Source organism: Ziziphus jujuba, chromosome 1, assembly GCF_031755915.1.
Source record: "Ziziphus jujuba cultivar Dongzao chromosome 1, ASM3175591v1".
NCBI lineage: Eukaryota > Viridiplantae > Streptophyta > Magnoliopsida > Rosales > Rhamnaceae > Ziziphus > Ziziphus jujuba.
In genome coordinates, this window is record NC_083379.1 from 7,295,529 (window position 1) to 7,367,617 (window position 72,089).

The 72,089-nt window shown below is 30.9% G+C and overlaps 8 protein-coding genes and 1 pseudogene across 13 annotated transcripts; 1 reads left to right on the top strand and 8 right to left on the bottom strand.

Annotated features, from left to right (window-relative positions):
• Positions 1-2,298: 2,298 nt before the first annotated feature.
• Positions 2,299-5,983, bottom strand: LOC132800355 ((R)-mandelonitrile lyase 2-like; annotated as a pseudogene).
• Positions 5,984-8,832: 2,849 nt separating this feature from the next.
• LOC132800356 (chaperonin-like RbcX protein 2, chloroplastic) lies at positions 8,833-13,280 on the top strand. Its single transcript, XM_060813843.1, has 2 exons — positions 8,833-9,081; positions 13,179-13,280. Exons 1-2 carry the CDS (start codon positions 8,833-8,835, stop codon positions 13,278-13,280), a joined length of 351 nt encoding a protein of 116 aa, XP_060669826.1.
• LOC132800381 (uncharacterized) lies at positions 11,889-17,045 on the bottom strand. Of its 5 annotated transcripts, none has more exons than XR_009635456.1 (7): positions 16,624-17,043; positions 16,220-16,442; positions 15,745-15,853; positions 15,218-15,563; positions 14,951-15,016; positions 14,773-14,842; positions 11,889-12,514 (listed from the first exon to the last, which is right to left on the bottom strand). XR_009635456.1 is itself a non-coding variant. In XM_060813923.1 (6 exons), the coding sequence occupies exons 2-5, from the start codon at positions 16,321-16,323 to the stop codon at positions 14,988-14,990; spliced, it is 588 nt and encodes a 195-aa protein (XP_060669906.1). In that variant the 5' UTR covers positions 16,324-16,454; positions 16,624-17,043; the 3' UTR covers positions 14,578-14,842; positions 14,951-14,987. The 5 variants fall into 5 exon arrangements, 2 of the variants coding, with proteins under 2 accessions (XP_060669906.1, XP_060669905.1); XR_009635455.1 differs by having other exon boundaries at positions 11,889-12,680; XR_009635457.1 differs by lacking the exon at positions 11,889-12,514 and having other exon boundaries at positions 14,578-14,842; positions 14,933-15,016; positions 16,624-17,045.
• A 3,577-nt stretch (positions 17,046-20,622) lies between these two features.
• Positions 20,623-23,087, bottom strand: LOC107405925 ((R)-mandelonitrile lyase 1-like). Its single transcript, XM_048466073.2, has 4 exons — positions 22,997-23,087; positions 22,106-22,768; positions 21,046-21,841; positions 20,623-20,930 (listed from the first exon to the last, which is right to left on the bottom strand). The coding sequence occupies exons 1-4, from the start codon at positions 23,082-23,084 to the stop codon at positions 20,885-20,887; spliced, it is 1,593 nt and encodes a 530-aa protein (XP_048322030.2). The 5' UTR covers positions 23,085-23,087; the 3' UTR covers positions 20,623-20,884.
• Positions 23,088-27,809: 4,722 nt separating this feature from the next.
• LOC132799081 ((R)-mandelonitrile lyase 1-like) lies at positions 27,810-28,526 on the bottom strand. The gene has a single exon (XM_016022401.3). It carries the CDS (start codon positions 28,524-28,526, stop codon positions 27,810-27,812), a length of 717 nt encoding a protein of 238 aa, XP_015877887.3.
• Positions 28,527-29,579: 1,053 nt separating this feature from the next.
• LOC112493444 ((R)-mandelonitrile lyase 1) lies at positions 29,580-33,206 on the bottom strand. Of its 2 annotated transcripts, none has more exons than XM_060815224.1 (4): positions 33,066-33,206; positions 31,936-32,598; positions 30,655-31,498; positions 29,580-29,901 (listed from the first exon to the last, which is right to left on the bottom strand). In XM_060815224.1, exons 1-4 carry the CDS (start codon positions 33,199-33,201, stop codon positions 29,856-29,858), a joined length of 1,689 nt encoding a protein of 562 aa, XP_060671207.1. In that variant the 5' UTR covers positions 33,202-33,206; the 3' UTR covers positions 29,580-29,855. The 2 variants fall into 2 exon arrangements, with proteins under 2 accessions (XP_060671207.1, XP_060671208.1); XM_060815225.1 differs by lacking the exon at positions 33,066-33,206 and adding an exon at positions 32,831-32,973.
• Positions 33,207-42,024: 8,818 nt separating this feature from the next.
• LOC132800357 (protein FAR1-RELATED SEQUENCE 5-like) lies at positions 42,025-42,999 on the bottom strand. The gene has a single exon (XM_060813844.1). The coding sequence runs from the start codon at positions 42,997-42,999 to the stop codon at positions 42,025-42,027; it is 975 nt and encodes a 324-aa protein (XP_060669827.1).
• A 5,272-nt stretch (positions 43,000-48,271) lies between these two features.
• Positions 48,272-51,324, bottom strand: LOC132800150 ((R)-mandelonitrile lyase 2-like). The gene is made up of 4 exons (XM_060813164.1): positions 50,762-51,324; positions 49,894-50,553; positions 48,710-49,556; positions 48,272-48,547 (listed from the first exon to the last, which is right to left on the bottom strand). Exons 1-4 carry the CDS (start codon positions 50,844-50,846, stop codon positions 48,478-48,480), a joined length of 1,662 nt encoding a protein of 553 aa, XP_060669147.1. The 5' UTR covers positions 50,847-51,324; the 3' UTR covers positions 48,272-48,477.
• Positions 51,325-66,115: 14,791 nt separating this feature from the next.
• LOC107414267 ((R)-mandelonitrile lyase 3-like) lies at positions 66,116-69,066 on the bottom strand. Its single transcript, XM_048469355.2, has 4 exons — positions 68,737-69,066; positions 67,826-68,485; positions 66,627-67,473; positions 66,116-66,412 (listed from the first exon to the last, which is right to left on the bottom strand). The coding sequence occupies exons 1-4, from the start codon at positions 68,819-68,821 to the stop codon at positions 66,352-66,354; spliced, it is 1,653 nt and encodes a 550-aa protein (XP_048325312.1). The 5' UTR covers positions 68,822-69,066; the 3' UTR covers positions 66,116-66,351.
• Positions 69,067-72,089: the final 3,023 nt, after the last annotated feature.

Consider the following 72,089-nt stretch of genomic DNA (forward strand, 5'->3'; position numbering starts at 1 on the left):
GACAATATAATAAATATCCAAAAATAATTTTAACAATATAAACAAAATTTTCATATTAAATGTATGATGTCTAAGAAACAACTCTAATTATTAATTATTTAGTATAGCTTGGTATAATATAATTTTATCCATTAGGAATCCATATCAACTTCATGCGTGTAAGGTATGTAACAAGTGGAGAAATATAAATTTTAATAAAAATAAATATTTATACCCAAATATAAGAGTCATATCCTACCGGGACCATTAGTAGGTCCTCACACATGAACAATATGTCCAAATCGAAAGGTAAAAAATCATAAATCATTAGGGAAAGACCTTAACGTAATTCATCTCAACACTCAAAATATATTATAAAATATAATATAAATGCATACTAAGTACCAACAACTAAAGTATCAACAATATAAAAAGTCTATTTAATATTTAGTATCAATAATTTAACAATTTATTTATGCAACATGTATTTCATAAAATATTAAATTATATAAAATATAAATAAATCAATAACATATCAAAACTACATATTTGCTATGGTTTCAAGAAAAAAGTATAGTAACATATCTTGATCAGTAAAAATCTACAAAAAATAAACAATTTATGAATAACATTAATAGTTTCTCATAAATATAAAGTAAAACTATAATATACTACAATTATCTTAGGTATAAAACCTAAAATTAAACTTTCAAATTTAACCTAACTTAAAAAGAGTTATGCTTATACTATAATAATATATATACACACACATATATATAGAGTAGTGCTTTGCACAATATAATAAAAGGTATTAGAAAACATGGATGGAACTGGACACTTAATTTGGGGCCACAATGTAAAAGAAAAAAAATTTAAAAATATAACTATATGTATTTTTTTAATAATATTATAATTTCAAATATTTTTTTTCACCTAAAGAACAAACAGTTAAAAAAATAATATAATTAAGGAAAAAAATGACATAAAAAAATGTGTAAATGAAAACAAAATTTTCAAGAAAACTTTTTCTATTTGAACTAATATTATTATTTTGAAAAAATATTTTTATGAAATTATCGAAGAAAATTTGCTTATAAGTGAATTTAATTATTAAATTAATTATTACATGGATGGTATTATGAAGAATATATAATAAGTTCATCTTGAAGTTAACCGTTTTGAAAAACTTTCAACTGTTAAGAAAATGTCTATTTTACATCACCTGAACGATGTGGGATTGGACACCAGGGGTTTTTGCTAGTAAAGTAGCCTTTAGTGCCACGCACTCACCTACACTTATCCTTTTGGCATTATACTGGTTCAGCCCTAGTTGTCAAAATCAACCCCAGTATATTATCAACTGATCTTGCCCTTTCTTTCCTTCTTGCATTCTTTCAGGGCTCACTAGTCTCACAATACATCTTCTTCATGACCCAGCATCCTCGCTAGTGTAACTCCCCATCACTCTCTCTTTGAAGATAGTAACCTCTATTTATTCCACCGCATTCTAGATGGAGTAAGATTTTGTTAATTTTTTGATAGGTCATCCATCCTAAAATTGTTCACATTAGAGCAGCATAACTTCAAGGTTTCTATAAACCCTAAAGTTAACAGCTTTGACAAGGACTCAATTGTCAATAGAGTGTCTATCGTACATTTGAACTATCATCATTTCACACCCGAACGGTGTAAAATTAGACACTAGGTGGCCTTCGCTTGTAAGATAGCTTGCCAATATTTCGCACCAACTCATGCTTACCCTGGTGGCATCACAATGACTCACCTTTAATGTCACAATAAGGATATATAAAATGAAACAAAAAAGCAGAGTAAAGGTAAAATCGAAATTTTAGATGTGAATGATAAAAATAAATTAATGGAAATTTTAAAAAAACTCTAATGGTAAATATTAATTAAAACAATTTTCATCTAAAGCATTTATTAAAACTAATACTAAAACTTAAGTATCCACTACATTTTACCTTGCTTTATGACAACTTTATTATAAAGAAAACCACATGAAATTATTAATTGAGTTTATTATATATTTAAGCTATTAATTCAATTCATTCCATTTTCAGAAAAGCAATAGATAATAACATGAATTAGAAACTTGCAAAGTAATAATAGATTAGATGGGATTCTATTTGGTATTTTGATACCAAATAGTATGGGGGGCCAAATTTCTATTTTTATTAACTCAAAGTTTGTTAAAATTAATTTAATATGGAAGAAAATTAAAAATTGAAAAGGGTGGGGGAGCCATGGCCCTTCAAGCCCAAGCATAGGTCCATCAATGTTAGAAAATCGATGTTATAGCTATTGATTTTGAATTACTCTTTCCACCTTATCTATTGACCTATTGAAGGTGGATCCGTCTACAACACGAAGTGCATTAATCCCTATCACCCGCAAATCACCATCCACAACCTCCCCAACCAAGCATCCACCATGATAATGCGAAATGGTTTCCACTGTGCTTCTACAAAAAGCTTCCACAGATTTGTCATCTTCCGGGTTCATTGGATATAGAGCTTCCTAAAACACAACACCTTCTCTATTATTAACCTTTAAACTTGATATTGTAGTGTAAAAAGCTGTTCCATTATGTAATCATAATTAACTTGTATCCTTTTATCTATTGTAACTACTGATAAGTATCACATTTATTTAGCTTAGTTAGTCCTCTTGCTTTTGTCTCTTTTACATTAGTTGTAAACCCTCTGTATTTATTCCGGTTTGCTTAATTAATACAATGTAGCTTTTCTCCAATATTTGTTGACACTTAAAAAAACTTTTCCATGGTTTTGGTCTTCAATATATCACCAATCTTCCTCACCCCTTTAACACAAAGAGCAAGGCTTGCAGGATTATAATAATATGCGCTTAAATTAGCACATACAGATAAACAAAGTTAAATATTGTTTTGTCTAAAGGTGGCACTTTACAGTTTATTTTAATTTTTTGACAAATAAATTTATTTACAAATAACTTATTATCGTATGGAATAATTTCTTTTTACTTTTACTATTTTCATTGAGGTCATTTTTATCGTTATCAAAAAATAAATAAAAAATAAAAATTCAACCATGCTGACTGCAATTTTCATAGTTTGACCAAATAAAATGGAATGTGTGAAATAAAAATAAAACTAGAGGAGAAGCTAGGAATGTCAATTTATCCCGCATACTTCGAAAACCGTAATGCACTGCCCCTAACAGGGTGATTTTGCCCCAAAAAATTGGAGCAATGGGGATGGCTCGGGATAAATTATTAAACCCCGAATTGGGGACAGGCCGGGATCGGAGAATAAATAAACTAGCTTGAACCCGGCCCATATATATTTACTTATTATTTTTTTTTATATTTTTTATATTTTGACTATTATATTTTTTAAGGATATATTTTATTATAATTGTAAATTTGGACCTTGATGAATTTTATTATATTTTTATTACATTTTAATCACTTTATTTACATTTTATTCATAAAATTTTTTTTATATGAATTTCTCAAAAAAAATTATATCAATTATTAAAAAAAAATAAATGGGGAAAATCACCCCACTCCATCCCAGATTGGGAAATCCCCATTCTTGCCCCGCCTATAAAGAAACGGAAAAATCGCGAGGACGCGATGAAAAATTCCCCACAGAGATGGGGATGAGATTTAAAAAACCGATCTTGTTTCGTCTCATTGACATTCCTAGGAGAAGCATGTGCAATCTTAAAAACACAGTGCACATGAAAAATCTTAAAACTAGAAAGGGAGTTGGTTCCGGGAGATGTATTGAATATGGACCCGTCTACCACTCGAAGTGAATTTGTACCCACCACCCTCAAATCACCATCCACCACCTTTCCCACCACACATCCGCCATGGTAATGCCAGACGGTCGTTACCGTGCTTCGGCAAAATGCCTCCATTGATGCATCATCTAATTGGTTACTTGGCAAAGTAGGTCCTAAAAACTTGAAACCTGCAGCACCTTCTAAATCTTCAAACTTAAGTCCTACCATGGAGTCAGTCTTCAGCATATCACCGACCTTCCTCATTCCTCTTACGCAACGAGCAAGGTCCTCTGGATCTTCGAAGTAGTTGAATTGGACAGTAGGGCTGATTTTCACATCAGCCGATGAAACCAACCAAAGGGAACCACTCGAAAAAGGTCCAGAGAACTTCTCAACAATAGTTGCCACACTCAATTCTAAAGGAGCAGTTCCATTTGGATAAAAGCTAAAAGGTTGAGGAAAAGTAAATGAGGTATTGTAAGAGAGTGTCTCTATGTAATTGAAATCATTGGTAATTCCTACGACTTGTATAATTGATGGATCCAATGCAAACGGGACTACAATATTGATGTTATTACGGGGATTGTCAAACATATAATTTCCCACATCGGGATTTTGGCTGACTACAGGAATTGTATGTGATGAAAGATGAGCTACTGGACCAACTCCACTGAGTAGAAGAAGCTGAGGACTCCCGATTGCCCCTGCACTCAGTATCACCTCTCCTTCCTCTCTTATGAATGCCTCATGAGTCCTCCCTTTCGAATCACGATATGCAACTCCAGTTGCAATTACATCTACATGTACAGCATGGATGTGAAAAATAATATATATATATATATACAGACATACGCACAATAATACTAAATTTATCAAAATATTCATTAAATTTATTAAATAAATGACGTAATAAATGATGTAGTAATATTTAACTGGTTTATTTTTTTAATTCATTTTTTCATTTACATAGTTTACTCATAGATTTATGTTATATTAATATATCAATTAATATCATTTTAACGCATATTATTTAATAAATAATTTTTATGGGTATTTTGGTATTACTAGGCGTCAACATCTTATTAGAGTAATAAGACTCTGGTCCTCCGTATAAAATTATACATCGAAAGATGTTATTAAATGTCATGTCACCTGATGTTTTGGAAGAGAAGATGATCCTCTCCGCATAGGCCTCAACTGCAACTTTCAGGTTCTTCAGTTCGCCTCTGTTAAGAAGTTCCACAGCTCCATGTCTCCTTCCCTCATTATCTAAGATTGAACCAGAAGTTTTAGTTCCCACTAAGTGTTGCAGACTGAATCCATTGTCAGGACCAACTCCTGCTTCAAGCAAAGCGTCTCTAAAAATAGATTGCCAGGCTGGAAAACGATAGTGTCTTCCACCCACTGATATGCATCCTCCACCACATCCATATCCCAGTGAATGCCAGATTCATTATAGAATTGGTCATCAGCTCTGGAGAAGAATCCTCCATTGAGCATGCTGCTGCCACCAAGGACTCTCCCTCTAACATTTGCAACACCGTCTTTTGAAGTAAACCTCTGAGCAGGTGTTTTACCATCGTCTTCCTGCAAAAGATTAGCTAAAAACCCGCTTGACTTCAACACCAGTGGGTATGAAGTAGGAACACTGCCCCTTTCAAGGACAAGAACCGAGTAGTTTGCCGATAAAGTTGCAGCCAAAGGACAACCTGCTGTGCCACCTCCCACTATTATATAATCATACTCTTCTTTTAATGGTAGATCGATGGCATTGTATACAGATTTCATGTAACTAAAATCTGCAAATTACATGAGACATTTATATCAATATTTAAAACGATTAATTAAAGTATATGGATAGACTATGTTATATTGAATTAATTATAACTCTATGTTTCGACCATATCATTTTTTTCATCAAAACAGGCTATATACATACAAATGCTCCTCGATTTGATTTTTTTTCTTTGATTAATTGACCAAATATGAAAATAAATATAGGAGAATAGGAAAAAGGTCCTAAATATTAGAGAGATGTATATTCGCTTACTATAATCTGATGAAGCGGGCAATGCAAGAACATCCAGTTGAAGATGAAAAAGATAAAAGAGAAAAAGCAGGGCTAAAGTAGCCATGGTTTATAATTATATACGTATAGCAAAGTGCAGGAAAATTTCGATGTTTGCTTCCTTGAAAATTATACTCTTACTCTTCCAGCATTTATAGCCATTTTATACATACAAATAATAATAATAATAATAATAATAATAAATAAAAAGCAGACAAGGAACGGTGCCGAAAATGTCTCGGAAGAGGGGGATATGTTATAAAAATAAAATTATAAGTTTGATGAGGTTAGTTAAGTAGTAGGTTAATTTAGTAGTGTCACCGGTCAATCTCTGGGACACTAGCGAGTCGGTCCTTAAAAGCCCTATAAATTGGGTCCACGAAGTCTTATCTACTCCAAGCCTCAATCTGTATTGCCCTTGAACCTAGACCATGGAAATATGGTTATGGCCCAATTCCTTTAGTGGGATCCATAGCCCACGGGTCTTTCCCAAGCCAGTAAAAGAAGAAGATTGTCGAGGACTACCCTAAGCCTACAAGTAGGCAGGACTTTCAGTTACGATGTCTAGGTAGAGAAAGCCTTTCTTAATTAAAGCCAATCGATTATCGGGTTTCACCAACCCAACTACCACTACCAGGGGCCGGTAAGCATCGTACACTCATATACGTAAGAAGTTGTGCGACAAATATATATATTTATGTTTTAGAAAACCAAAAAAATAATAATAATAATTAAATTATCCAACATTATAAATAAAATAATTGTTAATAAAGTTTTTACAGTAATTTTATATAAAAAGAACATTTGAATTGTATTCTTTTAGAATATTAAACAAATTTTTTGTTTGAATGAATTATTAAGGTACACATAATAATATTATAAGTTGTAGAGAAAAATCAAATAAAAGTAGAGTCAAGATATTAAAGGTTAAGTAAATAATAATAATAAACTAGAAAAATAAAAAATTAAAATGAATTAATATAAAAAATAATAATAAGAACTAACTAAAATAGTTATTGAGTAAATTTTAAAAACAAAAATAGTGGTAAGTTAATTCTTAATACATAATTATATTAGTATCTATCAATTAAAGAAATTTAGTTTTTTCTTTTGAACAAAATTTAGTTTATAATTGAAAAATACTTGCAAAAGATAATATATATATATATATATATACATATATAAGATAAACATTTGATTAGGGGCCAATTATCTATTTAAAGAGCTTTTTTTTTTTTTTTCTTTTTTGAAAATTACATTACATCTAAAAGAAATTAAAAAGCTTAGGGGGCCATGGCCCCAACCCTATAACGTGGCTCCGCCACTGTGCGGATCTGGTATAGATTACTTGCATGTATTTCATTGCCCCAAATACATGTAACCAGGTATTGCTACCCTGTATAAGCAGGATATAATACCCAATAGTTTAAAATTATATATGTATGTGTATAATACCCACCAGGTTAAAATTATACAAGCAGGGTATAATGCCCGATAGGTTAAAATTATATATGATATACGGGGGTTATAAATATAAATATATAAAGTACCATAATTGGATCGAGTGGGCAATGCAAGAATCTGTTGTTGATGAAGGAAAAGATAAAAGAGAAACAGCAAGATTAGTACAACCATTATATGTGTTGAATTCCATGTTAATGGAAACGTTTCCTGCTTTGACATTTACGTATACAAGATTTTGTAGCCATTTGACCTTTGGTGTAAATGAAAAGCTAACGTACACGCAATGGAGAAAAAGATAAGATTAGCTGCGACAGAGCCAATGAACATGTGGTTAAGTAATTATACATATGATGAGTCGCTCGCAATATAAAACGATATCTACAAATTCTACGCTTTTGATTTGATATGTGGATGAGATTGGAGTGCATGACTGAATTTAATGCTTTTGATTTTATATACGCATCAGATTGGAGTGCATGGCTGAATTTATCGGCTTTTAATTGTCTGCTAGTTATTCGTCAAAGAACGAAACCAATCATAAAGATGGAATCAAAAGGCTTAAATCAAAAAGGAAACAAAGAGAAATTAAAGGAAATTAATTGAAGAGATCAAGTGTATAGATATTGCTAAAATAACATAGGGAGAGAAATTATAATTAGTGAGGGAGAGAAAAATTTAACAGACAAAGGAGATCTTTTTTTTTTTTTTTTTTTTTTTTAATTTTCATATTCAACCAATTATAAGATCTGATTTTTTAAAAAAGAAGTTATTATTTGTTTTTTTATTTTTTTAATTTGGTTTATTCTATTTGTTTTACTATATCTTTAAATAATGTAGCATCATATTAATGGTAAATAAAAATAAGGATATAAAAATATTCAAAGACAAAAAAATAGAGATAAAATTTTTACACAATTGAAAAGATACATATAATTAATATTAACTAATGATAGAAATCAGGAATTGAATTAGATTTTTTATTGGAAAGTAATAATATAACAAAAAATATAAGTACTATGGACAGAGATTGTAATTATTAATTTTTTTTAACAAAACATTGTTGTAGTTAAGTTGTTCTGAGTGATAAATACCTTACGCTCATATTTAAAATTGTTAATTCAAAATTCTTAGCCAAAAAGGAAAAAAAAAAAATTAGAATAGCAAGCTTTTAAAGAAAGTTTTATGATAGCGTGGCTTAATTGCAACAATCCAAGTATCAAATTATTTATATATATATATATATATTTTCTTTTCAATCAATTATTGAAATTTTTTAAAATATTATATAAATAGAATTGACAAAACTAAAATTTATCGATTTATATATATATATATATATATATTTATCAAAGGGGAATTTGGCCCAATATCTTCATAGGACCGAGGTTAATGATTTTTGCCCCCTCACTTGATATTTTTTTTGTTCTACCCCTCAATATCCATTGTAACCTTCAAACAAAAAAAAATTACTTACATATCCTATTATATTTTAAACCATGTCTGTGTTTGGATGCACTTCCTACAACCAATATGAATCTGAAAAGTGGTGGAGATCTGGTTTTGCAGAGGAATTATAACAGTTCAATGGGGAAGAAGCATATCGTGAAGCCTGCTGGGTCTTTGGAGTTGAGCAGTTCCTTCATTGATTTTGGACATGATAGGCGGCTCTCAGTCAAAGCTCTTCCTCGTATTGCCAATCGGAGTTTGAGGAATCGGAGGCTTAAGATTGTCAATGGATTTGCTGGGCAGTATGAAGACAGCTTTGACGATGTTAAAACTGTGAGAGACAAATTTCATAAACGTGTCTCAAATTTTGCAAAAATATTGGATGACTGTACACCCTCGGTAATTACCGATGAAACCGTCGGTAATTTTTCCAGAGGGTATGTGGTTGGTTACCGACGGTTTCCTCGGGAATTACCGAGGGGGTACAGTCATCCAATTTTTTTGCAAAATTTGAGACACGTTTATGAAATTTTGGGATTTTCTCTCCTTAGTATAATTTTACAATCCCTATTTTGCATGTTTTTGCATTCAACACACATTATGGGACTTGTGGGGCCCAAAAAATTGGTAAAACGTGATGGACTGTACACCCTTGGTAATTACCGACGAAACCGTCGGTAATTTTTCCAAAGGGTATGTGTTGGTTACCGACGATGTCCTCGGGAATTACCGAGGGTGAACAGTTATCCAATTTTTTTGCAAAATTTGGGACACTTTTATGAAATTTTGGGATTTTCTCTCCTTAGTATAATTTTAGAATCCCTATTTTTCATGTTTTTGCATTCAACACACGTTATGGGACTTGTGGGGCCCAAAAAATTGATAAAATGTGATAGACTGTACATCCTCGGTAATTACTGACGAAACCGTCGGTAATTTTTCCAAAGGGTATGTGGTTGGTTACCGACGGTTTCCTCGGGAATTACCGAGGAGGTACAGTCATCCAATATTTTTGCAAAATTTGAGACACGTTTATGAAATTTTGGGATTTTCTCTCCTTAGTATAATTTTACAATCCCTATTTTGCATGTTTTTGCATTCAACACACGTTATGGGACTTGTGGGGCCCAAAAAATTGGTAAAATGTGATGGACTGTACACCTTCGGTAATTATCGACGAAACCGTCGGTAATTTTTCCAAAGGATATTTGTTGGTTACCGACGATTTCCTCGGGAATCACCGAGGGTGAACAGTCATCCAATTTTTTTGCAAAATTTGGGACACTTTTATGAAAATTTTGGGATTTTCTCTCCTTAGTATAATTTTAGAATCCCTATTTTTCATGTTTTTGCATTCAACACACGTTATGGGACTTGTGGGGCCCAAAAAATTGGTAAAATGTGATAGACTGTACATCCTCGATAATTACCAACGAAACCGTTGGTAATTTTTCCAGAGGGTATGTGGTTGGTTACCGACGGTTTCCTCGGGAATTACCGAGGGGGTACAGTCATCCAATTTTTTTGCAAAATTTGAGACACGTTTATGAAATTTTGGGATTTTCTCTCCTTAGTATAATTTTACAATCCCTATTTTGCATGTTTTTGCATTCAACACACGTTATGGGACTTGTGGGGCCCAAAAAATTGGTAAAACGTGATGGACTGTACACCTTTGGTAATTACCGACGAAACCGTCGGTAATTTTTCCAAAGGGTATGTGTTGGTTACCGACGATGTCCTCGGGAATTACCGAGGGTGAACAGTTATCCAATTTTTTTGCAAAATTTGGGACACTTTTATGAAATTTTGGGATTTTCTCTCCTTAGTATAATTTTAGAATCCCTATTTTTCATGTTTTTGCATTCAACACACGTTATGGGACTTGTGGGGCCCAAAAAATTGGTAAAATGTGATAGACTGTACATCCTCGATAATTACCAACGAAACCGTCGGTAATTTTTCCAGAGGGTATGTGGTTGGTTACCGACGGTTTCCTCGGGAATTACCGAGGGGGTACAGTCATCCAATTTTTTTGCAAAATTTGAGACACGTTTATGAAATTTTGGGATTTTCTCTCCTTAGTATAATTTTACAATCCCTATTTTGCATGTTTTTGCATTCAACACATGTTATGGGATTATGGGGCCCAAAAAATTGGTAAAATGTGATGGACTGTACACCCTCGGTAATTACCGACGAAACCGTCGGTAATTGTTCCAGCGGGAATTTATTGGTTACCGACAGTTTCCTCGGGAATTACCGAGGGGTACAATTATCCTTTTTTTTGCAAAATTTGAGACACATTTATGAAATTTTGGGATTTTCTCTCCTTAGTATAATTTTAGAATCCCTATTTTTCATGTTTTTGCATTCAACACACGTTATGGGACTTGTGGGGCCCAAAAAATTGGTAAAATGTGATAGACTGTACACCCTCGGTAATTACCGACGAAACGTCGGTAATTTTCCCAGAGGGTATTTGGTGGTTACCGACGGTTTCCTCGGGAATTACCGATCGTGTACAGTCATCGTATTTTTTTAGAAAATTTGAGAACTTTTCAAGCAATTTTGGGATTTTTTCTCCTTAGGATAATTTTAGAATCCATATTCTGCATGTTTTTGCATTCAACACACATTATGGGACTTGTGGGGCCCAAGAAATTTGTAAAATGTGATTGCCATAGGGGTCTCGGTAATTACCGACGAAACCTTCGGTAATTTTTCCAGAGGGTATATGTTGGTTACTGACGATTTCATCGGGAATTATCGAAGGTCTACAGTCGTCGTATTTTTTTGGAAAATTTCACAAATTTTCAAGCAATTTTGAGATTTTTTCTCCTCAGGATAATTTTAGACTCCATATTTTGCATGTTTTTGCATTCAACACACATTATGGGACTTGTAGGGCCCAAAAAATTGGTAAAATGTGATTGCCATGGGGGTCTCGGTAATTACCGATGAAACCTTCGGTAATTTTTGAATCAAAAACAAATTGAACATTGTCATTTTTTAATGCTGTTTGATCGTTTACTTTGTCAGAATTTATCATTAATAATACTACATTTAGCATGTTATTGGTTGGAACACACATGATTGAAGTTGCCGAATGGAATTGTGGTGATTTTTTTACGACGGTGTACAAATGTCAATTACCGATGATGCATCGGTCATTACCATTGGGCAGTAATATCATCCATGCAATAGTAAGAAACATACAAACAACTGAACCAAAAACTGAACACGGAATGATATGTTATCAAAACAATACGACAGATGAATTTGACAACAAAAGAACACATAAAGCCAACGTCTATTATGCCAAAACACATGTTACGTGGTTGAGCAACTAATTGCATTCCTGACTACATTGCATACATACGCATACCGTAACATGGCCCCATTGTCTGAATATAGCATCACGCAATTGATGGGCCTTCGTTTCAGTGGTGCTGTTGGTTGGTAGTGCTATCAAGAGGTACGGCGGCGGAGCATGATCGGCTCCTGTGATCAACCTGTTTGCACCTCCCACATCTACATTGATGACGCTCCTCTCCTTGAGATTGAATCCTCTTCTTTCTCGGTCTTCCTGACTGTTTGCCAATTTGAGGTGGAAGTACAACCTGGTTTATGACATCATCTGGAGCATGCCACTGACATTTATTTCCAAGTGGATATATGGTTTCCGAATATGCATCACAAAGTGAGTCAACTGAGTAATGCGCCGAGCAAAGGAAATATGGAGAAATATGTCGATTCTTACATGCTGCAATTGCATGGACACAAGGAAATCCATCAATGTCAAATTCCTTGCATGAGCACGTCTTATTTTCTAAGTTAACAACTCCAACGAACATGCCATGCCCAACAACTTAAAACTCATATAAGTTCATTGGCATAACACGTAAGCCTCTGCCATTATTTGAGCGCTCCTGCATGGTTATCACAGTAATTACAGATGAAACCTACGACAATCAATTACAGATAATCCTAAAGAGAAAAAACCCCAAAATATACCGATGCACCATCTGTAATCAAATTTATTTGAAAATTTTCCACTTTTTTCCCATTTTTTGTGGATTCTTTTGTTAAGGATCATTACTAAAGTTATATTTAGCATCTATATTATTAATAAAAAATAATCGTGCATATATGTATTTTATATTTTTTTATGCTTAATAATAATGGCAGAAAAAATAACTGAAGACTGAAAATTACCACATTTCCATACCATAGTAATAAGCAACCTAAAAACAACCAAATTACTTTTGATGGAGAGATTTGAGGAATTAACCTATTTGTCGTTGTGTAGAGATATCAAAGTATTTTCAACAAGCAACAACTTCTCTAGATATAGATCCTTTTGAATGGTCTGCCTTGTCCTCATAATACAACAGATGCTTCGTATTTAGATCTATTGCCATAAGCAGTTCACTGGTGCTAAGTCGAGAGTAAAGCACAATCTTAGAAGGCTTTACCGTTTAATATTTGCAGCTTGTCAAGTGCATTGGACTATTAACCATATAGCATGAATCAAGAAGCTATTTGCATGTCATTTAAAATTTAAGTAATAGCAAGTATATAATTTCAAAGAAAATAGATGCTCTTCATGGAAACAAAAGCTCACATAGAGGCTGCATATCACAATAAACTTTTTTCCTAAAACTTATCCAACAAATTCAAGTCCAGAAATGCTATGCCAATACATGAATATATTTCATATTGTACGCACATTATATATACTTTCAACATTCACTCTCACACACTCACAAAGTAGCAAAAGTTTGTTACGTACAATTTATGCACATAGGGAACCTTTAAAAATACTTCAAAATTTATTTCTTTCTCTTTCATTTCTATAAGGACCCTTTTGTGTTAATAAGAATTTGAAAGGAAATATGGCACTGGATGGATAGTTACCTCTCTACATGGATCATAATCTGGAATTGTTTCTACAGCACGTAATTTATGAGGACATAAAACTGTAGAATCTATATAATAGAAGGCATTCAAGTGTGCCACTTTTTTTTGCAAAGGTGGTAAAGGAAAGCAATGATAATTTGGATATTTCTCCATGAAGTTTCAGCTTATATACATATAAGATTCAAATTTTGATCTTGTCTTCTTAGTCTGACATTGATAATTACATGTGGAAATAAACTGTCTTGAGGAAGTTGTTGTTTGTTAGGAGCATTATTAACCATCACATTAACATTGAATAACGAAACAATTTCCCCAACTTATTGCCATGCTTGGAGTTTGAATTTTATTAAAAAAAAAGGATAAAGAAAGAGAAAACAATTCCTAACACATTTTCGTGAAAAAGTTAAAATTTCTATTATGTTTACATTTCAATCTCATTTTAGAATATGAACTTCTCAGTAATATTAGCTTGAGCCTCTTGACCAAACGATGGAAAGAAAAATATCTTATATTCTCCACATATAGAAAAATATTTTATTCTCCACATATACCTTTAGAAATCCATTAAAGCAGGGGTCTTATGGAATAAATTAGCTTTTACAAGACACTCAAATGGACTAATTGACATATGGATATTAAAAATGACAAAAGAAAAAAGAAAATTAAATAATTATAATATAAATCCCATAAAAGATTCTTATCTTTTGACCACTTTCAAACCAAATAACGTCCAAAAAATTTGATGAGTTTATGAACAATAAATTCATATATAATCAGTGACCAAACCATCATTTTGCAGATTAATCATGTGTAGGTAACCAGCTGCATCAATAGATGTGGAATTATACATACATATGCTAAACTTATGATGGTGGAAATTAGAAAAACAAATAAATAAATAATGTATGTCAAAAAAATTACTACGGAATTGGGAAAAAATAAATCATTCAACAAAGTTTTCTTTTAGCAAGCTGTGCATGATAAGATCCATAAAAATTTACTAGAATCCCAATACAGTGAAAAGCCATGCCTTATCTAAAGATGAAAAATGCAGAGTAAATTACTACAGGAGAAATATTAAAGGAGCCTACAGGAACACACCTACACCAAGAGTTCCAACCAGAAAACCAACAATGTTTACATCCTTTGCCTTCTCTTGACCAGGTAACATCTGTACAAACATCATCACTCTTTTAGTAAAACAAATTGTACATTAATACAAGTAGGGGTGTGGATTTTTAGAAAGGAGAAAAGAGAGTACCATTATTTGAGACCATACCTATGCTTAAGAATTCTTCTTTGTTGAGATAAGTCTGTCACCATGCAATTTGACTTTGCATCATATCTGATTAAAACCAGTAATACCATAATTAAAGAAAGATTTATTAATTTAGAGAAAGAGAGAGAGAACTAGCACAAGGACTTGCATATACTAGAAGAATTTGGCAAAAGGAAAAGTAAACTTAGTAACACAATAAATATCTCAAGCAATATTACATGCAGACACAATAAATTTCATACAAAACCAGGTAAGTTATATGTATACCTATTTCACAACCATTTAACGTCAGTACAACACTTGCAAATGCAGCATTTCCACAACCAATCCAAAAAAACAAGTAGTCCTCCATTTTGTATTCCTCATGTAATTCCCAGACCAAGCCTCCAATGGTATATCTATTACCAACCACTGTCCTGATACATTTATCATCAGAGAAGACACTAGCTGCTTCCAAGCTCCCATTGGAGATCTTACAAGATTCTGATGGATTCATGTCCGAAGACATAGTTTCAGCAAATTGGATTTCTAATCTAGAGCTATTCATACATGCTTCTACCACTTCATCTCTTATATGCTGTATCAAATGTGCATATTCTAGCCCAAAGGGAACCTGCATTTAGATTGAATGAACTATGTTGAGATTGGATAGCTGAGATAATTTGTTTTGGCTACATGTGAAACGACATGATCTCAGTACTAAATCCTCCTAAAGGTAAAAAAAAAACATGCTTATTGCAAATTTAGTAAAGCATAGAAGTTCATAATAATAATTCTCTAGTAAACCACTTTACCAGGAAAGGTTTGCCGTTTCTCACAGCATGATCTGATAAATTTTTTACACAATTGGACACACCAGTTGAAGCTTTTCCAAAAACAAAGAATGCTGGAAGAGTTGTAGTCCTGCCAATAATGAAAAAGAAGAGGCTTTTGAAACTATGAAACCAAAATTAATTGTTCCATAATATACAGAAACAAAATAACCACTTTTTAAGTTCAAAAGGTAAAAAAAGAAGAAGAAGCTTCATTGGCTTCAAAACCTAATCTTGATGCCAAAAAAGAACGCAAACAGATTGAGACACAACAATCTACAGCTAAGACAAAATTTCTCAGAATAATGTCTTATGAGTTTGGTACAAAAACTCATTGTTTTTTTTTTTTTTTTTTTTTTTTTTTTTTTTTTGCTTTAAAACAAACAATCCTATAATATAGTTTGTAAAAAAAAAAAAAAAAAAGGCTTTAATAAAGGTATCATTAACGAGAACTCACGGGCTGAAGCACGCGTGGCCGTGGTGCACGACATAATCAGCATTGATGTGCGATGCTCCGACCTCATCCACGCAACAGCTACTGTACGCTGTGTCAGCCATCATAAACAAAGATACATCTTTTACGTTGCCATTCCAGTCGCTATCGGATTGAGATTCTGGTAGACACCAAAGCTTGTCCAGTAAAACACTCCCAACTATCACCGACTCATTTAGGAGCTCATCTGGGAAATGAACTTTACAAACTTGGTTAGTTTAGTTCTATTCACAAACCAAAACACAATCGCCCTAAAAACTTAGTAAAAAGGCGGCGCAAAATAATCTATTTCTGCTATTTCATATGTTTTAGTTTTTCCAAAGAAAAAAAAAAAAAAAAAGACACGAGAATCAAAGAGGAGTAATCACCTGTAAAGCGACTCTGGTGAAGCCGTCACTGCTAATGAACTCAGCGGTCCGAGTGATTTCATAATTCGATTCCAAGTCTATGGTCGAAGAAAGAAATCAGCAAACTAATCACACAAAAGTTCCCTGCAACTCTCTTTCTCTCTCTCTCTCCACTGCTTCAGAATCAATGTCGTATGTGTTATGGTCCACCATTTGGACGCCTGAAATTAAGCATAAAACCTCCTTCCACAGCTTCAAGATCGTCCTTCGAATCCAACATCAGAAAGCACTATGAGAAGAAAGAAAGAAAGAGGGAAATTGGATATGAAATGCGGTAGGTGGGATATTGATAAGAGTGAGAAAGAAATTGTACGTGGTTTATAGAGTAAGGGTAAGGTTGGAATAATGAAAAGAGGGTGGGTAGATAAAAAAGATTTAAAAGAGGGAGGGTATTTCTCATTAATGTGTTTAAAAATAAAGGTATTGGACCAAATTCCCCTTTATCAAATGTAGGACCCTTAGAGGGTTTTATATGTATATATATATATATATATATCTAGAACACTTAAATAGAGGGTTTTTATTATTAGATGTTCATACTCAACTTTCCGCGTAAAATGTCAACTTTTAACTTTTTCCTATACTAATTTATTTGGAAGCGGAGTACAATTTTCTGTATTAAATAACGTTGTTTACATTAATTAGGAAGAGCATTCCACATAGAATGGACACAATTAAGGCCGGTTGGCAGAATACTTCATTTTTAACCTACTACCAAGCCACCTATAATTAACCATATGGCGTCCAAGAGGCCACGATTTTCATGAGCTGTAGTTTAGTACAGGCCAGAATTGTAAAAGGAACGAAACATGGAAACCAGCGAAAAACCATTTATTTACCATTGAATTTATCAACATCAAAGCCAGGACACCTAATTTGGGGCCACAATGTAAAAGGAAAAAAAAATTTAAAAACATAACTCCATGTATCTTTTTAATAATATTATATTTCAAAATATGTTTTTTTTTTTTTAAGAAGAAATACTTAAAAAAATAATATAATTAAGGAAAAAATATGACATAACCAAATGTGTAAAAGAAAACAAAATTCAATATATTTTTTTTCTATTTGAACTAATATTAATATTTTAACAAAATATTTTTATGTAATTACTAAAGAAAAATTGCTTATAAGTTAATTTAACATGGATGATATTACGAAGAATATATAATAAGTTAATCCAAAAACTAATCATTCTAAAAAAATCTCAATCGTTAAGAGAGCATTTATTTTACATTTGAGCTAAGATCACTTATCCTAGGATTATTTCAAGTTTAACTTCAAGTTTCTTATGAACTCTGAAACTAACTACTTTAACAAGATCTTCGTTATCATAAGAGTATTTAATTTATATTTGAACCATTATCATTTTACAAAATGAATAGACACTAGGTGGCTTTCATCAGTAGGGTAGTCTATCAATGTCTCACATCTGCCAATGGTTAATCTAGCGATATTACCCTGATTCACCCTAATTCTCACAATTTGTTCTAATGTATTGTTTACTGATTTTATCTTTTTTACCTTCTTACATTCTTTTAGAATTTACAAATTTTATAATAAAAGTATATAAAAATGAAACAGAAAAGCAAAGATAAAATCAAAATTCTAGATATGAATTATATAACCAATTAATGGAACTTTTAAGAAACTCTAATGGCCAATATTAATTAAAACTATTTTCACCAAAAGCATTTATTAAAACTAATACTAAAAATTAAGTATTCAATACATTATCTCGGTTTATGACAACTTTATTATTAAGAAAACCACATGAAAATTATTGATTGTGTTTATTATATATTTAAGCTATTAATTAAATTCATTCCATTTTTAGAAAAGCAATAGCTATTTATAACTTGAATTAGGAGCCTATATAGTAATAATCGATTAGATGGGATTCTGTTTGATATTTAAGTATGGGAGGCAAATTTCTATTTTTATTAACTCTAAGATTGTTAAGAATAATTTAATATGGAAGAAAATTAAAAATTGAGAAGGGTGGGGGAGCCATGGTCCCCTCAAGCCTAAGCATCAGTCAGTCAATATTAGAATATCGATGTTATAGCTATTAATTTTGAAAAGTTTACTCTTTCCACCATGAATAACCAAATTAGCAGGTTAAAAATACCTTACATATGGTTTCCTGAACAAAATTGAATGGGATTAAATTGTACTATTCATGATTAGATTATTTATAAAAGTCTAGTCCAATCCAATTTAATCCCTTTCAACAAACAAGTCCTTAATATTCAATAATAGATATTATTATGGTAAGACTTTGGAAGGGACTTAATATTATTGAAAACAATGTCACATCATTTTAATATTTTTATTTTTTAAATAAAACCAAAAAGAGAAAAAAACAACTTACAGAATATGTATGTGAGATTATATATTAATTATTATTGGTGGATGTTGATTCAACTTTTTTAAATTGACTGAAATTTTTTATCCTATGTGGCAATTAATATGGCATCTCCTTTTTATATGTCACTAGTAAAATTTTTACCATGTTAAATTTATATAACTTTTCTAAAAACTTGCGGCTATTTGTACAAAGACGAAGGTTTTCAAAAGCTTTGGTTTTTATTTGCATCAGCAAATTAAAAATATACATATATCCATACCATATTAAAACTCTATAATATATACCTTTCATATGTATATATATATACACTTTTTTTTTTTTTAAAGATTACATATTTCCTTTAATATTTCTAACACATCAAAATTTTATATATGTACATGACAGACATACAACTTTGCTTTGGTTTATATTATATATAAACATATCATGGTTTTGATGTGATTATAGGCACTTTTTTCTTGATCGTATGTGGTATTTGCCAATATCTTGGTCATCTGACCAAGGAGCATCACGTTGGCTTTGAAGCAGCTGCATGGTACTCTTGTTCGTCTTCTTACTTACTTCATAAGGAAACTCATCTGTTTTCATCGGCTTCGCCTTGCTCATGCCAAACAACTAAAGTAATATCTCCACAACCCTCCTTTGTGAAACTGCGAAAGTCCTACTTTTCCTATCCCTTTGAATCTCCATTCCAAAAAAAAAAAAAAACATTCAGGAGTACCATTTCTATTTTAAAAGTACTTTACCATTGAAAATATGTTATATTGTCATTTTTGGTTCTTGACTTGGATATAAGATAGTAGTTTTCGCTCCTTATACCTTTTATTTATTTGTTTAATTTTTTCTCATCATCCAATATTATTAACTATTGTGAAAACACTATCATAAATCACTCAATAACTAATATTTTTATCCATTAATTTTTAAAATTTTAATATAAAAAACAATAAAATTAAATATTTTTAACTAAAATTTGAAATATAAACCAATAATTATTATAAATAATGACAAATAATAAAATTTTATACAGTTCATATAATAGTAAATTTTAAACTTTAATTATTGATTAAATATGAATTTAATAATATATTAAATTTTATTTAAATAAAATAACCACATAATAACAAAAATAGATGATTATAAATAAATTTTTAAAAGTTGAAAAAGAAAATGCTCATGCTAAAATCAAGTCAAAACCTATATAAATATATATATATATATATATTATATATATATATATATATATATATATATATATATATATGAGCATATATTTTAATTGATAATTTACGCTGTCACATGGTAGCGTGTGTCCGTGCCATCCCACGGACCCACCAGTTCGTTTTCATGGGCTGGGCTCCATAGATGGGAGAAATAGATAGATATGGCCGACAGCTGAACGGGCTAACCAGCTTGCTATTGGTCCAATTTCTCTTAAAAGTCACACATTCACATTAATAATTCTGGTCAACGCAAATCAAGTTTGTTTTTCTTGTTGCATGATACGATTCTTGAAGTCAATTGCTTACGGCTACACACCAAGGAAAACATTATTAGCCACAATTTATTATCATAACATTAATACTTCCACAGTAAATATCAAAATAATATTAAATAGAACAGTTACACTTTCCTCTTTTTCTCAATACATCTGAGGTATAGAGAATATGACCGTTTAGGTATATATCTAATTTATCTGTCTAACTTTTCTTTTTTTTCTTTTTTTCTTTTTTTTTTTTACTTTTATTTTCAAAAAAAAAAAAAAACATTTTCTTTCTACTTTTAATACGTCTGAAAACAAAATGAATCACCGTTCAACTTATTTTGCCATTTTTTGCCGTATAAAACAGCCTATTTTGCTCCATTTCTTTCCTGCACCATCTTAAGTCCAACGTACCTGTGCCCAACCCAAAAGTGCACAACAAAGGATTAATATATAATTAGAAACCAACAATATCTGCCAAGAAAAACAAAATTAAACATAAAAAGCTCCCAAAAAAAAAAAAAATTACCTTCCTAACATCATAACCGTAGCCTGAGGGTTAGTCCCCGGTGACCTATTGAAGATGGATCCATCTACAACACGAAGAGCGTCAATTCCAAGAACCCGCAAATCACCATCCACAACCTTTCCCACCAAGCATCCTCCATGATAATGCCAAATGGTTTCTACTGTGCTTCTACAAAAAGCTTTCACAGATTTATCATCTCCCGGGTTCTTGGGATATGGAGTTCCCAAGAACACAAAACCTTCTCCATTATTAGCCTTAAACTGTTCAATGGTTTTGGTGTTCAATAAATCACCTATCTTCCTCACCCCTTTAACACAACGAGCAAGGTCTATGGGATTATCAAAGTAGTTGAATCGGACATTTGGGCTTATTGTAGCATTAGATGAGGATTTCAGCCAGAGGGAACCAGAAGAAATTGGCCCTGGGATTTTCTCGCCGATGACTGCAACACTTATGTTGGTCGAAGAAGATGGTACTTTATATGAGAGGGTTTCTATGTAAAAATCGCTTGTAATTCCTACTACCTGTAGGTTGGATTGGTCCAGTGGAAATGGGGCGATAATGTAGACCCTGTTAGTAGGATTGTCGGCCATAAACTTTCCGACATAAGGATTTGGTAGAACGACCGGTATTTGCAGTGAAGAAAGGTGAGAAACTGGGCCAACTCCACTGAGAAGAAGAAGTTGAGGGCTTCCTATTGCTCCTGCACTCACTATCACCTCTCCTTTATCTCTTAACATTGCCCGGTGATGCAACCCCTTAGAATCCGTATATATGACTCCGGTTGCCCCCAAACCTACATTGTAGTGCAGCTTTAAAATTATTCATCAATGGAAGGAAAAAAACCGAAAAAAAAAAAAAAAATCTTTCTAGATCCTGACATTTTTTTTTTTTTTTCTCTAGAATCATCCTATTACCATAAATAGCACTGACAATAAAAGGTGAACAATTACTAAGAATAGGCAGATCCTAGTCGTACAAAACAATTTGTCCTCTCCTTGTGTGTGTGTATATAGAAGGAAAAGCTACAAATAAATTTTAGATATCTCTGCCTACGTACGTGATGCAATATTGGAAGAGATAATGATTCTCTCCACTGTGGCATGAACTGCAATTCTCAGGTTTTTAAGTTCTCCTCTGTTAAGAAGCTCAACTGCTCCATGTCTCCTTCCTTCATCATCGAAGATGGAACCGCTAGCTTTGGTTCCTATCTTGTGATCCAAGCTAAACCCATTATCCGGAACAACTCCAGCTTCCAGGAGAGCTTGTTTGCTAATGGATTGCCAAGTTGACAAATTGGTCTGGAAAACAATTGCATCTTCGACCCAGTTATAAGCGTTCCGAACCAAACTCCTGTCCCAAGGAATCCCTGATTTCAGATAGAATACTTCATCGGCTCTGGTGTACAAACCGGCATTGATCATGCTGGTACCGCCCAAGATCCTGCCTCTTGCATTCGCAACGCCGTCTTCCGAAGTGAATCTCTGAGCAGGTGTTTCTCCGTCGTCTGTCTGCCGGAGAGTAGTGACGAATCCCTCTGCTTTCAACACTTCAGGGTGTGCAGCAGGGACGCTGCCCCTTTCAAGGACAAGCACTGAGTAGTTTGATGATAGAGTTGATGCCAAAGAGCAGCCTGCTGTGCCTCCTCCTACTATTATGTAGTCGTATTTTTCCTCTGCTGGGAGATCAGTTACATTGTGTACAGATTTCATGTAACTAAAATCTGCAGAGAAAAGAATGCAAAAAGGTCATGCAATTAAGAATTATAAATTAACATGCAATTATGTGCTCGTATATTGCAAAAAGGTCATGCAATTAAGAATTATAAATTAACATGCAATTAAGTGCTCGTATAATATATATATGGTCTTTTTAATGCAAAAGAACTTAAAGATGAAATTTGGCATTTTTTAAAAAAAAAAAAAACTCGAAATAGATGTTGTATATGTACCATTAGCAGATGAAGTGGGCAATGCAAGAACCACTAGTACTTGAGGATGGAAAAAAGAAAAGAGCAGAAACAGAGCTAGAGGAGCCATGGATTACTAGTTTTTGGGAGGAAGAGTTTATTTGATTTCTTTGAAATTTATAGTGGTTTCAATGCTTTCTTTAGTTTTTTTTTTTTTTTTTTGGGTATTTTTTTAATGTTTTTCCTTTATCTTTGTTGATCGTTTTTGTAGCAAGCGGCTTGAAATAGAATATTGTAACCTTATAACATACTTACTATTTTTTATGAAAATTATAAGGTGCTTACTACAAATGTACATTGAACACATATATAAATTATATATATATATATATGTATAGATGACGTAAGAAGGCATGGCTTCAACTTTTTTGTAACTGCCTAAACAGATCGAATAGAATTTCATTTTTCTTTTCTATTATTGAGGGCGATAAAATAATTATGCTTGTGAGAAAAGAATTAATAGTTTTGCCATTGAACTGTTTGTGCATTGATTATAATTAAATACATCAATAAAATATATATATATATAGTAATGATTTTATGAACTACATAATTCATTTTATTATTAGTAATTTAAGATATAATTGGCAAATAATACATAATAATATTAGTTTACAACATTTATTTTAATTTTTATAATTTTATACTAAAAACCTAATTAAAAGAAAAAGTGAACTTTTAATCATTGTCTATTGAATTGTCATGATATGTAAATAATATTAAGTTTTTCTTTTAAAAAAATTAAAATTTTTCTACATTTTCTTTTTTATCCCCATTTAGTATTGCACTACATGTAGAATACCACGCAACCTTACTGTCAAAAAAAAAAAAAAAAAAAAGTTGCCATCTTTAGTTCTGCATAAGAAAAAAGAAAAAAAAAGTTAATTTGTATTGCTCAATTGCAAAAGTAATCAATTTAAATGCAAATTGTAGAGAATATTCACTAATTACTTTGGGTCAAATAATATCCATGTGAGAGGTTCGGTTCAAGACCTCAATTTATTACTCCAAATTAATATCTTTACTTCTAAAATTAATTTGTAGATTTGAAAAATTGAATTAAAATCTTAATATTGACCGTATGTTCAAATGTAAGCCAAAAAGAGTACTATATGAGATTCGATATCCTTCTTGTGTCTAGAATGTAACAAAGTTGCTAATTATGCCAAATCATGATTTTGACGAAATGATAAAGAATAGTTGGCATTCTTATGAGCCGTACGTCGGCATTCTTAATTAAAATTGAATATATTAATTTTTGAAATTTAAGAACAAAAAAAAAAAAAAAAATTGCATTTGTATTTTGCTCACACATACATAGTATTACGTTAGCAGTTTATTCATCCAAACACATACGGAATCGTCAACGTTCAAAAATAGTAAGATATATTTTTGAACTTTTATTTAATTTATTCGTAATGGCTAAACCAAATTAAATAAATATCTAACACTGGGTGGCCAATAATATTATCCACTTTATTTAAAAAAAAAAAAAAAAAAAAAAAAAAAAACCAACCTAAGCACTCTGTAAATTAAATGGGAAAGAGGGTGTATAAAGTCAAAATAGTAAGAATAGAAATTCACAAAGTCTAAATAATAACTTACGGCCCAGCATCGTGATGGTCGTCTGAGGGTTGGTCCCTGTATTTGTGGCCTTTTTTATACATAAAAAAATAAGCGGCCTGAAATAGACTATTGAATGCTTAATATGTGCTAAAAAAATTGACTGCGACCACGTCACTGAATTTTTCGGTCACTGCCTAATCAAGCTACTTCGTTTTTGGTAATACCCTAATCAGCTTACTTGTCGCTAAGTAGCTAATAGAATAGCCTAATGTAGTACCCATGAGTCCCATAGGTAACATCGTTTTAGAATTAATTGCATTTTGATATATATAAATATATATATATATATATATATATATATTTAATTGTTAAAATTTTACGTTTTAAATTTTAACTTTTTAATTTAGTAATTTAGATTTTTAACTTTTCAATTTGCAGCAACTTATGTCTATTTGATTTCTAACTAACAGAGCTTAATAACTATCTTATTGATATTAAAATATATCAGATTTTAAATTATAAAATATTAAAATGCAAAATTTTTAAAATTAGTCATATTTTTCCACTGCTGATAGATCAGTTGCGTTGTGTACAGATTTCATGTAACTAAAATCTGCAGAGAAAAGAATGCAAAAAGGTCATGTAATTAAGAATTATAAAGTAATATTCGATTAAGTGCACGTATTATATATAGTTTTTTTAGTGCCAAAGAACTTGAAATTTGGCTTTTCCTTTTTTTTTTTCTTTTTTCTTTTTTCTTTTTTCTTTTTTTTTTCAAAACTCGAAATATATGTAGTTTATGTACCATAAGCAGATGAAGTGGGCAATGCAAGAACCACTAGTACTTGAGGATGGAAAAAATAAAGAGCAGAAGCAGAGCTAGGAGAGCCATGGATTACTAGTTATTGGCAGGAAGAGCTTATTAGATTCCTTTGAAATTTATAGTGGTTTCAACTTTCAGTGCTTTTTTCTTCCTCTTTTCTTCTGTTTTTTTTTTTCGCCCCCCTTATTTTTTAATTTTTTTCATTTATTTTTGTTAATTGTTTTTGTAGCAAGCAACTCGAAATAGAATACATGCATCTTTATAATATATATACTTACTATTTTTTATGTAAATTATAAGATGTATAAATTATATGTATAGATGACGTAAGAAGGCATGGCTTCCACTTCTTTGTAACTGCCTAAACCGATCAAATAGAATTTCCTTTTCATTTGAGGCAATAAGATAATTATACTAGCTAGAAACAAATAATGGTTTTGCCATTGAATGTTTGTGCAATGATTATAATTACATACATCAATTATAATAATGATTTTGTTATTACTTTATTTACTTTTTATCTAGGGTAGAATTGGCAAATAATATATGATTATATTAATTTCTAATTTTAATTTTTATATTTTAATACTAAAAAGAGAAAGAGAATTTTTAACGATACCCTGTTAATTTATTATTGATGTACAAATAATATTGACTTTTTCTTTAAAAAAAATTAAACATTTTCTATATTTTCTTTTTACCCCAATTAGCATTGCGCTACATTTAGGATACCACCCAACCTTACGGTCAAAAAAAGGAAAAAAAAGTTATCACCTTTAGTGCTACATAAGAAAAAAGAAAAAAAAAAAAGTTAATTTGTATTACTAAAATGAAAAACTAATAAATTGAAATGCAAATTGTAGAGAATTCATTCTAATTGTTGTCGGTCTATATATTAACATCCATGTGAGAGGTTCGGTTCAAGGCCGCAAGTTATTACCCCAAATTAATATCTTCTAAAATAAATTTGGGGATTTGAAAATTGAATTAAAATCTTAATAGTGATAGACAGGAAGCTTACCGTATGTTCAAATGTAAACCCTTTTGTATTTCTCTTAGTTAGTCCTTTTGTATTTTTCTCTTTTACATTAGTTGTGAATCCTCTGTATTTATACCTGTTTGTTTAATTAATAAAGCACATATAGCTTTTCTCCAATACTAGTTGACACTTAAAAAACTGTTCCATGGTTTTGGTCTTCAATATATCACCATTCTTCCCCACCCCTATAATACAAAGAGCGGCGCCTGCAGGATTATAATAATACGCCCCTTAAATTAGCATATAAAAGTAAACAAATTTAAGTATTGTTTTGTCTAAAGATGGCACTTTACAGTTTATTTTAATTTTTTGACGAATAAATTTATTTATAAATAACTTATTATCATGTGGAATAATTTCTTTTTACTTTTATTATTTTCATTAAGGTCATTTTTATCATTATCAAAAAAAAAAAAAAAAGAAAAAAAAATTCAACCATGCTGACCACAATTTTCAAAGTTTGACCAAATAAATTGGAATATGTGAAATAAAAATCAAACTAGAGGAGAAGCATATGCAATTTTAAAAAAACAGTGATATGAAAAATCTTAAAACTAGAAGGGGAGTTTGAATAATTTACCATTTGAGTGTTTTACTTTTTTATGTTCATTCAAGGAAAAAAAACAAAAAAAAAAAAAAAAAAGAAGAAGAAGAAGATGTTTTTACAATTTTGAACGGGCGAGAAAAATGCTTTAAAATTTTATTGTGTTGTTAATGTATTGTCGGGAGATATTTCCATAGAGTAAGCAAATAAAACTATTCTTAGATATAAAACAAAAACGATTGCTGTCAGTGAACTAGCACAAGTAAGTTCTACAAAACATTATACATAATTGCATTCCAACCACAATGATTTACTGACCATACTCGTCCAATAAAATGGATGTTTAGCAAATTTATTTCTCTGATTTACTATTTTCTTTAATAGTGAATAATTTGTTTCTCTGCCTCTCTTTCCTGTAACATTCTAAAGCCAACGTACCTGCCCAAAGTTAACCAAATGACAAAACCAAGTTAAAAATAAAGTATCCATTATAAAAAAGTTTAAAAATAAAAATAAGAAAAAGGCATTTGTATTATATATATAATATATATATATAAATTATTTTGAAAGTAAAAAAAAAAATATATATATATATATATATATATATATATATATATATATATATATATATATATATATATATATATATATGTATTGGTGAGTAAGATTAATATTGCCGGCCTATCATCATGAGGGTGGCCTGAGGGTTGGTTTCAGGTGATGTATTGAATATGGATCCCTCAACCACTCGAAGTGAATTTGTACCCACCACCCTCAAATCACCATCCACCAGCTTTTCCATCACACATCTGCCATGGTAATGTCAGATTGTTGTTACCGTGCTTCGGCAAAACACCTCCATTGATGCATCATCTGATTGGTTACTTGGCAAAGCTGGTCCTAAAAACTTGAAACCTTCAGCACCTTCTAAATCTTCGAACTTAAGTCTTGCCATGGAGTCAGTCTTCAGCATATCACCAACCTTCCTCATTCCTTTTATGCAACGAGCAAGGTCCTTTGGATCTTCAAAGTAGTTGAATCGGACGGTTGGGCTGACTTTCACATCGTTCAATGAAACCAACCGGAGGGAGCCACTCGACAGAGGTCCGGAGAACTTCTCAACAATAGTTGCCACACTCAATTCTAAAAGAGCGATTCCATTTGGATAAAAGCTAAAAGGTTGAGGAAAAGTAAATGAGATATCGTAAGAGAGTGCCTCTATGTAATTGAAATCGTTGGTAATTCCTACAACCTGTAGAGCTGATGGCTCCAATGCAAACGGGACTATAATATTGATGTTATTACACGGATTGTCAGACATATAATTTCCCACATCGAGATTTTGGCTGACTATAGGAATTGTATGTGATGAAAGATGAGCTACTGGACCAACTCCACTGAATAGAAGAAGCTGAGGACTCCCAATTGCCCCTGTACTCAATATCACCTCTCCTTCATCTTTTATGAATGCCTCATGAATCCTCCCTTTCGAATCACTATATGCGACTCCAGTTGCAATTACTTCTACATTGCACAGCATGAATGCGAAAAACAGTATATATATATATATATACATGCACAATAATATTAGATTTATTAAAATATTAATCAAATTTACCGAATAAATAACATGGTAGATAATGATATGGTAATGTTTAACTAGTTTATTTTTTTAATTCACTTTTTCATTTACTAGTTTACTCATCTATATTTATGTTATATTAATATATCAATCAATATCATTTTAACGCATATCGTTTGATAACTTAAATTTTATGAGTGTTTTGGTACCTATTTGGCATCAACATCTTCTTGTTCATCTTGTTATTCGAGTAATAAATCTATGATTCTCGGTATAAAATTATATTATCATTTTGGTACCTAATCAAAATTTGACATCTGCACTTAATGGTTTAATAGATTGAGCAACGGGTTACATAAAAATTTAATAAATGCGTTAAAGTTTATATATTTCAACACAAAAACTTAGCAGATCATGTGTGATTCAAAAAAATTTAACACAAATGGGACACAATACAACTCCTTATTTTATTGAAATTTCATAAGCCTAAATGAATTTAAAACTAAACTAAATGATAGATAAAGTTAAATTTACTAAAGTCTTAGACTACAAAGAATAATTAGATGAATTGTATCAATATCCAAACCGTATTGTATTTATACATAATATATGTATAAATAAATATTATTTATTATTGTGTATAATTTTTATACAATACATTAATAAATTTTATAAAAAAAATAAATAAGCAATATATAAATAAATAAACTATCTTTCAATTTATTTTAGAAAACATGACATGAACCATAAAAACTAGATCTCACATTAATTAATCTATTTAGTTTTAGATGCTAATCTTTTAAAAAAATATTTATTTTTTAATATATATTAAAAACCTAGTAGAGAAAAGTGAACTTAAGAATAAGCGTTTAAATTCATTTGGAATCATGTGAAGCCTATTTTTAATATCTATAACAGCATATCACCTAGGAGATAATGCTAGAGGAATGTATATATATATATATATAATTTCGCTATAAGACATGTACAGTATGATTACATATAATGCATTATATAATACATGTAACTAGTAGAGAATTACATGTAATGCGGCCTGCACCTGTATTATAGTAAAAGTATGTATAAATATATATATTATAGATACATTGAACAAACTCCAGAAAGTCAAAAAAATAATGTGATGACAAATCTTGTTTTTTTTTTTTTTCCGCTACACTCGTATATCTATTTTTTGACGTTTCTTTTTCGGGTCATTATTGTAATTTAATGCTACAAAAGATTAACATTGTTCTTACTTGTCTCCTACTATTCTCTTTTTAGTGTTTCCTACTTTGATGGGCTTCTTTGCTGAAGCATCTTAAGGCCTATGTACCTGTCCAAAGTAAGATGAAAATAAAGAAAACATGATTAAAAAAAATAAATAAATAAATCTCAACATGTCAAACGCAGCAGAGGAAACTGAGTTACTTCATTCTGAATTATGATTTCATGCTAAATATTTTTATTAAAATTTTACATAATCCACTACTAAACATTCATTTGAAATATGAAATGACAGAAATGACAATTTAATTGATATGTGCTAAGAATTCACTTTTCCATATAAATTTTTAATTTTAAAAAACTCAATTAATTATAGTCAACAGTTATACACTATGGATGAGGAATATCTTTTATCTCCATTTTCATGTTCAATTCCCTTCCGGTAATAGAATAAAATCTTGTTTTAAAAGTGATATTTACTTTTTTTTTCTTTTTTTTTTCTGAACTTAGGTCATTTTGTCTCTTTTCTAGGGATCTAAATCTTTTGTTTCATTATTTTTATTGAGATTTTATTACTGATTAAATAAAAAAGAAAACAAAGAATAAGGACAGAAAATCTCAATCTGTTTTCCAGTACTTTTCAAATTAGTTGGTATCCTAATGGTGGGTAAAAATTGGGACCAAAAAAATGAGGAGGAAAACTCCTTATCCGCTATTGACAATGGTGACAAATTATAAACAGTGGCCAACACGCAAAAATGAAAGCATGCAACGTGAACTAGAGAGTTGACATTGACCCAAAAGAATAGATAGTTTTGAAGCCAATCAAAAAAGAAAAAAAAGAAAAGGAAAAGAAAAATACCTGGCCATCATCATAACGGTGGCTTGAGGATTGGTCCCCGGTGATCTATTGAAAGTGGAGCCATCGACAACACGAAGTCCATTAATCCCCGTCACCCGCAAATCACCATCCACCACCTTCCCCACCAAGCAACCTCCATGATAATGCCAAAACGTCTCCACTGTCGTTTTACAAAATACTTCCATTGACAAATCATCAGACGGGTTCACCGGAAAAGGTGCTCCAAAATACACAAAACCCTCTCCAACCAACAATCCTCTCAACTTAAACCTATCCATGGACTCCGTCTTCAGCACCTCCCCAATCTTCCTCATCCCACTTACACACCGAGCAAGATCCACCGGATCTTCGAAGTAGTTGAACCTGACAACTGGGTTGTCTCTCACGTCAGCTGGCGATGCCAACCGGAGAGAACCAGTGGATAGTGGTCCGACGATTTTCTCCCCGACCGTCGCCACGCTGACATCGACGGGGAAAGTTGCGTTTGGGAAAAGCGTTGATGGGGGAAGAAGTGAAGAAGGAACTTTGGAAGAGAGGGATTCGATGTAGTAATCGTTTGTGATCCCTACGACCTGTACGTACGAAGGGTCCAATGGAAATGGGCTGATGATGTTGATGGTGTTGCGGGGATTGTCGGCCATGAACTTTCCGATGTAAGGATTCGGGTGGACGATTGGGATTTGCTGTGAGGAAAGTTCGGAATATGGGCCGACTCCACTGAGGAGGAGAAGCTGAGGGCTCCCAATCGACCCTGCACTCAATATCACCTCTCCTTTGTCTCGTATATGTGCCCTGTGACTTTTTCCTTTTGAATCACTGTATAGGACTCCCCTCGCCGACAATCCTGTCCAATTATTCATCAAATTGAATTTGAATCGTTGCCCCGACAAAATAATAATTTTTAGCATTGTATGTACTTAAAGGTAATTTAATATGTTAATCTAATAAAGATTCACATGATGATATATATATATATATATATATATTTTTAAATAGATAATAAATGCTAATAGTCTTTTTCAGTTTCAATGAAGTAGTTAGAATGTACATCAGCCAACGTAATAGATAATGCATATTGACCTTCACGGCATTTTTTATTTTTTTTTTCTTTATAATGAACGGCTTCATCGATTTATCACAGCATCTTGTTAATGTTGCTATCCTGATTAGATGCTAATATTATAACTTTTATTAGATTTGTTATGAAAATAACTTATTTTGTTAGTTCACTAAAAACATATATGAAATTAGATGTAAATGTATATATATAGATATGTATACCTGATGGATCTGAAGAAAAGATGATTCTTTCGACTGTTGCATGAACTGCAATTTGCAGGTTGGCGAGTTGCCCTCTATTTAACAACTCCACAGCTCCATGTCTCCTTCCATCCTCATCGAAGATGGAAGCTCCAACTTTGGTTCCGACAATGTGATCCAAACTGAATCCATTTTCAGGTCCAACTCCTGCTTCCAAAAGAGCTTGTTTCGCAATGGATTGCCAAACGGACAGATGATCGGATCGGAAAACAACAGTCTCTTCCACCCACTGATATGCCTTCTCGACCATGTCCATGTCCCATTGGATGCCTGATTCTTTATAGAATTCATCTTCAGCTCTCGAGTAGAAACCTATATTGATCATGCTGCTACCACCCAATATCCTACCTCTTGCATTTGCAACTCCATCTTCAGATTTGAATCTCTGAGCAGGTGTATTTCCATCGTCTACTTGGATGAGAAATCTTAATAACCCATCTGCGCTCAACACTTGTGGATATGCGGCAGGAACACTGCCTCTTTCAAGGACAAGAACAGAGTATTTCTCTGATAAAGTTGCAGCCAATGGACACCCTGCAGTGCCACCTCCCACTATTATATAGTCGTATTCTTCTTCTATTGGTAGATCGCTGGCATTATATACAGATTTCATGTAACTAAAATCTGCAAAACATGAACATTGAAAAAATTAATTAATTTCATATATAAAATATACTAAGTAAAGGATTCATCACTTCAGAGCATAAAAAAGAAAATAAAAATAACAATTAGTCAGCTCCCACTAATATCAAATAGTTTACATATGATCCTTGGCATTAAAAAAAATAATAATAAAAAAAAAATAAAAGGGATATATCAGTTTCCTGAAAATCTACAAATAGCAAAATGGGCAAACCTCAAAGCTATGATATATATATATATATATAGATATATATATGATGAACATAAATTATTTTCTGCTGCGTGCTGGTATAGATTTCATGCATGTAGTTCATTGCCCCAACGAGATGTAACAAGGTGCTGCTAGGCGCCCTTATGAGCAGAGGTATAATGCCCAATAGGTAAAAATTATTTATATATATATATATATATATATATGTAATAAATAGGGTTATAAAAATGTAAAGTACCATTTTTATTGGACCCAGTGAGCAATGCAAGTATCTGTTGTTGAGGAAGGAAAAGATGAAAGAGAAGCAACAAGATTAGAGCAACCATTGTATGTATTGAATTCCATATTAAAGGAATTGTTTTCTGCTTTGACATTTATATATAAAAGATTCTGTAGCCATTTGGCCATTGGTGTAAATAAAAAGATAACGGTCACACTCCAAACTCCAATTAGAAGAAAGAGGAGGTTACGTTAACGTGTTTGACCAAATACCATATGTCAATTTACCAAATATTTATATGCATAATATATATATATATATATATATATATATATATAAGTTTTCTTAAAGTTTCAGTTTTCTCAAGGCAAACTTTTTTTGGTTTTTATAATGATTTTTAATTCTATTATAACATTATCCAACTACTTCTATAAAAATAAATAAATAAATAAAAATTATGTGTTTCTTTTATGTCGATTATTGAATTGTTTTTAAAAAAATATTATATAAATAGAGTTGACAAAACTAAAATTTATAGTTTTTTTTTTCTTTTTTTTTTTTTTTTAGAGTAGGGCACTTTATATCTATACAGACATATATATATATATATATATATATATATATATATATTAAATGTAGGACACCTAAAAAGCATTTTTTCGTGTAAAAAGCAACTTTTTTCCATACTAATTTAATTGGAAGTAGAATATAATTTTCTGTATTAATTAACTCTCTTTACGTTAATTAGGAAGAGGATTGCACATTTGCACTTGCATATAGGATCGACACAATTTTTTTTATTTTTTTATTTTTTATTTTTAGAATAAAGGTAGGATCCAAACAATTAAGGCCTTTATTGTGAACCTACAACTAAGCCACTTATTAATTATACGCCAAATATTTGCATGGCCTCCAAGAGGCCACGATTTTCATGAGCTGTAGTTGTTGAATACAGGCTGGAAGTGTAAAAGGAATGGAACATGGAAATCAGCCTAACTAAATTGAGGAAAAGCCGTTGGATGCCCCTTTATAAAACTTATATTTAATATAAGGTAAGCTTTATTTATTTATTTTTTTAAACCATATTAGTAGTCGCTTTACTAGCAATCATAGAAAGTTGGTAAATAACATTTTACTGTATCTATTCAAGAAGAAAACGAGGGTTGATTGTTCTTATTTTGCTTCTTTTTAATGTTATTGATGTATTGCACCAAACCGTGGAACTTAAATGGTCTAATCGAAGTAAACTGGCTTACATGGAAAACGGGATGAGTTTTCACCGCGCTGATCGCTTGGGTTCATAGGCTCTCTCTCCTATTCGATTCTCCACAATGCTACTTTCTTCTTCTGGCCCAAGCCTTTAGATTGTTTAAATAGGTTAGGGCTCTATCGTTGCACTCATGCCACCTTGTGGCAAAGTAGGCTGACGGGCTATTGGGATTGTTAGTGTATTGTTAGACCCTCCACGTCAGCTTATGAAAGTCAACAAAAAGCTTAAGAGAGTCACATGCTTAGTTTGTTACCACTGTTAGTTACAATTGTTAGCTTAGTCACGTGTTTAGTTTTGCTATAACTGTAGTTCTAAAGAGTAAGCATGCGTCGTAGTTGAGTCCTGTAAATACATGCCTGTACTAGCTTCTGTTGCAAGCTGAAATACGTTAATGCAGAAAATTCATTTTCTTATTTTTCATTCTTCTTCTTCTCTCTGTTCTTCTCTCTGTTTTCTCTATAGTTCTAGCCCGTTGGTGCATTTTCTTATCTACCAAACAGCTTTCACATGCTATCAGAGCAAAGCATAATGGCTGGAACCAGTCAAATCCTTATGGTTTCGCCATTTCCAACCAACCTGATTAAGCTTGACGACAGCAATTTCTTTGTGTGGCGACCTCAGATCTTGCCAATTTTCAAGGGTTACAAATTCATCAAGTATATTGAATTTCCAACCTTTGAAGAAGCAATTCATAATGAGCAGCGTAGCTCAAGCTCAATCGTCAATGGTGATCTAGATGAGTCGAATGCAGCAGATTTTTGTCAACATTGACTCTGTCAACATGCACCACATGTCCAAAACCTTCTGGAACATTGACTCTGTTGTTCTTGCAACTTCATCTCTAGAACACAAAATACTGATACAACTGGAACACGACAATAAAGAATATAGCTCTACACCTGTAGGGTGTTGGAAGGTAACACCTAATTTTCTATTTTGTGCAAAAGTCAATACAAAAAATAGAAGATAGATCAAATGGCTAATTACATAATAAATAACAGAAAAGATAACTATAATAAATAAAGTTTTCATTTTTATTAAAAAATTCGAAGAATACCTGTATTGTCATGAGAATGGAAATTCACCTATTCTTAGGAGTAATTAAAATGTTAGAACTAAAAGCGCCTAAGTCATCCCTGGAAACCATATATTTACCATTGAATTTATCAACATCAAAAATAATAATGAATATATATATATATATATATATATACAGAGAGACTAGCCTAAGGACTGACCGCATGCCTTACGTGCGGTCCAAAAATGTGATTAAAATTGGGCCCTCTGATCTGCACATTTGGCATCAACAGTCCTGGACAAAAGCTGGTCTCATGTGAGAATTCCCTTCTCTTCTCCTCCCATTCGCAGCTTCGTTTCTCTGGCCAAATCTCCCATTTCCATTTGCAAATTCCCTTCTCTTCTTCTCCAATTTCTCCTCCCATTCGCAGCCTCATTTCTCTTCTCCACTCCCATTTCCCATTCGCAAATTCCCTTCTCTTCTCCTCCCATTTGCAGTTTCATTTCTCTTCTCCATTCTAGTGATGTTGCAAGCCACCGATCTCCAGTTCTCAAGATAGCCGTTCAGCCCCACCCATGCCAGTCCTGCCCCAGATAAAAGCCACAACTTCTCTGCTGCTTCCGCGGGTCACCGACTAGCCCTACCCCAGATTTTCATCATTTTCCTTTTGCTTATCTTTGTTTTTGTTCTTTATAAATGAAATTCAGCAATCTGTGTTACTATAGTTTCAGATCGGTTACCAGAACAGTGGAGGAAAATATTTAAATTATTTTGACTATTTTTTTTGTTTCCCTATGAATATTGATAAGTCTGAGTCGAAATGGTTTAATTTGTTTTTCATGTTGAGTAAAGCTTTTTATTCCCTTCACACCTAGATATGATTTATCAATAAATAGGCTTGTTGAAAGTTCAAACTTGGCTGCTTCCATCTGCCAGCCCTGCCCCAGATTTTGAACTGTTTCCACCATCAAGAGTGTCCTGGTTAAATCTGCAACTTCTGCTTTTGCCTTGTATTTAGTGGTTGTTGATTGTTTATTGTTGATTGTTGATTGTATATTCCAGTATTAATTAAATTATAAACTTGGGAGATTGAAACGTTAATGTTGCAACCAGATATGCTGCTATATATATATTTTTCCTTTTACAATGCGGTCCCCAAACTAACTGTCTTGATTCTGTTCCTCATAAAAAAAGTCACATTATATGGACCATATATAGGTTCTACATAGTTGTGTGGAAGTAGACCATGTGATGATCTCACTAACATCTAATTATTTTATCAAAGGTGCAAATTTCATGTGATTGTAGGACTACTTGATTCCTCTAACAAAGACTGTCACGTCATATAAATTCCATACAAGTTTTTGAAATGGACATGTGATCTTTGGACCACCTAATTATTATTTTTTTCAATCCAAGGAGGCAGTAAATTAGAACTGAGCCCTTTCAGCACCTACCTCGTCTGCTATGAAGTTCCTAATTGGTTCATTCCATTCTACTTCCAATATGATTCCAATGCTACCTCCTTGTTCTTTCTGAAAATTTATCAAAAATATATTAAAAAAGACTAAACCGATTAATCGTCTTGCAATCCTATTTGGATATAAAGCAATAAGAATATAAACTTGATATGGTTTTATGATCGAGGTCCTATGATCCTTTTTTTTTTTTAATTTGTTTTTTTTTAAAATTAGGTCCTACGATCCTCTGTTTTTGCTTTCTTTAAGAATCTAATTGATAACATGGAATAATTATTAGTCTATGGATGGATTTCATGTTCTTTTTAGTGATCACATAGATAGTCTAGATTAAAAAGCAAAGAAGACAAGACTGGCACTTGTCAAGCTGATGAAAACTCTTGGTAAAAGTACTTGTTAAATATTAACTCAAAACTGGCACTTGACAAGGTTTCACTGATAGCTATTACAATCCAATGGGAATTACTACAGCAGAATATAGACAAAGAAAAATTGTCTATTTATTTATTTATTGTGTTTATTGCTGTATCCTCATAATTGGATGGTATTATATACATTTGCCCAAAAAGAACCAATTTAAATGCTAAGATGGAAGAAATATCAAGCCCCGCATGCTTAGTGGGAAAAATGCATGTAAGCTTTTGAAAAAATTAAGATAATTAATTGAAGTGAAAAGGTTCGAAAAGATATAATATATATGTAGTGGTTGCTATTGCTATTGCTTTATAGTCATTGGTATTGCTAAGTCAGATTCATTCATTCATGTAGAAAGGTTACTGGTGGTTTTTTATGTTTTACATTTTTTATGTCTTTTGGTTTTTTATAGCGTATTAAATTCTGCCTTGTATTCTTTAGAAGTCATAGCTGAAGATTAGTTGTGTAAGCATGTCAACAAGTACTAGTGATGTTCAACCGATCCAGATGTGCTCATGTGGGTAATATATGCATTTAAAAACATCAATGACAGATAAGAATCCAAATCGTCAATTCTGGAAATGCTTAAATGGAGAACAGGTTGTATATAATTTTTTATGTGTTGAATTTTTATTTGTTTTCATTTATAAAATAATTAAATTATATATGTTTACTTGCCACAGGAAAAAGGATGTGGTAAATTCATTTGGGCAAAAGAAGAGGAAGCTAAACTAGAAAAAATAGATGTACTTATCGGTGAAGTTCGTCTTTTATCTTTGCAAGTAGAGAAATCTAATAATATACTTGAAGCAATTCAGAAAAATACCAAGAGGAGTGACCAATATGACATTAAGACTGTCATATTTCTTGTACTTTTATTATTTATTTTCTTTAAAATGTTAGCCTAGTAATGTAGTCAAGCAATATATATGTTTTTTCGGTTGGTAAACTAATTATGTAGCACCATATGTATGCTATTAAGTTCGCTGTATGTTTTGTTTGTATTAAGTTGATGTTCAGATTCCTATTTTGGGTGAAGCTTTATCTGTACCTCTTGCCGTACAGCCATGCCTCTCTCTCTCTCTCTCTCTCTCTCTCTCTCTCTATAATTCATTATAGCTTGCATGGCTTTGGAAAAAGCAAATAATATTAGTTTAGTTTATTCATTGTTACAAGGAAAGTAACACAAATGGGAACACCACCACCAATACCAACAAGAATAGCTTAGGCAGAATCGTCTTCTACTTCTTATTTTTTTTGTTGGTCTGAGAAATTTCTTAGGATTAAAGCATGAAGCCTATGGATTTTTTTTTTTTTTTTTGATTGCAGGGCTAAATATGATCCAAAAGTTGATTTATTGGATCAAGAGTTCATGCTGAAAGGGAAATGGTATCAAAGGAAGGATTTGGAGGTAAGTTTCAAATTATATATGCTTTCTTAGCATTCTTGGTTTTAGTTTAAATCTTAACTTGTCAGCAAATATTGTAATAGTGATCATTATCTTCATTATGGTGTTCTTATCCTGTATGCGCCTCACTCTGGCACATTCCTTTTGCTTTGGTGAAATTCAGATTGGAAGGTTACATAACCTTAGTTCATTTGTGCATTTGAATTATTTTTAATTGATTGCTTAGAGAAGGCAACAAAGTTTTGCAATGATGTTGCACACTATAGTCCAGTTAGGTAAATATTAACTTCTGATGATATGTGCTGGTTGTAATTTGTAAATCTTCATTTGGTATTCAGGGTGTGTAATTCACGAGCAAGCAAATTTATGCTGCTGATTTCACCTAAGTTATCATATTTATTTACTGTTAATGTCATTACATCCCAAACTTTGACAACCTTTTTTCCAAGTTTTTATCATATTCGTTTTTCATACTAATGCTACAATCTATCCGTAGCACTTTGTTCTCCCCTATTTTAGCATTTGTTACTGTTCATGATGAAGTTGCTGCTGTTTTAAGGCTGCTGGTGCTGCTATGTTGCTATTGGTGCTGTTGCTGTATTGTTGCTGGTGCTGCCGAGCTTGTTGCTGCTGCTGCTGAGCTTACTGTGTTGCTGCTGGTGCTGTTGCAGGTGCTGCTGCATTGCTGCTGGTGCTGCCGAGCTTGTTGTTGCTGCTGCCGAGCTTGCTGTGTTGCTACTAGTGCTGTTGCTGAACTATTGTGTTGCTGCCAAGTTGCCGAGCTATGTTGTCGAGTTGCCAAGCTATGTTGCTATTGTTCCTCCATCACATGCTCTCCTTGATATGTGTCCTCTATATGTATACAAATGAATGTTGATCCATCAAATCACATAGATTTTATTTTTGAAAGGAATATAATTATAGGCTTCAACCAATGTATTCATATTACTTATTAACATGCACTCTCAGAAAGTGACTTCAGAAAAAGCATGGATGTATGCGTGTTGTTTTTCTTTCCTGGTGTATAAATATACTGTTTACATGTACTGTTTACACATACTGTTTACGTGTACTGTTCACATGTGTTTAAACATCTTTTTTTTTTTTTAGATTTTTTTTTTGGCTAAAATACCTGTGTATAAACATCAATCTCCAGCTTCTCCTTCCTGCTAACTGAAGTAAACCACATTGGTAAATAAATGGCAAACTAAACTAAAGGCAAACTAGCATACATTTAGTCAAATAATCAAACAAGACTTCATGTTTCCAATACATGGCAATTTAAGGAGTTTATAATCATAACTCAACTCTCTTTTAGTAACTAAGCTGATAGTTATTGCAATATGACAAAAAAAGAAAAAAAAATGTAAGAAAAAAAGGAATGTTTAAACACAGGTAAACAGTTCACGTGAGCAGTATGCGTGAACAGTAATCATGAAGCTTGGTTTCTTAATTTTCTTGCTTTCTTAAGTTTTTTGTACTAGTTTGTACTATGGCTTTTTTTATCCTAGTTAACAAATATACCAACCAATGACAGAATCCCATGAAAATAATCTAGTTTTCTACAAAACCAACGAGCAAAATATCAACTTTTTGTTCTTTATAGAATTTACCACAGCATTGAGCATCCTATTCTTTAAAGCACTTTCCTTTTTCGTTTCGATTATCAATGTCCCATAGGATATTTCTGTGTGCTTCATCTAGCTTAAGACTTTTTAGAACTTTTTTTGAGATGCCAATCTATCCATTGACAAACACACCAAAGTAGAGGCTAGAAAATTCTTAATAAGCATAAGTCCAATAAACAGGCATAGGAAAAACATGAGAAAGATGAAATAAACAGGCCAATAAGTCTTCTAACAAATAAACTAAGGTGGTGAAGTACAATGTGGCATTTTAGAAGTAAATCAATAACATGACAGATCAGAATATTGAAGTAGAGCAAAATGGCAGTGGTATGTGGAAGAACATAATTTGTTGCAAAAATGGCCGCTCTTCTCTTCATTTATCATGATGTACAAAAATTAAACATTCTAAACACAAAGAGTAGCATGTGAATATATGGCAAAACTAGCATACATTCAGTCCAATAATCAAAACACATCTCTATTTTACATAGTCAGCTGATAGTGCTTGCTATAAGATAGAAAATCCCAGACAAGCACACCAAAATAAGAAAACAAATTCTTCTCCCAAATCTGTTACAAAATAGGTCATCCTTTTGTTTTCTCATGCAGACCTACCAAAGTCCAGCAAGTCCTTAGATTAGCAGCATGTTAGTTCAATAAAATGTCGAAGGCCATACGACACCACTTAGTTTCATACCTGTGGAAGACAAACTCAACTTCAGAATCACATTCCAAGGCCTGTTGAGGGCTTTCCTCATTTTGTGAGGACCTATATAGATGAGCAGCATGGTTTGTATAAAGTATGATCATACAAATTGCATAAGAATAATAAATAGTAAATGTATTATTTTCTTACGGATTGTTGAGGAGTGGACAGTTTCTTTTGTCGTGCGATTGCCCAATTTTTCCACATCCACTGCAATGTCGACCTCTATACTTTGCGACATTTGTTGCTTTCTCCTTTCCCCTTTTTAATCTTTGTGCACATCCCTTTGCCCTCACAGCAGATGGGTCTTTCAAAGCTTCATAGTCATGAGCAGTGCTACCTTTTTCAGAAATGCCTCCACTCTTCGTGTTGCTAACTATGGATTAAATCTTGCCTAGCAAACTTTGAAGACCATCATTCACAATTACACTTGCCTCTTCATATATTATGACTTTATCAATGACTTCCGAAGCAAGTTGGAATAGTTTAGCTCGCCAAGTCAACATTGAACTATGCTGTCCACCTATCTCAACACCTTGCTTATCGGTTATTATTTGACATTTTGTATCTCTAGTCCACCTTTTCATTATATATTGATTTGGCAAAGGAATGTTACCAAACAATCTCAAGAATGCCAAGATATGTCTACAAGGAAGTCCTTCACTCTCAAACTTCTTACATGTACAAGATGCAAAGTCCAATTCTTTATCATAAGCAATTTCTCGCACTCTACGAACACCTTCTTTTGGACTACTCTCGACCACATACATTTTGTGTGTAGCATTTTCACGAACAAATTATGGCATTATTACTAAGCTATGCCACAACTCATCTTGAAACTTAAGAAAAATCTTGCGTGTGTAAATCTCAGCCATTTGCTTTTCCATTTCCAATGGCAATTTCAAAACAAGCTTCTCATTAATATCAACGTGATCAGCCCCTAACTCGTCGTGACGTTGATGTGCAAGCGCCCTATTAAATCAAAGTATGAAATCCATCAATAAGTTTCTTTTCGAAACATATTTCTTGAAAAATGCATGGGAGCTTTCCACACATTAGCTACTTGACATTCTAGCTGAGAATATATGGTTAACATATGCAAGCACCCATCTTGAACGTAGCTCAAATATTGATTTTAACCAATCATTGTTATCTAGGTTTGCCTTCTCGATGGTAGTCACCCATTTTCTTTCAAACTCTTCAGGGCATTCTAATTCCCAAATGCATTGTTGGAAGTCCTTATAAAAATCTCTATAGGTGATTGCATTTAAATAAGTAGAGAACTTCTCAAGTATGTACCAACTACAATACCTATGAAATGTATTTGGTAAGCTCTGAACTATAGCCTTTTTCATTGCAGGATCTTGATCAGTAATGATCATCTTTGGGTTGTTCGTCGGCATGTTATCCTTTAATAGCTCAAACAACCAAACAAACGATTCTGTTTTTTCATCACTTAAAAAAGCACATGCAAAAAGCATCATTTGACCATGATTGTTCACCCCCACCAAGGATGCCAATATCATACCATATTGATTAGTGTTGTAAGTTGTATCAAATACAACTACATCACCAAAACATCCATAAGCTCTTCTAGACACCAAATCAGCCCAAAAACAATGTTTCAATTTACCATCATCATCTACATCTATTTTAAAAAAGAAACATGGATCCTTTTCTTGCTCGGTTAGGAAATATTCCTTTAAAAGTTCTGCATCTTGTCCTTTTAATTCATTTCGCACCTTAGTTTCATGGTTATATATATCCTTCTTTGTACACCCAATATTCTCTATACCTCTAGCTTCAAATTCAATAATGCTTATTTGTTGATGAGTTGGCACATTTGCTGCTGAAAACTGCAAGGTTAGTGACTTCTTGGCTTCAGACACACTACGATGTGACCTCAATAAATGCACTCTTCGAGGGGTTGATAATGGATGACTGTGTTCTTCAACAAATACAGTGATGACAAATTTTCCCGTTTTTAACCTAACCACGGCAAGTTTAGCTTTACAATTTTCTCTTGTCATCCCCCGACATCTTTTTCTCTCACCGTCCTTTATAGAAGATAATCCTTCTTTAAAACACACAAATTCTTTCCTGACAACTTCATTCGTACCTTTACATCTTTTAGTCGAACTGCTACGAATACTAAACCCCACATTTTTTGTATATTTAATGTAGAACTCATGTGCCCCATCTATCAATTCAAACTCTTGTCCAACCTTTGGTTTGCAGTTTTCAGCCACTTAGGGAATGTAAACATCATCCATAGATTTTGAATGTGACAGTAAGGATATGTCTTCAACTCATCTACAATCTGAATTTGCTTCCAACTGTTCTACACTCATGTTTCTAATCTGAATCTGCTTCCAACTATTCTACACTCAAACCAGCTTCCTATTGATCAATTTGTAACCTGGTAGACAGCAAAGCAAAACCATCATGAGAGGTGGTAATATCTTTTATTTTAAGAAATTTTAGTTTATAAATAAAAGAGAAAAATGTTGCAAAAATAAAGGCACTTCAGCCAAAAGCTGCCGAGTTTGCATTATAGTTGCTGATCCAGCACACTCTATAATGAAAGAAACAAATATGCGTGCACCAACAGAAAAAAAAAAAAATAAATAAATAAATCTGAATCATGGGGTTCAAAAAGGTTAGTAGTACATATGAAAATGAAAAATATAAGTTGCATAACAATGAAATAATTACATCTTTGCTAGATAAAGGGAAAAAAAAATATTGATACATAACTCTTTAATCAATGAGAGTTAACCAATCTATGCAAAGGCTATTAAAAGAATAAAAATAAAAAGCAATGACATCAATTTAATCTATTAACTCTATCTGTCAAGCATGTTAAGGGGATTATAATTATTCAAAGTTCTTATTCAAAACTAAACTAAGCAGTTTTGGAACGGAACACAATAGGATGTATATACATATGTCTTTGTGTGTGTGTGTGTGTGTGTATGTAGATATAGAAATTACAAAATAGAATTACTTTGTGTTCCAGTTATAACAAACTTATTTTCTCTTGTATAACATGCATGGATTGGCCATTCGTATACCCCAAAAACAAGTGGTGCAAATATCTCTTTTGTGTTTGTATTATGATAGACAAAGTGAATTGATTATTACACAATAAACAGTATGCATGAACAATGATATTTATACACCAGGAAAGAAAAACAACATGCATACATCCATGCTTTTTCTGTGAAAAGTATCATTTTCTAAATTTTCGAAAATCATCATGACGATTGACCTTCGTTCAAGTTATTTCTCAACCCAAATCACAATCCCACATTTAATAATTTCAACTATGCAAGACTACATTAAATCACCAACATAAAAAACCAAATGAAAAAAAAAATTATAAAACATAAACTCACTCACAGATAAGAAGAGCCAGAATACAGATATGCAGAGTAGAAGATTATGAAGATGGCAATGCTATGGTAATGGTGGTGCGATCTGGTGGATTTGCAAGGATGGCAATACTGGTTGCTGCTGGTGCGATTGGGAATTTGGCAAAATCCTTCGAGCTGGTGAGAGCGGGAATGTGAGTTGCAGTGAGCGGGAAGGGCTCAGGGGAAATTTGGCCAGCCATTCTCACGTGAGAGTTGCTTTGAAGTTGGGCTGTAGATGCTAACAATACAAATCGAAGGGTAGGAAATTTCATTACATATTGATCCGCATATAACCCATGTGGTCGATCCTCAGGCTAGCCTCTCAGTATATATGTATATATACATACATATATTTTAGTTCTTTGGATGATATAATAGTATTAGAAGATCGATGTTATAGCTATTAATTTTGGAAGTTTACTCTTTTCATTTTATCTGTCGAGCTCAATGCATGAATAACCAGAATAGAAGGCTAAAAATACATTACATATTGTCTCTTTTTTTAATAGAACTAAATTGAACTAAATCATATTTTTTAACACAAAATTTTGGATTCCGACTTAAGCGAAACGCGCTTCTTTCATTGATTTGACCGATGACTACAATATTTCACTGCCAAAAAATGTACTACACCAATTAATATTTGGTTTGTTAATTCTTTAAAGTTGCAACAGTTGCAGCATGCACAAATCTGAACGCCTTATTTATGGAAACTATTAAAAAAAAAAAAATACTCCATACATATGGAAACCGTTATTTGAATCTAGACCATTGACCCTCATGATATATTTTTTTTTCAATAAATCATCAATTAAATCTATAATACTATATCTATCAAAATATTAATTAAATATATTTTAATATGTATCATTTATTAATTTAATTAATATTTAGTATATATAGCATCACTATTCTCTTGCTTTTATTGTCTTAAACTCTTTTCTCGCTAAAGATTTTTAATTACTCTTTTGGCTTCAAATCCTCTAGCTGCCGTTTGATTTGAATTGGTTTTTCTTTAGTCCAATTTCGACATTACCTTCCAACACACTTCTAAGGTCATATAATATAGTAACTCATAAACTAGCATTTAAATAATTTTAATTCTATATTTTTTCAGACACAAAGTCATTCTTTTTAAATTTTTCTATATGGGCTAAAATGGAAATTATTAAACTCATGATTATTGTCTATAGAAAAGCTCAGATTATTGATTCCCTCGAAGACAAAACGAAATCAAATTTGAATGATCGAATTGCTGTATTTTATTTTATTTTTTAATTCAGAAAAGCATTTTTTATTCATATTTTTAAAATGGTAAAGAATTTGCGGCACAAGAACATTATCCGGCGAGTCAAAACTGATTACGACATGCACAAGCGTATGCAACCCACTAGCAACAATCCACATCGTTTAGAAAATGGGCCGTTTAAGGCATAGACTCTAAGCCCGCGGCCAAGTCACCGACCCAAATATAGGGCCGCACAAGAAGTGGAGATGCCGAAGATACAAAATTAAATTTTACATACAGAAATAAGATAAGGTTGCTGTACAAATCATCTTATTTTTTTATATCAATGGCAAATAAATATTCATTTTTAATAAAACAGTTAGTTATTAGAAATTATATTTCATTTAAAATAAAATAATTTTGAATTGTTAGATCAGCCTCATTTAATGATTAGAATAATTTGTCAAAAAGCGTTGTCAAATCCTTTATTCAATGAACCAAACCCTTATATTTATATTTTCCAAAAAAAAATAAAAAAATGACATAATGAAAACAAAATTGAACAAATAAAGATGGAACTTATGCTTATATTTATTGATTGGGCTTGGAGTTTTGATGTTAAATATTATATTATTTGTCACTACTAGTAGTAAATGATCAATAATGAGGTTTACATGTCAAATTATAGTTTAAGTAGTTTCAATTAAATAGTTTATTTTTAAAAATTTTAATATAAAAATAATATAATTAAATCTTTTCAATTAAAATTTGATACATAAAATGATGATTATCAATGATAATAAATAGTAAATCTTTATAAATTCTATTTGATAATAAAATTTTAAATTTAATTATTAATCAAATATAAATTTAATAATATACTTAAATATTATTTAAGCAAAATAAACATATAACGACATAAATGATAATAAATTGAAAAAGAAAATACTTATGGTAAAATCATCGAATTAACAATTGAGTATACATTTTAATTAATAGGTCATTTACGTCTTTGGTGCCATGGGCCAGTATTGGACCCATACAGTGACAGGGTAGTGTATGCCCGGTGCCATCCCACGGACCCACTTGTTAACTTTCATGAGATGGGCCGTATTTATTGGGGAAATATACAGATCCTGCCGACAGTTGAAGGGGCTAACCAGCTGAAAGGTCTAATTTCTCATAACGCAAATCAAGTTTGTTTTTTCTGTTACATGATGTGACTCTTTAGTCAATTGCGTACAGCTAATGTAAAAATTATCAGCCACAATTCATTATGATAACATTATCATTATACTTTGTCACCATCCTCAGTTATTTCAAGACAATATTAAATACACAGTTGCACTCTTATTTATCAACTTTCTTTTTACTTTTAATATGCATGAAAACGAAACGTTTTTGCCATATAAAACAGCATGTTTTGCTCCTTCTCTTCTTTCCTGCGCCATTTAAGTCCAACATACCTGTGCCCTACCCAAAGTTCACAACAAAGGATTATATATTGTTAGAAACCAATAATATTTACTAACACAGACACAATTAAGCATAAAAAGGTCTAAAAAAATACTTACCTTCCTAGCATCATAACCATAGTTTGAATGTTAGCCCTGGTGACCTATTGAAGGTGGATCCGTCTACAACACGAAGTGCATTAATCCCCATCACCCGCAAATCACCATCCACAACCTCCCCAACCAAGCATCCACCATGATAATGTGAAATGGTTTCCACTGTGCTTCTATAAAAAGCTTCCACAAATTTATCATATTCCAGATTCATTGGATATAGAGCTTCCTAAAACACAAAACCTTCTCCATTATTAACCTTTAAACTTGATAGTGTAGTGTAAAAAGCTATTCCGTTATGTAATCATAATTAACTTGTATCCTTTTATCTGTTGTAAATACTGATAAGTATCACATTTATTTAGCTTATTAGTCCTCTTGTTTTTGTCTCTTTTACATTAATTGTAAACCCTCTGTATTTATTCTGGTTTGCTTAATTAATACTGTACAGTTTTTCTTCAATATTTGTTGACACTTAAAAAACTGTTCCATGGTTTTGATCTTCAATATATCACCAATCTTCCTCACCCCTTTTAACACAAAGAGCGAGACCTACAAGATTATAATAATATGCCCTTAAATTAGCATATACAAATAAACAAATTTAAATAATATTTTCTTTAAAGGTGACACTTTACAGTTTATTTTAATTTTTTTTACAAATAAATTTATTTATAAATAAATTGTTATCATATGGAATAATTTTTTTACTTTTGCTATTTTGACAATTTTCATTGAGGTCATTTTTATCATTATAAAAAAACAAAAAGTGTGATAACCGCAATTTTCAAAGTTTGACCAAACAAATTGGAATATGTGAAATAAAAATGCATTTAGAGGAGAAGCATGTGCAATTTTTTAAAAAAAGTGCATATGAAAAATCTTAAAACTAGAAGGGGAGCTTGTATAATTTACCATTACTTTTTAAGCGTTTTACTTCATCATGTTCATTCAAGGAAAAAAAAAAAAGAAAAAAAAAAAGAAAAAGGAAGATGATATTTTTACAGTATTCAGAAAGAGAGAAAAATGCTTTAAAATTTTATTGTATTATTAATATATTGTCAGGAGATATTTCCATAGAATAAGTAAATAAAAGTACAAATCCCCTTCTTAGATATAAAATAATAAGGATTGCCATCAGTAAACCAACACAAATAAGTTCTACAAATTTTATCCCAAAAAAAAAAAAAGTAAGTTCCACAAAACATTATGCATAATTGCACTCCGACCACAATGATTTATTGACCATACTCGTCCAATAAAATGGACGTTTAGCAAATTTATTTTTCTAATTTACTATTTTTTTTGATAGTAAATAATCTGTTTCGCTGCCTCTCTTTTCTGCAACATTTTAAGGCCAACATACCTGCCCAAAGTTCACCCAATGACAAAACCAAATTAATAATAAAGTATTTTATTAAAAAAGTTCAAAAAATAAGAATAACAAAAAATGATATAATTTATTTTTGAAAGTAAAATTTAAAAAAAAAAAAAAAAAAGAATATTGGTGAGTAAGATTAATTTTTACCGGCCTATCATCATGAGGGTGGCCTGAGGGTTGGTTCCGGGTGATGTATTGAATATGGATGAATCTACCACTCGAAGTGAATTTGTACCCACCACCCTCAAATCACCATCCACCACCTTTCCAACCACACATCCACCATGGTAATGCCAGATGGTTGTCACCGTGCTTCGGCAAAATGCCTCCATTGATGCATCATCTGATTGGTTACTTGGCAAAGAAGGTCCTAAAAACCTGAAACCTTCGGCACCTTCTAAATCTTCAAACTTAAGTCCTGCCATGGAGTCAGTCTTCAGCATATCACCGACCTTCCTCATTCCTCTTACGCAACGAGCAAGGTCCTCTGGTTCTTCAAAGTAGTTGAATCGGATGGTTGGGCTAACTTTCACATCGGTCGATGAAACCAACCGGAGGGAGCCACTCGACAGAGGTCCAGAAAACTTCTCAACAATAGTTGCCACATTCAATTCTAAAGGAGTGATTCCATTTGAATAAAAGCTAAAAGGTTGAGGAAAAGTAAATGAGGCATTGTGAGAGAGTGCCTCTATGTAATTGAAATCATTGGTAATTCCTACCACCTGTATAACTGATGGATCTAATGCAAATGGGACTACAATATTGATGTTATTACGAGGATTATCAGACATATAATTTCCCACATCAGGATTTTGGCTGACTACACGAATTGTATGTGATGAAAGATGAGCTACTGGACCAACTCCACTAAGTAGAAGAAGCTGAGGACTCCCAATTGCCCCTGCACTCAATATCACCTCTCCTTCATCTCTTATGAATGCCTCATGAGTCCTACCTTTCGAATCACTGTATACGACTCCAGTTGCAGTCACACCTATAGTGCACGGTATCAATGTGAAAAACAATATATAAATATACAAGAATATTAGACTTATCAAAATATTTATTAAATTTGTTAATCAAATCGTAATATTTAATTTATTTAATTTTTTAATTCACTTTGTTATTTATAAGTATATTTATCTATATTTAGTTTATATCAATATGTTAACCAATAACATTTTTATATATGTTTGTTAAATAAATTTTGAATATTCTTGGTACTTGCAAGTCATTTCTACTGGCATCAACATCTTATTATTACTAGATTGATAAATCTGATGCTCCATATAAATTATACATAGAGAGATGTTGTTAAATGTGTTGGTCACCTGATGCTTTGGAAGAGAAGATGATTCTCTCCGCATAGGCCTCAACCGCAACTTTCAGGTTCTTCAGTTCGCCTCTGTTAAGAAGCTCCACAGCTCCATGTCTCCTTCCCTCATTATCGAAGATTGAACCAGAAGTTTTGGTTCCCACTAAATGTTGCAGAGTGAATCCATTGTCAGGACCAACTCCTGCTTCAAGCAAAGCGTCTCTAAAAATAGATTGCCAAGCTGATAGATTCGGCTGGTAAACAATAGTGTCTTCCACCCATTGATATGCCTCCTCCACCGCATCCATGTCCCAATCAATGCCAGATTCATTATAGAATTGGTCATCGGCTCTGGAGAAGAATCCTCCATTGAGCATGCTGCTGCCACCAAGGACTCTTCCTCTAACATTTGCAACACCGTCTTCTGAAGTAAACCTCTGAGCAGGTGTTTTACCGTCGTCTTCCTGCAAGAGGTTAGTTAATAACCCGCTTGACTTCAACACCAGTGGGTATGAAGCAGGAACACTGCCCCTTTCAAGGATAAGAATCGAGTAGTTTGCTGATAAAGTTGCAGCCAAAGGACAACCTGCTGTGCCACCTCCCACTATTATATAGTCATACTCTTCTTTTAATGGTAGATCACTGGCACTGTAGACAGATTTCATGTAACTAAAATCTGCAAATTACATAAAACAATTATATAAATATTTAAATTAAATAAAGTATACGGATAGACTATGCTAGATTGAATCAATTAAAACTGTCTTTCAACCATACAATATTTTTCATCGAAACAGCTATATACATACAAATGCCTTCGATTTTATTTTATTTTTTGATTAATTGACCGAGGTCCCAAATATTAGAGATATGTAAATACTTACCATAATCAGATGAAGAGGGCAATGCATGAACATCCAGTTGAAGATGAAAAAGATAAAAGAGCAAAAGCAGGGCTAAAGTAGCCATGGTTTAGATTCCTATAGCTAATTGTAGGAAAATTTCGATGTTTGCTTCCTTGAAAATTATACTATTACTCTTTCAGCGTTTATAGCCATTTTATACAGACCCCAAAAAACAAAAAAAGAAAAAAAAGAAAAAAAAAAAAAAGAGAAATATTAAAAATAAATAAAAAAGACAATTTTGAGAACAGGACAAGTTGTCCCAGACGGCCACGTTGTCCCACGATAAGAGGACTCAAGTGACCGTCTCTCCCCTTCACTTCTGCGGAAGCTCTCCTCCCTCTGATTGGTGTCTCTCGCCTAAGCAGCTCTCCCTTTACTCACTAGATCGTGTCAACAATCGAATCAAATTTGATGGAGCTAAAACCATCCCTACTATGATCTCTACGGAGAAGGAGATGAAAAAATATGGTTATGGCGATGTGCTACAGTTATGGTGGTTTGGGTTCTCATTCTTAAAAAAGGACAAAGAAAGAAATGGGTCTCTGTTGAGGTGTCAAAACATGGATAATTGGTAATACCATTTAAAAATAAAAAATTGTTCCTTTTTCCCAGCACAAGGTTTTAATTTCTTACGGTTTGAACTTCTTACACTGCATTGGTTTTTTTTTTTTTTTTGGGTGAATTCTTACACTTCATTGTTAATACCAGTGAAGAAAATATCGATGTCGATGAAAATATTAAAAGTATGAATTTATAGAAATATCGATGGAAATATCGATATCGATGGAAATATCGATAAGATTATGGAAACTGTAAATTTTTAATTTAAAATACAAATTTTGAGATATAAAATAATTAATATAATAAAATAATATAAAATTTTAATAATTAGAATACAATAATAATAAAATATAATAAAATATTCATCCAATTAAATATATATACTAAAATCTTATATATTATATAACAAAAAAACTAACAATATTATTTATTTATTTTTAAATAGATAAAATTAAATTTATTAAAAATTAAATTAAACACTAAAATAAAAAAATAAAAAGATGTATATTAAAATATTATCATAGTAAAAATCAAGCATATTAAAAATAATAACTAAAAGCAATAACATGAATTAGATGAGATAAAAGCTAAAAATATAATTAAATTAACCACCACGACAAATCACCATCACATAGATTTTTATTTATTTTTTTATTTTATTCTTTCTCTTTCCTTCCCCCACGTGAAAGAAAGATTTCTTTCTTATATTTTTTTCTTTTCTTCTTTCTCTTTCCCTTCCCCCACGTGAAAGATAGATTTCTTTCTTATCTTTTTTTCTTTTCTTTTCTCTTTCCCTTCCCCCACGTGATTTCTTTCTTATCCTTTCTTCTTCTTCCTCTTTTCCCTTCGTCTTCTTCCTCCCTCTCTTCTGTGCCAGGTCAGTTAACAACCAAAAACAAAAAAAATCAAAATTTCCAATTTCGGCCCTCTCTTTTCTCTCTCTTCTCTTCTCTTCTCTCTGTGTATCCCCATCTTTTCCCCTTTCAGTTTTTCTCCAACCGATTACCACAAACCAAATACACACACAAATCAACACAAACACACCCAACTAGTCCGGCCGACATATCCTAGAAATTTCCACCTTTTCCTGTCGACAACCGGCCGATCTTTCCATCTTATCCACCCAAAACCAGAAATCTTCACCGACAATGGACGATTCCGTCGACTTCCATCGATTCCGGCCACAAATCGACGACACACGTGCAAGAAACTTCTTCCCCCCCCTGTCGGTGTCGGACGGGGTCGACAACGGAAACTGTCGCTGACATTTCCACCGTCTCGACAATTTTTGCTTCCCTGGTTAATACTAAATTCTTATTTTGATATTTTAAAATGATACATTTCAATTAATACCTAAACTAGCTCCATTAAACTCTTTAAACTCTTATTTTGAAATATTAAACCAGTTCCATTACCAAATTAGTTCCAAATTTTATATGTAAGTTTATAAATATTTAAATTTATAACTTTTTTTTTTGAAGCTATATAAATTTATAATTTTGATTAAATATAATATTTTGTTAAATATAAATATAATTTTAAAATTTTTATTTAAAAAATAATAATTATAAAATATTCCAATCTATTATTATTCTAAATGCATTCAATTCTGAATTCAACCAAACACAAAAATATACTATTCTATCATGTTCCCCATTCAAATTTATCTTGTCTTATTCAAATCTCCCTACCAAATGCATTGCCTCCACCCTATATAGGAAGAAGTATAATGCCCAATAGGTAAAAATTATATATGTATGTGTATAATATATGGGGGGTTATAAATATATAAAGTACAATAATTGGATCGAGTGGGCAATGCAAGTGTTGTTGATGAAGGAAAAGATGAAAGGGAAGCGGCATGATTAGTACAACCATTACATGTATTGAATTCCATATTAAAGGACATGTTTTTGCTTTGACATTTACATATGCAAGCAGTGTTGTTATCCATTCGTCGATTTTAAATTTTTCATTTTTCAATTGATTTTAATCTACTAATTATTAAAAAAATATATTTAAGAGTTGAAGAAGAAGATAATGATAATAAATAATCCATTCATGTGAACAAGCGGAAAAGATTGAGGATAAAAAATAAAATGATGATTGATGATGAAAATAGAGAAAAAGACGATGCAGAAGCCGAGAAGAAACAAAGAATTGAAGATGATACTGGAAAAAAATTATTATTATTTTATTTATTTTCGTTTTAATTGTCATCGGGTAAGGAGATAAAACATTAAAGTGTTGAGATGGACATTCACGTGCAAGTGATAACGAAATTTTATTATTATTTTATTTTATTTTTTTAATTTTAAGAGATGAAATAAATTGACAAGACGTGCCAGTCAATAAAAGTTTTTATTTTTTATTATTAATTTATCAAGATGTGATATTGTAAATTTAATTTCATTTTATTATTCATAATAAATGTTATTATTATTATTTTTACGGTAAATTTAATTTCATATTAAATATATTAATATTATAAATAATATAAATTATTAAATATTATTTGCTATTGGATTAGACACGTTTAGTTTTATCCAATTTAAAATTATAAAAAAATATTATCAGCTATAAAAATATCAATATTGATAAAAATATCTAATGTATAAAATAAATATCAATAAAATTATAAATATTATAAATATTTAATTTAAAATATAAATTTTTACATATTAAATAATTAATAAAAAAATAATATAAAAATATAATAATTATTAACATAATTCATAAATATTAAAAATTATTATAACTAAAAAAAATACAATATTTATTATCATCAAAATATAGAAAAGAATTTATATCAAAAAATTTATAATAATAACAATGATAATAATAATAATAATCCCAATAATAACAATAATAATTAATAATAATTAAAAAAATTAACAATAAAAAGAATAAAAATAAGAATAATAAAAAATAAATTTGATAGCTTACTACTGTTGGTTTTCATTACATTATATTATTAATATATATATAGTTACTTTTTATTACAACCAGTGAAGCAAATGTCGTCGACACTGGCGAAAAGTCGACGACAATGTCGATTATCGGCCACCTCCGACACCGAAAGAGGGGGGGAAAGAGTTTCCGTCACGGATGCTGGTGGAATGTCACCGGAATCGAGGGGCTTCGGGTGGAAATTCAGAAGTCGGTTTGGATTTCGTTTTTTGGATGGATATGGTGGCGAAATCGACGGGAAGTCAAGGAAAAGTCATCGGGTGTCGATGGAATTGTCGGGAAGATGTCGGAGTAAGACTGATCTATCGGAGTAAGATGGTTTGGGTTATAAATTTGTGATCTGGCCGAGAAGAGAGGGAAAGAGGTGGCTAAGCCGAAAATAGAGGGAAAGAGTTGATCTGGCCGAGAAGAGAGGGAAAGACTGATCTGGCCGAGAAGATAGGGAAAGAGATGGACGAGAAAGAGAAGAGGAAGAGATGGCTGAAGCTAAAGGGAAAAGGGGGATACACAAAGACGGCTGAAGAGAGGAATTTTTTTTTTTTTTTTTGGTTATTGATTTTTGTTTTTTGTGTTTTTTTGTTTTTTAAAGAATTGGAATGAAAGTGTAAAATGTGAATGAAATTATGAAAGTGCCGAATCTGAAAAAAAAAAAATGTGAATGAAAGTGCAACTATGAATGAATGTGCATGAATTATTGATGCTTTTGATTTTTTTTCAAAGTATTAATAGAGTAGGAGTAAGACATCGAAGGGGAAAAAAACAAAAATTTGAAATGAAATGATCAGAACAAATATTTTCATAGGCATCTTTTCTGAATTTTGATAAAATTTTTTATAGATTTCACATGTTAACAGTAACGCTTTTTGAAAAAAATAAAGCTGAAAAGAAAAAATCACAAGAGAATTGCGGGGAGAAATAATTTAATAAAATTATTGTACTTGAAAAGTACAAATATTCACGAGAGGAATTTTTTTTAAGTGATTTGTAATATTGAGAAGGTAAGGAAATGAGTATAGTATAAAAATGCATGTATAGCAGCTCAGTCATATTTTTATGTTTTGCATCTTTCTTCCTCAGCGGGGATCATAGAGAGAGAGTTTAAAAGTTTGGCAAAAAGAAATGGAGTGAGTGCAAAGTTTTCACCAAACATAATTAGTTTCTAATCTACTTTTCTTTTTTTACTCAACACCTATATTCACAAAAGGAAGAGCTTTTGGAAGATCCACGTTAGTAATAAAGTTTTAATTCATAATTTTTGATCTACAAAAGTAAATATTTTAATAACAAATATTGTTAAAATTTTACTTATTATTTAACATAAAGTTAATTATATGTATAAAATATACACCAAATAATTGATTTAATATAAAATTAAGTGTGCTTTTATTTATTTATTTATTTATTATTATTATTATTATTATGGGTGAGTTGCAAAAGGAATGGATATGGGCCTTAGCCTAGCCCAAACCTAATATTTTTTATCTTGAGCTTGAGAAAATAAATTGGGCCAACCCATATTAAAAAACGAGGATTTATTATTATTATTATTATTATTATTATTATTTCAGTGATTCCAAGTGAATCATGTACAATTTCATTATTTATTTGCTGCTAATAAAACATGCAAAATTTCATTCTTTATCAATTACCAATAGACCAATAAAAGACACATTTTTTTTTTATCCATTTCTTTTCTATAAAGATAGGGATAAATTGCTCACACTTCATATTAGGATAATTTTTTTTTTACTCTCTCATTAATGAATCTAACATAAATCACCAGCATAAATTTGGAGGTAAATCTACTCACGTAGTTTAGTCTAATCCTCAAATTGATATGTTTTCCAGCCATCTTGTGGTCATGAATTTATTTTTATTATTATTCTCATTATTATTGTTATTATTATTATTATTACTATCGTTAATGTTTTTTGTTAATGTTATTATTATTTTTATTCTTATTAATATTCTTATAATTATTATTCGTATTATTATTATTATTATTGTTATTATTGCTTATGTTATTATTATTATTAATGTTATCAATATTATTATTATTATTATTGTTATTAATATTGTTATTATTGTTGATGTTATTATTATTATTGATGTTGTCATTAATATTTTTTTATTAATAGCGTTATTATTGTTATTTTTATTAATATTCTTATAGTTTTTATTCTTATTATTATAATTGTTATTATTAATGTTATCATTATTATTTATATTATTATTATTATTGTTACTACTCTTATTATTATTAATATTGTTAATTTGTTATTATTGATGTTGTTATTATTATTGTTATTTTTTTATTATCCTTATTATCTTTATTATTGTTAATGTTGTTATTATTGTTTTTCTTATTAATATTTTTATAATTGTTATCGTTATTCTTATTATTGTTGTTATTAATATTGTTGTTATTATTATTAATGTTGTCATTATTATTATTATTGATGTTGTCATTAATTTTTTTATTTATTAATATTGTTATTATTGTTATTCTTATTAATATTCTTATAATTTTTATTCGTATTATTATTATTATTGTTATTATTATTATTAATGTTGCCATTATTATTATTATTAATATTAATATTTTTATTATTGTTGATGTTATTATTATGATTAATACTGTCGTTAATATTTTTTATTAATATTATTATTATTGTTATTCTTATTAATATTCTTATAATTGTTATTCATATTATTATTATTATTATTATTATTATTATTGTTGTTGTTGTTGTTGTTGATGTTATTATTATTATTAATGTTATCAATATTATTATTATTATTGTTGTTGTTGTTGTTGTTGTTATTAATATTGTTATTATTGTTGGTGTTATTATTATTATTGATGTTGTCATTAATATTTTTTTTATTAATATTGTTATTATTGTTATTTTTATTAATATTCTTGTAATTGTTATTCTTATTCTTATTATTATTGTTATTAATATTGTTATTATTATTATTATTATTATTATTATTATTATTATTATTATTATTATTATTATTATTGTTAATTTGTTATTATTGTTGTTGTTATTATTCTACTTATTATTATTATTATTTTTAATTTGTTATTGTTGTTGTTGTTATTATTTTACTTATTATTATTATTGTTATTAATTTTATTATCCTTATTGGAATTAATGTTGTTATTATTGTTGTTTTTATTATCATTATTATTATTATTATTGTTATTCTTATTAATATTGATATTATTATTATTGTTATAATTCTTTTCTTGTTATTAATATTGTTATTTTTCTTATTCTTATTGTTGTGCTTAATATTATGATTAACTTAATAATTATTTATGATTATTGAAAGGAAAAATATAAAGTAATAGCGAATAGCAGATCCAGCTTGGGCACATTGTATTCCAATTGAAGGTAACAAATATGGTACAATTTGCAAATATTGTAACCATAAAATGCAAAGTAGTGGACTAACAAGATTAAAATATCATTTAGCACATTCTGATCCAAAAAGTAATGTCAAAAAGTGCCTCAATGTACCTCTAGAAGTGAAGAAAGAAATTTATAATTACTTGAGGAAAAACGACCATGCAAAATTGAAAAAAAAAACAATGAAGGAAGATATTCGTAATGAATTACGGGGTAACTTAGCTCCGTCTCGAAGTAATTATGATGATGATGATGATGATGGTGGTGGTGGTGGTGATGATATATATATATATCCAGCTGATATGCATTCTGATGAAAGAGACTCATATAAAGCTGCAGTTCGTGCATCTAAACAAGACAGATGGGAAAAAGAGCAAGGCAGAAACTTTTTTAACCGTAGAGGTCAAAGATCAGGATCTTCTCGAGAGGGTGGTAGTCAACCATATGTTCAATTTCATCATGCAACAAATGTAAGGGAGCCCAATCGTAGACAACAATCTCAATAAGTTCCTCTAACTGCACCTTCGTTATATAAGTCATCCGTTGCAAAACAAAAAAATATAAAAAATATGTTGACAAAAGGTGGTATGAAAGACACATTAGGAAGAATAGTGGCAAAATTCTTTATTTATGATAATGTCCCACCTGCAAAGGCAAAATCACACCATTTCAAAAACATAATCGTTGGTACTCAACAAACAGGTATGGGAGTTCAAATTTCATCTCCATATGAAATTAAAGAAAAATATCTAGACATGGAGTATAAAGAGATGCAACAGCATATTGAAAAGTTCAAAGAAAGCTAGAAAACATATGGTTGTACAATTATGTGCGATGAATGAATAGGACCAACTAAGCTATCCATATTGAATTTTATGGTTTATTGCAAAGGATCATCAGTGTTTCTTAAGTCAGTTGATGCCTCAGATAAAATCAAAAACTATAAGTATATATACAAACTTTTGGAGAATGTTATCCATGAAGTGGGCAAGAATAATGTTGTGCAAGTCGTCACGAATAATGGTTCTGCATTCGTAAAGGCTGGTAAGAAATTGATGACACGGTACAACTTGTATTGGACACCATGTGCTGTGCACTGTATTCATATTATATTTAAGGATATTGGAAAACATGAAAGTATTGCAAGAATCATTCAGCGTACAAGAATGATAACCAATTATATTTATAATTATAATTTGTTATTTTCTTTAATGCGAGATATATATAAAGGAGACATTGTTCGACCAGGAGCAACAAGGATTGCAACAAACTATATTGCTTTAAATAGTCTCCTTAAAAAGAAAGCTTCTCTAAAATGAGTCTTTACAAGTGATGCATGGGCTGAGCATCGATTGAGTCGAACAAAAGCAGGTAAAGAAGTGGAGAAACTTATCTGTGATAATCATTTTTGGGATTCTATTACTCACGTTGTTAACTTATATGAGCCATTATATAATATTTTGCGAATTGTTGATGTTGAGTTCATACCTACAATGCCAATATTGTATGATTATTTTCAAAAAATGAGATATACAATCAATAACCAAAGAGGAACTCAGTGGGTTATGGACATCATAGATGCTCGATGGAACAATACACTTTCTTATCCTCTCCATATGGCTGGTAATTTTATGTCAATTACTTATTATTAATTATTATTTTGTTTTATAATTTATATATTATATTTAATTATTATTATTATTTTGTAGAATACTTTTTGAATCCACGATTCCAGTATAAAGAAGAAATTGATACTGATTTAGATCTTATACAAGCTGTTCATAATGTCTTTGCAGCATTAGATCCAAATTCGGATCGTATATCTCAATTTGGAAATGAAGTAAGCTTTTGTTTATTATTTTTTTTAAATAACATATTAATAACGTTTTTTTATAATTTTTTTCGTTATTACATATAGATAATATGCTTTAGAGATGCATGAAAAGAGTTTAGTGATTGAGCAGCAATTGCCGTCCGAGCGAAAATGATACCTGATATGTGCATTTCAATTACTTGTTATAAAAAAATCATGTGCTTAATATTAAAAATTTTATTAATATTTAAAAATTTATTAAAATTTAATATATTTTGATTTATAATGTTGAAATATACAGTTGAATGGCGGATAATGTATGGTAATAGCACTCCAACGCTTAGAAAATTGACAATGCATATTTTATCACAAACTGTATCATCATCCACATGCGAGCGTAATCGGAACACATTCGCTTTAATACACACAAAACAACCAAATAGGCTCGTATATGAAAAACTTCAAAAATTGGTTTTTTGCTACTATAATATGAAATTGCAGATCCGTGGTATGGAATTAACAAATCAACCATAATTAGATTCAGATTATTTGGATCTTCTTGCAATTGGAGCTGATCCTGGTGAAGATGAAGATAATCCTATTATCCAATGGATTAAGAATTCACACTTAGATGATGATGAAGGTAATCCAAATCCTCAAGTCGCAATGCATGATTCACAAGTAGAGATAAATGTTGACAATGTTATTGCTGAAGAAGTTATGAGCAGTGATAGTGGAGGAAATTATTCGTTTGAAGTTGTGACAAGGCCTTCAAGTAGACGATTTAGTCCTCGTGTAGAAACATTTGGTGGCGGTTATTCTCAACCAAATGAATATGAGGATGAAGATGATGATGATGTCGTTGATCTTGATGATGATGATGATGATGATCGAGGTAATGGTTATAGTGGCAATAGAGGAGGAGGATATAGTATAGGTGGAGGTGGGAGTGGAACATACTATCGAGAACCAAGCCAACAACCATTAAGTCCATTTACTGGTGAAGATCAATATACACATGCAACACATGATTTTGATCATGGGGCTCAAACAGTAGGCATTGGTTCAAGAAGGCACTATAGCATTTCCATGATGAATCAACATGATGAAGATTATCTTTCTGGCTTTTTGGATGCAATAAGTTTAAATACATAAGTTAGTTCTCAATATGGAAATTCTGAGATTCCAATTGTGTATCCAATTAGTCAAATGAGATTACATAATCCTCACAATGATTACGATGTTGATATCTTTAATCATTCCATGTCTCAAAATGAATGTTATACTTTTCATTGGATAAATCCACATTACCCTCCACTTGGACAATTTGTTGGGATTGATAGAGAAAGATATACTTGGCACGTCCACAATTACAAGGAAAATTTATCTAATATGATGAGTTGGAAAGCCTATTGTTATACACGTGAAACATCAAGATGTAATCATCAATTTGAAGAACCAAGGAATTCTTTTTGGTATTAATAATGTATTGGGGATTATATTTGAGAATTTCTTGTATCTTACTATTATCTTTTAAATTTTCTATATTTTGGTGCTAGTTAACTTTATATTTTATTCATTTATAAATAATTTGTCATATTTATAGAATATTTTATGATTATTGTATACTAATTATTGTATTTTTATATCATTTTACTATATTAATGATCTCATATATTAAAATTTATATTCTAAATTAAAAATTTACAGTTTCCGTAACTTTATCGATATTTTCATCGATATTTTCATAAAATCATACTCTCGATATTTCCATTGACATCGATATTTTTTTGATTGATCATATTTTATTAAATAATAAAAAAATAATAATTTTCGTTCATACATCTTATCATCTCTTCAACCTTTCTGTAACCAATGAACATTAAAAAAATAAAAAGAAATAAAATAATAATACAAATTTCTTGATTGTTTTTTTTTTTCATTTTATTCACTTGCACGTTTGGTTTATTAACTGATAAAGATTTTAAAAAAATAAATAAAATAATAATAAATTTTCTTCATCTTTACTGTTCATCTTCATCTTCTCCTTTGCGTCGTCTTCTTCTCCTCTGCTTGAAATCGGAGTGGATGACGACATTACACAAAATATCATCGGCATTTTCACCTATTTTTCAAAATTTCAATCGATTTCTTCCGACAACGGCAATATTACATGGCACGGGCGATGTTTCCATGATATACGAACATTTTTTCCCCCTCTATCATTATTGATGATTGACGATATCCGATATTATCGATGATATCTTACCAACTTCTTCGACATTTTCTTCCTTGTTTGCTATCTTACAATCCACATTTCTTTTTCGATATATGTTTGTTGACAATTTTAACAAAATAATTTACTGTTTGACAATATTTGACAATACTTTATACAAGATTTGTATGGAAATTCTATGGTGAGGACGGTCCGCATGAGGACCACAGTATTAGTAACGGTTTTTCATAGTATTAACGACAGTTTTTTAGAAAATCATTACTAATACTATGAAAAACCATTACCAATACTATGGTCTGCATGAGGACCATCTGCACCATAGACGGACTGAAGATTTGTATCCATCTGACCTTTGGTGTAAATAAAAAGCCAACGTGCACGCGATGGAGAAAAAGATAAGATTAGCTGCGACAGAGTCAGTGAACTGTGGAGAATTAATTATATATAGGATGAGTCGCGATAGAAAACAATATCTATAGTTCTACGCTTTTGATTTGATATATGGATCAGATTGGAGTGTAATACCGAATTTATTGTCATTTAATTCTGTCAGTTGTTTGTTAAAGAACAAAACCAATAATAAAGATGGAAGCGCAAGGAGTAAATCAAAAAGGAGACAAAGAGAAATTAAAGGAAATTAATTAAAGCGATAAAGTATAGATATTGCTCAAATAAAAGAGGTAAAGAAATTATAATTAGTGAGTGAGAGAAAGATTGAAGAAGAGAGACAAATAAAGGTGATCTTTAGTTCCAATTTTCATGTTCAACCAATCATAAAATCCCATTTCATCTCAAAAAGAAGTTATCATTTATTTTTTTGTTTTTGTTTATTTTATTTTTTTACTAATGTCTTTAAATAATATAGTATGATATTAATGGTAGATAAAAATAAGGACATAAAAGAATTCAAAGACCCAAAAAAAAAAAAATAGAGATAAAATTCCTACACAAATTAAAAAGATAAATTTAATTAATATTAACTAATGATAGAAATTAGAAATGTTGAATTAGTTTTTTGGAAAAGTGATAATTCAACAAGAAATATAATGACCATGGACAAAAATTCCTATAATTATTATTTTTTAACAAAGATTGTTATGGTCATATAAGATTGATCTAGTAATAAATATTCCACACTCATCTTATAAGATTATGAATTCTAAATAAATCTTATTTCCTTATATTAGCAAGCTTTTAAAGAATATTTAATGAAGGCTGTTTAATCGCAACAATCCTAGTAGCGGTCACACTCCAAAATCCAAGTAGAAGAAAGAGGAGATTATGTTAACGTGTTTGTCCAAATATAATGTCAACTTAAAAAATGCATATATATATATATATCAAATGTATATATATATTATAAGTTTTACTATTTATTATTATTAGTAAATATCATCAGTTATATAGTAAAATTTAATTAGAAACATTTAATTTTAATATTTTTTATACACAAATTTTAAATATAAATTACTTAATAATAACTATTTCACTGGTGCTAACAAAAAAGATTTTTCATATGTCATATGGCAACAAAAATATATGTAGGGCACCTAAATAGAGGGTTTTTATTATTAGATATTCATCCTCAACTTTCAGCGTTAAAACTTAAAAGGCAACTTTTTTCTATACTAATTTATTTGGAAGCAGAATATAATTTTCTGTATTAGTTAACGCTCTCTACATTAAAGTTCTGTTTGACAAGATTTTTTTTTTTTTTGTTTAAAAGTTTTACTGAAAGATTAAAAGCTTTTTTATCAAAAAATAAAGATATTTGACAAAAGTCGATAAGTATTTATTGACCAAAAAATAAATTTTTTTAAGCTGTTTTAGAAAAGTTCAAATTTTGAACTTATCTAAAAAAATTCTTTTCTTTTACTTTATATGAAAATTTAATAAATATTTAATACAGTTTAATGAGCATTCAACATATTTTTTTTTTATTTACAATCAAACACTTATTAGTTTTTCAATAAATTTTTTTTTAAAAAAAAATCTATTATGCAAAATTTTACAGATTAAAATTTTACTTTCATCAACTATACTAAACAGATCCTAAATAGAATTGCACATTTGCACTTGCCCATAGAATGGACACAATTGAATGCGGTTGGTAGAATACTTTATTTTGAACCTACTTCCAAGCTACTCATAATTAACTATATGGAAATTTTGCATGGCCTACAAGAGGCCACGATTTTCATGAGCTGTAGTTGAGTACAGAAGTGTGAAGGGAATGGAACATGAAAACCAGCCAAATTACTAACATTTGTGAAAAACCAAAAAAAAAAAATAAAGGAAAACCATTTATTTACCATTGAATTTATCAAAATCAAAGATGATAATATGATAATACATGTCACATCCGACGTCTATATATTTAAAATGTGGTAGGTTTCATACTTAATTGAATATATAACTTTAAAGACAATAATTTTTCGAAAGATTATGAAAAAATAATATCTAAAAATATCTTTACAAAATAAATAAAATAAACTCCAACACATAATAAAGTCCTCCATATTAACTAATATAAAAGAAATAGCAACTAAAACACTAAAAATTCATACTAAATTTAATTATCTTGAAATTATAGTGTATCAGAAATCATAATAATAAATAATGAGTATGAAACTCAACAAGCTATTGAATTTTGGTAGATAAAAAAATACTTAAAGTGACAATATAATAAATATCCAAAAATAATTTTAACAACATAAACAAAATTTTCATATTAAATGTATGATGTCTAAGAAACAACTCTAATTATTAATTATTTAGTATAGCTTGGTATAATATAATTTTATCCATTGACCTATTGAAGGTGGATCCATCTACAACACGAAATGTATTAATCCCCATCACCCGCAAATCACCATCCACAACCTCCCCAACCAAGCATCCACCATGATAATGCGAAATGGTTTCCACTGTGCTTCTACAAAAAACTTCCACAAATTTATCATCTTCCGAGTTTATTGGATATGGAGCTTCCTAAAAGACAAAACCTTCTCCATTATTAACCTTTAAACTTGATAGTGTAGTGTAAAAAGTTGTTCCGTTATGTAATCATAATTAACTTGTATCCTTTTATCTGTTGTAATTACTGATAACTATCACATTTATTTAGCTTAGTTAGTCGTCTGGCTTGTGTCTCTTTTACATTAGTTGTAAACCCTCTGTATTTATTCCGGTTTGCTAAATTAATACAATATAGCTTTTCTCCAATATTTGTTGACACTTAAAAAAACTGTTCCATGGTTTTGGTCTTCAATATATCACCAATCTTCCTCAACCCTTTAACACAAAGAGCAAGGCTTGCAGGATTATAATAATATGCGCTTAAATTAGCACATACAGATAAACAAATTTAAATATTGTTTTGTCTAAAGCTGGCACTTTACAGTTTATTTTAATTTTTTGACAAATAAATTTATTTGTAAACAACTTATTATCGTATGGAATAATTTCTTTTTACTTTTACTATTTTCATTGAGGTCATTTTTATCATTATCAAAAAAAAAAAAAAAAATTCAACCATGCTGACTGCAATTTTCATAGTTTGACCAAATAAAATGGAATATGTGAAATAAAAATAAAACTAGAGGAGAAGCTAGGAATGTTAATTTACCCCGCATACTCTGAAAATCGTGGTGCACTGCCCCTAAAAGGATGATTTTGCCCCTAAAAATCGGGACAACGGGGCAGGCTCGGGATAAATCATTAAACCCCGAATTGGGGACAGGCCGGGACCGGGAAATAAAGAAACCGGCTCGAACCCGACCCATATATATTTACTTATTATTTTTTTTTTATATTTTATATATTTGGACTATTATATTTTTTAAGGATAGATTTTATTATAATTGTAAATTTGGACCTTTATGAATTTTATTATATTTCTATTACATTTTAGTCACTTTATTTATATTTTATTTATAAAAAAAAAATTTATATGAATTTCTCAAAAAAAAAATATCAATTATTAAAAAAAATAAATGAGAAAAATCGCCCCGCTCCATCCCCGATTAGGAAATCCCCATCCTTGCCCCGCCTATAAAGAAACGGAAAAACCGCGAGGACGGGATGAAAAATTTCCCACAGGGATGGGGATGAGATTTAAAAAACCGATCCTGTCCTGTCTCGTTGACATTCCTAGGAGAAGCATGTGCAATCTTAAAAACACAGTGCACATGAAAAATCTTAAAACTAGAAAGGGAGTTTGTATAATTTACTATTACTTTTTCAGTGTTTTACTTTATTATGTTCATTCAAGAAAAAAAAAAAAAGAAGAAGAAGATATTTTTACAGTTTTCAACAAAAAAGAAAAATGCTTAAAATTTTTATTGTATTATTAATATATAGTCGGGAGATATTTCCATAGAGTAAGGAAGTAAAAGTATAAATCCCCTTCTTAGATATAAAATAAAAATGATTGCTATCGATGAACCAGCACAAGTAAGTTCTACAAAACATTATACATAATTGCATTCCGACCGCAATGATTTATTGACCATACTCGTCCAATAAAATGGACGTTTGGCAAATTTATTTCTCTGATTTACTATTTTCTTTAATAGTGAATAATCTGTTTCGCTGCCTCTCTTTCCTGTAACATTCTAAAGCCAACGTACCTGTCCAAAGTTAACCAAATGACAAAACCAAGTAAAAAATAAAGTATTTCATTAAAAAAAAAGTTTAAAAATAAAACTAAGAAAAAGGCATTTATATATATGTATATATATATATATATTATTCTAGAAAAAAAAAACATATATATATATATATATATATATATATATATATGTATATATATATGTAAATATTGGTGCGTAAGATTAATATTACCGGCCTATCATCATAAGGGTGGCCTGAGGGTTGGTTCCGGGAGATGTATTGAATATGGATCCGTCTACCACTCGAAGTGAATTTGTACCCACCACCCTCAAATCACCATCCACCACCTTTCCCACCACACATCCGCCATGGTAATGCCAGACAGTCGTTACCGTGCTTCGGCAAAATGCCTCCATTGATGCATCATCTGATTGGTTACTTGGCAAAGTAGGTCCTAAAAACTTGAAACCTGGAGCACCTTCTAAATCTTCAAACTTAAGTCCTACCATGGAGTCAGTCTTCAGCATATCACCGACCTTCCTCATTCCTCTTACGCAACGAGCAAGGTCCTCTGGATCTTCGAAGTACTTGAATTGGACAGTAGGGCTGATTTTCACATCAGCCAATGAAACCAACCAGAGGGAGCCACTCGACAAAGGTCCAGAGAACTTCTCAACAATAGTTGCCACACTCAATTCTAAAGGAGCAGTTCCATTTGGATAAAAGCTAAAAGGTTGAGGAAAAGTAAATGAGGTATTGTAAGAGAGTGTCTCTATGTAATTGAAATCATTGGTAATTCCTACGACCTGTATAATTGATGGATCCAATGCAAACGGGACTACAATATTGATGTTATTACGGGGATTGTCAGACATATAATTTCCCACATCGGGATTTTGGCTGACTACAGGAATTGTATGTGATGAAAGATGAGCTACTGGACCAACTCCACTGAGTAGAAGAAGCTGAGGACTCCCAATTGCCCCTGCACTCAATATCACCTCTCCTTCCTCTCTTATGAATGCCTCATGAGTCCTCCCTTTCGAATCACGATATGCAACTCCAGTTGCAGTTACATCTACATGTATAGCATGAATGTGAAAAATAACATATATATATATAGACATACGCACAATAATACTAAATTTATCAAAATATTCATCAAATTTATTAAATAAATGATATAATAGATGATATAGTAATATTTAACTGGTTTATTTTTTTAATTCACTTTTTCATTTACATAGTTTACTCATAGATTTATATTATATTAATATATCAATCAATATCATTTTAATGCATATCATTTAATAAATAATTTTTATGTGTATTTTGGTATTACTAGGCATCAACATCTTATTAGAGTAATAAGACTCTGGTCCTCCGTATAAAATTATACATCGAAAGATGTTATTAAATGTGATGGTCACCTGATGTTTTGGAAGAGAAGATGATCCTCTCCGCATAGGCCTCAACTGCAACTTTCAGGTTCTTCAGTTCGCCTCTGTTAAGAAGTTCCACAGCTCCATGTCTCCTTCCCTCATTATCGAAGATTGAACCAGAAGTTTTAGTTCCCACTAAGTGTTGCAGACTGAATCCATTGTCAGGACCAACTCCTGCTTCAAACAAAGCGTCTCTAAAAATAGATTGCCAGGCTGATAGATTTGGCTGGAAAACAATAGTGTCTTCCACCCACTGATATGCATCCTCCACCGCATCCATATCCCAGTGAATGCCAGATTCATTATAGAATTGGTCATCAGCTCTGGAGAAGAATCCTCCATTGAGCATGCTGCTGCCACCAAGGACTCTTCCTCTAACATTTGCAACACTGTCTTTTGAAGTAAACCTCTGAGCAGGTGTTTTACCATCGTCTTCCTGCAAAAGATTAGCTAAAAACCCGCTTGACTTCAACACCAGTGGGTATGAAGTAGGAACACTGCCCCTTTCAAGGACAAGAACCGAGTAGTTTGCCGATAAAGTTGAAGCCAAAGGACAACCTGCTGTGCCACCTCCCACTATTATATAATCATACTGTTCTTTTAATGGTAGATCGATGGCATTGTATACAGATTTCATGTAACTAAAATCTGCAAATTACATGAGACATTTATATCAATATTTAAAACAATTAATTAAAGTATATGGATAGACTATGTTATATTGAATTAATTATAACTCTATGTTTCGACCATATCATTTTTTTCATCAAAACAGGCTATATACATACAAATGCTCCTCGATTTGATTTTTTTTCTTTGATTAATTGGCCAAATATGAAAATAAATATAGGAGAATAGGAAAAAGGTCCTAAATATTAGAGAGATGTATATTCGCTTACTATAATCTGATGAAGCGGGCAATGCAAGAACATCCAGTTGAAGATGAAAAAGATAAAAGAGAAAAAGCAGGGCTAAAGTAGCCATGGTTTATAATTATATACGTATAGCAAAGTGCAGGAAAATTTCGATGTTTGCTTCCTTGAAAATTATACTCTTACTCTTCCAGCATTTATAGCCATTTTATACATACAAATAATAATAATAATAATAATAAATAAATAAAAAGCAGACAAGGAACGGCGCCGAAAATGTCTCGGAAGTGGGATCCATAGCCCACGGGTGTTTCCCAGGCCAGTAAAAGAAGAAGATTGTCGAGGACTACCCAAGCCTACAAGTAGGCAGGACTTTCAGTTACGATGTCTAGATAGAGAAAGCCTTTCTTAATTAAAGCCAATCGATTATCGGATTTCACCAACCCAACTACCACTACCAGGGGCTGGTAAGCATCGTACACTCATATGCGTAAGAAGTTTTGCGACAAATATATATGTTAATGTTTTAGAAAACCAAAAAAATAATAATAATAATTAAATTATCCAACATTATAAATCAAATAATTGTTAATAAAGTTTTTACAGTAATTTTATATAAAAAGAACATTTGAATGGTATTCTTTTAGAATATTAAACAAATTTTTTGTTTGAATGAATTATTAAGGTACACATAATAATATTATAAGATGTAGACAAAAATCAAATAAAAGTAGAGTCAAGATATTAAAGGTTAAGTAAATAATAATAATACTAATAATAATAAACTAGAAAAATTAAAAATTAAAATGAATTAATATAAAAAATAATAATAAGAACTAACTAAAATAGTTATTGAGTAAATTTTAAAAACAAAAATAGTGGTAAGTTAATTCTTAATACATAATTATATTAGTATCTATCAATTAAATAAATTTAGTTTTTTCTTTTGAATAAAATTTAGTTTATAATTGAAAAATACTTGCAAAAAGATAATATATATATATATATATACATATATAAGATAAACATTTGATTAGGGGCCAATTATCAATTTAAAGAGCTTTTTTTTTTTTTTTTTTTTTTTGGGGAAAATTACAATATACATCTAAAAGAAATTAAAAAGCTTAGGGCCCCCACCCTATAACGTGGCTCCGCCACTATGCGGATCTGGTATAGATTACTTGCATGTATTTCATTGCCCCAAATACATGTAACCAGGTATTGCTACCCTGTATAAGCAGGGTATAATACCCAATAGGTTAAAATTATATATGTATGTGTATAATACCCACCAGGTTAAAATTATACAAGCAGGTATAATGCCCGATAGGTTAAAATTATATATGATATACGGGGGTTATAAATATATAAAGTACCATAATTGGATCGAGTGGGCAATGCAAGAATCTGTTGTTGATGAAGGAAAAGATAAAAGAGAAACAGCAAGATTAGTACAACCATTATATGTGTTGAATTCCATGTTAATGGAAACGTTTCCTGCTTTGACATTTACATATACAAGATTTTGTAGCCATTTGACCTTTGGTGTAAATGAAAAGCTAACGTACACGCAATGGAGAAAAAGATAAGATTAGCTGCGACAGAGCCAATGAACATGTGGTTAAGTAATTATACATATGATGAGTCGCTCGCAATATAAAACGATATCTACAAATTCTACGCTTTTGATTTGATATGTGGATGAGATTGGAGTGCATGACTGAATTTAATGCTTTTGATTTTATATACGCATCAGATTGGAGTGCATGGCTGAATTTATCGGCTTTTAATTGTCTGCTAGTTATTCGTCAAAGAACGAAACCAATCATAAAGATGGAAGCAAAAGGCATAAATCAAAAAGGAAACAAAGAGAAATTAAAGGAAATTAATTAAAGAGATCAAGTGTATAGATATTGCTAAAATAACATAGGGAGAGAAATTATAATTAGTGAGGGAGAGAAAAATTTAACAGACAAAGGAGATCCCTTTTTTTTTTTTTTTTTAATTTTTCATATTCAACCAATTATAAAATCTGATTTTTTTAAAAAGAAGTTATTATTTGTTTTCTAAATTTTTTAATTTGGTTTATTCTATTTGTTTTTACTAATATCTTTAAATAATGTAGCATCATATTAATGGTAAATAAAAATAAGGATATAAAAATATTCAAAGACAAAAAAATAGAGATAAAATTTTTACACAATTAAAAAGATACATATAATTAATATTAACTAATGATAGAAATCAGGAATGTTGAATTAGATTTTTTATTGGAAAGTAATAATATAACAAAAAAAATAAGTACTATGGACAGAGATTGTAATTATTAATTTTTTTTAACAAAACATTGTTGTAGTTAAGTTGTTCTGAGTGATAAATACCTTACGCTCATATTTAAACTTGTTAATTCAAAATTCTTAGCCAAAAAGGAAAAAAAAAATTTGTTAATTCAAAAGAAGTCTCATTTCCTTAGAATAGCAAGGTTTTAAAGAAAGTTTTATGATAGCGTGGCTTATATCGCTACAATCCAAGTAGCAAATTATCCATGTAGCGGTCACACTCCAAAATCCAAATAGAAGAAAGAGAAGGTTATGTTGATGTGTTTGTCAAAATAGTATATGTTATTTTACTGAATGTATATATATGTTTATATATACATAAATATTATAAGTTTTGTTATTTATTAACCTTGCTGAATGCCTTTAATTTATATAATAAAATTTAATTGGAAGCATTTAATTTTATTATTTTTTATATCAAAAATTTAAATGTAAATCATTTAATAATAATTATTTAAATTGTTATTTGAAATATGAAGAAAAATAAGTGTCAATTTTCTCGAGGCAAATTTTGTTTGGCTTTTTATAATGAATTTTAATTCTATTACATTGTCATCTAACTACTTCTGGAAATACATATTCACATATATATATATATATATATATATATATATATATATATATATATATGTATTTTCTTTTCAGTCGATTATTGGTTTTAAAATATTATATAAATAGAATTGACAAAACTAAAATTTATCGATTTATATATATATATATATATTTATCAAATGTAGGACCCCTAATAGAGGGTTTTATATGTATAATATATATATATATATATATATATATATATATATCTATTAAATGTAGGACACCTAAATAGAAGGTTTTTATTATTAGATGTTCATACTCAACTTGCCGCGTAAAATGTCAACTTTTAACTTTTTTCCTATACTAATTTATTTGAAGCAGAGTACAATTTTCTGTATTAATTAACGTTCTTTACATTAATTAGGAAGAGCATTCCACATAGAATGGACAAAATTAAGGCCGGTTGGCAGAATACTTCATTTTTAACCTACTACCAAGCCACCTATA

What these genes read in the sequence shown, in the direction of transcription:
- LOC132800356 (XM_060813843.1), top strand. Translation starts at nt 8,833, where the DNA reads ATGAATCTGAAAAGTGGTGGAGATCTGGTTTTGCAGAGGAATTATAAC. An exon ending in GCTTTGACGATGTTAAAACT is followed by an intron (nt 9,082 to 13,178) that starts GTGAGAGACAAA and finishes TGCCATAAGCAG; the next exon opens with TTCACTGGTGCTAAGTCGAG.
- LOC132800381 (XM_060813923.1), bottom strand. Translation starts at nt 16,323, where the DNA reads ATGATGGCTGACACAGCGTACAGTAGCTGTTGCGTGGATGAGGTCGGA. An exon ending in GGCCACGCGTGCTTCAGCCC is followed by an intron (nt 15,854 to 16,219) that starts GTGAGTTCTCGT and finishes CATTATTGGCAG; the next exon opens with GACTACAACTCTTCCAGCAT. An exon ending in GAAACGGCAAACCTTTCCTG is followed by an intron (nt 15,564 to 15,744) that starts GTAAAGTGGTTT and finishes ATCTAAATGCAG; the next exon opens with GTTCCCTTTGGGCTAGAATA.
- LOC107405925 (XM_048466073.2), bottom strand. Translation starts at nt 23,084, where the DNA reads ATGGCTCCTCTAGCTCTGTTTCTGCTCTTTTCTTTTTTCCATCCTCAA. An exon ending in GCCCACTTCATCTGCTAATG is followed by an intron (nt 22,769 to 22,996) that starts GTACATATACAA and finishes TTTTCTCTGCAG; the next exon opens with ATTTTAGTTACATGAAATCT. An exon ending in ACGGTTATGATGTTAGGAAG is followed by an intron (nt 20,931 to 21,045) that starts GTAATTTTTTTT and finishes GGTTGGGCACAG; the next exon opens with GTACGTTGGACTTAAGATGG.
- LOC132799081 (XM_016022401.3), bottom strand. Translation starts at nt 28,526, where the DNA reads ATGCTGTGCAATGTAGAAGTAATTGCAACTGGAGTCGCATATAGTGAT.
- LOC112493444 (XM_060815224.1), bottom strand. Translation starts at nt 33,201, where the DNA reads ATGTCAAAGCAGAAAACAATTCCTTTAATATGGAATTCAATACATACA. An exon ending in CACTGGGTCCAATAAAAATG is followed by an intron (nt 32,599 to 33,065) that starts GTACTTTACATT and finishes CATGTTTTGCAG; the next exon opens with ATTTTAGTTACATGAAATCT. An exon ending in ACCGTTATGATGATGGCCAG is followed by an intron (nt 29,902 to 30,654) that starts GTATTTTTCTTT and finishes TACTTTGGACAG; the next exon opens with GTACATAGGCCTTAAGATGC.
- LOC132800357 (XM_060813844.1), bottom strand. Translation starts at nt 42,999, where the DNA reads ATGACAAGAGAAAATTGTAAAGCTAAACTTGCCGTGGTTAGGTTAAAA.
- LOC132800150 (XM_060813164.1), bottom strand. Translation starts at nt 50,846, where the DNA reads ATGGCTACTTTAGCCCTGCTTTTGCTCTTTTATCTTTTTCATCTTCAA. An exon ending in CTTCTCTTCCAAAGCATCAG is followed by an intron (nt 49,557 to 49,893) that starts GTGACCAACACA and finishes CGTGCACTATAG; the next exon opens with GTGTGACTGCAACTGGAGTC. An exon ending in ACCCTCATGATGATAGGCCG is followed by an intron (nt 48,548 to 48,709) that starts GTAAAAATTAAT and finishes AACTTTGGGCAG; the next exon opens with GTATGTTGGCCTTAAAATGT.
- LOC107414267 (XM_048469355.2), bottom strand. Translation starts at nt 68,821, where the DNA reads ATGGCTACTTTAGCCCTGCTTTTTCTCTTTTATCTTTTTCATCTTCAA. An exon ending in GCCCGCTTCATCAGATTATA is followed by an intron (nt 68,486 to 68,736) that starts GTAAGCGAATAT and finishes TGTAATTTGCAG; the next exon opens with ATTTTAGTTACATGAAATCT. An exon ending in CTTCTCTTCCAAAACATCAG is followed by an intron (nt 67,474 to 67,825) that starts GTGACCATCACA and finishes CTATACATGTAG; the next exon opens with ATGTAACTGCAACTGGAGTT.